The 72,089-nt window shown below is 39.5% G+C and overlaps 5 protein-coding genes across 6 annotated transcripts; 3 read left to right on the forward strand and 2 right to left on the reverse strand.

Annotated features, from left to right (window-relative positions):
- The first annotated feature begins 17,607 nt into the window (after positions 1-17,607).
- Positions 17,608-19,736, forward strand: LOC122043788 (senescence-associated protein OSA15, chloroplastic-like). Its single transcript, XM_042604366.1, has 7 exons — positions 17,608-17,882; positions 17,993-18,069; positions 18,157-18,219; positions 19,014-19,082; positions 19,312-19,358; positions 19,489-19,612; positions 19,689-19,736. The coding sequence occupies exons 1-7, from the start codon at positions 17,789-17,791 to the stop codon at positions 19,734-19,736; spliced, it is 522 nt and encodes a 173-aa protein (XP_042460300.1). The 5' UTR covers positions 17,608-17,788.
- A 6,943-nt stretch (positions 19,737-26,679) lies between these two features.
- Positions 26,680-29,049, forward strand: LOC122039777 (probable purine permease 11). 2 transcript variants are annotated; one of them, XM_042599225.1, is made up of 2 exons: positions 26,680-26,808; positions 27,845-29,049. In XM_042599225.1, exons 1-2 carry the CDS (start codon positions 26,802-26,804, stop codon positions 28,951-28,953), a joined length of 1,116 nt encoding a protein of 371 aa, XP_042455159.1. In that variant the 5' UTR covers positions 26,680-26,801; the 3' UTR covers positions 28,954-29,049. The 2 variants fall into 2 exon arrangements, with proteins under 2 accessions (XP_042455159.1, XP_042455158.1); XM_042599224.1 differs by having other exon boundaries at positions 26,699-26,808; positions 27,842-29,049.
- Positions 29,050-34,330: 5,281 nt separating this feature from the next.
- LOC122041465 (3-isopropylmalate dehydratase small subunit 1-like) lies at positions 34,331-37,688 on the reverse strand. Its single transcript, XM_042601154.1, has 2 exons — positions 36,880-37,688; positions 34,331-34,538 (listed from the first exon to the last, which is right to left on the reverse strand). Exon 1 carries the CDS (start codon positions 37,671-37,673, stop codon positions 36,882-36,884), a length of 792 nt encoding a protein of 263 aa, XP_042457088.1. The 5' UTR covers positions 37,674-37,688; the 3' UTR covers positions 34,331-34,538; positions 36,880-36,881.
- A 235-nt stretch (positions 37,689-37,923) lies between these two features.
- LOC122041466 (deSI-like protein At4g17486) lies at positions 37,924-40,549 on the forward strand. Its single transcript, XM_042601155.1, has 5 exons — positions 37,924-38,038; positions 38,117-38,335; positions 38,956-39,243; positions 39,325-39,405; positions 40,295-40,549. The coding sequence occupies exons 2-5, from the start codon at positions 38,161-38,163 to the stop codon at positions 40,366-40,368; spliced, it is 618 nt and encodes a 205-aa protein (XP_042457089.1). The 5' UTR covers positions 37,924-38,038; positions 38,117-38,160; the 3' UTR covers positions 40,369-40,549.
- A 7,647-nt stretch (positions 40,550-48,196) lies between these two features.
- LOC122043789 lies at positions 48,197-50,693 on the reverse strand. The gene is made up of 6 exons (XM_042604367.1): positions 50,510-50,693; positions 50,015-50,384; positions 48,882-49,924; positions 48,598-48,802; positions 48,333-48,505; positions 48,197-48,246 (listed from the first exon to the last, which is right to left on the reverse strand). The coding sequence occupies exons 1-6, from the start codon at positions 50,691-50,693 to the stop codon at positions 48,197-48,199; spliced, it is 2,025 nt and encodes a 674-aa protein (XP_042460301.1).
- Positions 50,694-72,089: the final 21,396 nt, after the last annotated feature.

The raw sequence follows: 72,089 nt of genomic DNA on the forward strand, positions 1-72,089 counted from the left end.
TGCTTGTTTTAGTCCATATAAAGCATTTTTTAGCTTAAAGACATGGGTTGGTTTTTCTACATCCTCAAATCCGGGTGGTTGACTTACGTAGACTTCTTCCTTAATATGTCCATTTAGGAAGGCCGATTTAACGTCCATTTGATATAACTTGAAATCTTTAAATGTTGCATATACTAGCAACATTCTAATTGATTCAAGTCTGACTACCAGGGCATAAGTCTCATCGTAATCGAGTCCTTCGACTTGACTGAACCCTTTCGTTACTAGACGAGCTTTATTTCTTAATATTTCTCCTTGATAGTCTAATTTATTCCTAAAAACCCATTTAGTGTTAATGACTGACTTATCTGGTGGAGGTACTAAATCCTAAACCGGATTTCATTCAAATTGGTTTAACTCTTCTTGCATTGCAATTACCCAGTCAGGTTCTGCTAGTGCATCAGTTATGTTTTTAGGTTCGATTTTGGATATTAAGGCTATTTGACTTAAGTTCCTGAAAGCAGATCTTGTTTGAACTCGTAATTCAGGGTTTCCTATGATTTGATCAATTGGATGATTAGGGTTAGATTTTAGGGTTTCTATTCTTAAAGTAGAATTTTCAAGTTGATTGTTGTGTTTTAACTTGTCTTCTTCATCGTGATCAACTAAATCATGTTGATTAATAGACATGTCATCGTATTCATTAAAGGTTACATTAGTGGTTTCTTCAATTTTTAAAGTAGACTTATTATAAACCCTATAGGCTCTACTAGTAGATGAATAACCTAGAAATATTCCTTGTTGAGTTTTTGAAGTAAATTTACCTAAGTAATCTTTAAGATTTAATATATGTACATTACAACCAAATACTTTAAAATATTTTATGTTTGCAATTTTATTAAAATAAATTTCATAAGATGTTTTTTTAGATATTTATTAATTGTAATTCTATTTTGGACATAACAAACTGTATTAACAACTTCAGCCCAGAAATACTTTGGTAAATTATATTCATTTAACATTGTACGTGAAGCTTCTTGTAAAGTTCTATTTTTATGTTTTTCTAAGCCATTTTGTTGTGGAGTTCTTGGACATGAAAATTCATGGTGATAACCATTTTCTAGGCAAAAGTTATTAAAATTTTAATTTTTAAATTCTCCTCCATTATCACTTCTTATTTTCTTAATTTTAATTTCTTTTTCAATTTCTATTTGCTTACAGAAATGTTTAAATATTTCAAAGGTTTCATTTTTATTAGAAAAGAATTTTGCCCAAGTATATCTAGAGTAGTCATCAATAATTACTAAGCAGTAAAGACTCCCATTTAAAGATTTTATTCCATGAGAATCAAACAAATCTAAGTGTAATAGGTCTAATATTCGATTAGTTCTATTTTTATTAGTAGGTTTATGTGTTGATTTAATTTGTTTTCCTTGTTGACAAGAATTACAGAATTTATTTAAAGGATTCCCTAACTTTGGTAAACCCTTAACTAGACCAATTTTGTTTAATTTTAGTAAATTCCTAAAGTGGGTATGAGCTAGTCTCCTATGCCATAACCAAGTTTCATCATGATTTAATTTGTTAACAAACATTTGGGTATTGTTTCAGGTAGATGAATTGAATATATATTTTTATCTCTAAAGCCTTTTAATAATATATTAGATGAGTCATTATAACTTATCAAGCATTCTGAGGATAAAAATTTAACCTTAAATCCTGAATCACAGAGTTAACTTATACTAAGCAAATTGTAATGAAAATGTTCAACAAGTAAAACCTTTTTAATTGAAATGTTAGACTGTAAATAAATTTCATCTGTACCTATTACCTTTAGTTTGTCATTGTTTCCAAAGGCAACTGATCCTAAGTTTTTGAATTTGATATTTGTAAATTTGTGTTGATCCCCAGTCATGTGTCTAGAGCAGCCGCTGTCCAAGATCCATTTGTCCAGATCTTTGGATTCCTACAAAAATGTAGGTTTTAAGCCAAAGTTTGTTTAAAGGATAAATTTATATATTGTTGATTTAAGTTTAAATTCAAAATTTTAAGTATAATTAAATTTCAAAGTTAATCCTTAAATTTAGTTTTAAAGTTAATAATTTTTAAGTTTTAAATAATTTTTTAAAAAATAAATAATTTTTAAGTTTTAAATAATTTTTAAAAAGATTTTTAATTAAGTTTAAAATAATGTTTTAATTAAGTTTTAAAATGATTTTTAATTAATTAAGTTTAAAATAATTTTAATTAAGTTTAAAATAATTTTAATTAAGTTTTAAAATGATTTTTAATTAAGTTTAAAAAGTTTTTAATTAAGTTTTAAGTTTTTTAATTAAGTTTTAAAAAGTTTTTAATTAATTAGGTTTTAAAAAGTTTTTAATTTAGTTTTAAGTTTTTAATTAACTGATTATTTAAGATTGAACTTGAAAAAGGTTATTGAACCCATGTTAAATTCAAACTTAGCTTTGGGTTAATTAAGCAAGTGTCCTAAGGATAAGCTTTCAGTTTAGTGACGAGGCATATGACCTTCTTGTGTATCAACGATGGACTACTTGCTGAAGACTTTCCAAACTGTTCCCGCCCAAAAAACTTAATACTACATTTTGGTCTAACTAGCCCATGTTTAACTGGGGTAGCTTCGGTCAGATCCACTAAGTCTAGTGCACCAGGTAGAATTCCACATTTTGCCTAGACATGCCTTCAACAAAGCTTCCTTGACGTACTATCATCCCAATCCATTCCGATGATATGTTGTAGGGTTTGGTAAACCTTTTTCATCTAACCATTCTAAGCAGAAAATAAACCTAATCCTAAGTGTTGAGTTTGGTTAATCAAGTTGATTGAATTATTTTTCTAGTTGCTCCCCCTGAGTCATAGCTTAGATAAGGTCTATCTAAGTAATGAATTTGACTCTTAGGGACTAGGTAGAGGCTTGGTTTAATTGGTTTGATTAAATGTTTTGTTTAGACTCATGCTTGGACTTGACTTCTAACATTTTGGCTAATTAGAGACAAGTATGATTTGTTTGTTTGTTTGGGTTTGTAACCGAGTCTTGATTTGTTGTACACGGCTCGTTGCGACCCAAGTACCATATTTAGACACTTGGATCCCAATTCAAACCTTTCCAAAGTTTTCTTGAGTCATTCAACTTAACCTTTCAAATCAGAATTTTCTTCGTCAAGTTTTTCGACATGAGTTGAAGTTCCGACTTGACCTTGGTTAGTCGAGTCACTCAAGTTAACTTGTTGCTTAAGGTGTTCTATTTCCTTAAGTAACAAGTTATTTTGTTTTTCTGATTTTGCTAATTTTTTAAATAAACACTTAACTACTTTAAACAAATTAGACTTAGAATAAATCGTTACCATATTTGGATCTTCCGATCCGTGGCTTTTGTCGGAATCAAGGTCGATCTCGGACTCGTACTCTTCATCGGACTCAGACTCGGAATCTTCGTTTCTTGCCATAAATGCAAGATGGCTTGATGCTTCGTTTGCTCCGTGTCGGATTCGTCGGATGAAGTCTCATCCCATGTTTCTTGAAGTGTCTTCTTTCGTCTTGTCAATTTAGATTTTTCTTCCTTCCGATTCGGGCAATCAATTTTGAAATGTCCCTTTTTGTTGCACCTGTAACAAATCACTTCTGATTTGTTCTGAGTCTAGTTAAGTAGTGTCTTCTTGACATTTCTTCTGAACTTCTTTTTCGTCAAAAGTCTCCGGACCATATTGACTAACTCTTCTTCATTTGTTGAGTCAGAGTCAGAGTCAGAGTCAGACTCACTTTCTGACTCGATCTCCATTTTTGACTTTGCTTCTTTGCTTGGACCTGCATACAAAGAAACTCCTTTCTCGACATGGCTTACATTAGATTGCTCGTGTAATTCTAATTCACAGAATAACTCGTCTAACTTAAGAATTGAAAGGTCCTTAGAAACTTTGTATGCATCTATAATTGATGTCCACAAAGCATTCCTCGAAAAGGCGTTTAAAGCGTACCTTATCGTGTCGCGGTTTTCGAGATTGTGTCCGATCAAGTGGAGACCGTTGAGGATGTCCTTTAGTCGGGTGTGTAGTTACAAAGCCGTCTCTCCGGGAAACATTTTTATATTAAATAAATTGTTTAAAAGCAAGTCCCGTTTATTTACCTTAGATTCATCAGTCCCTTCGTGTAGCTTGACTAGCAAGTCCCACAGTTCTTTTGCGTTGTCGTAGGGGCCGACTTGATTCAACTCCTCCATTGTGAGTCAGCACTGAATGGTGTTGATCGCCTTGTAGTTCAGTTGTGCCTTCTTGATCATTTGGGGAGTCCATTCTTCTGGTTCTAATGTGTTTCGTCTTTCGTCGGGAGAGTGTAACCTTTCAGGATTGTGAACCAGAGCTCGATGTCAGACTTCAAGTAACACTCCATTCTATTCTTCCAATACTGAAATTCTCTCCTTTGAATAGTGGAGGTCGGACCGTACTGTAACCTTCTTGATACGTGTTCGACATCCTTGCAAGGAAAAATTAAAGGACAAAATATTTCCAAGACTTTCGTCTTGGGATTAGTAGTGCTTGAAGAATAAAGAATAAAAACTATTCTAAAAGAAGAAAAAGAAAGAGTTTTAAAATGCTTTGAAAAACGGTTAAGAGATTCAGAGCTAACAAGGCTCTGATACCAATTGATAGATCGATGCGAGCGATAGAAAAGGGGAAGGGGGGGGGGTGAATATCACGCTTTTAAAACTTTTTTTTATCCTTTGAAAACAATTCGAGTAAGCAGCGGAAAGCAGAAAGACAAGTTTGTTTACTTCGTTCGGAGCCTAACTCGATTCCTACTCGAAGGCCTGCGATCCTTGATCGCACCGATGGGCAAATCACTATAATCCTTCTATCCGAAATCCTTCAGAGAGAAGCAGATCGTACAAATGAGCAAGATAGTAACAACCTACTATCTTGCTTAAGTGAATTACAATGCAAGCTTATGTATAAAAAGAATACCGACAAATAATATAGTTGAAGCTTTGGTCGACTCTTCCTGATGGTGTAGCTTGCTAAGTTGATGGAGACTTGTAGCACGAGTTGCTTGTAGAACAGAATTTGAGTCGATTAGAAAGTGTTACCGAGCCTCTGACTTCGAGCCTTCATTTATAGGTGTACTGGACGTTTGGTCAACCGATCCCACTGTTCAGTCGACCGAACCCGCTCCCTTCCTTCCTGGCTAGAGTCTGACGCGGGCTCGATCTTCGCATTAATTTCTCATCAAGGGTTCGATCGACCGAACCTCTTTTTCGGTCGACCAAACAGGTTCTTTCCCTGTTCGCTGAAATCTCTCGAGATCTTCATTTAATGTGCTATTAATGTTGATTGGATCGGTCGACTGATCCACGGTTTCGGTCGATCGATCAACCTTTTTCCTTTTTGCTTCTGATCGATGCAGATGAACTGGCCTATGCTGAGTCACCGTAGTTCGATTGACCGATCCTCTGGTTCAGTCGACCGATCAATGTCTGATCGGACTCTGACTCTGTTCTGATCTGATTTGATTATTGTGCTGATTTTGCTTTGTTTGGTCGACCGATCAACGGTTCGGTTGACCAATCCAGTTGTACCTATAAAATAGTGTTAAGTAAAGATCTCCTGTAGAACAGATGTTAGAACAGTTCTCCTGTAGAACAGATGTTAGAACAGTAGTACTATAATTCAAGAGTAATAATATAAAAGATAGTAGAACTGTCTTGATCACAACTTGAAAACCTTCCCGGTTTCTTCAGTTGGATCAGCGACCTAAGGTTGTTCCCTTCGGGAACCCGACCTAACTGTCGCTCCTCTAGTTGTTTACCTCAACCTATCTACCAAACTTAGATCCTCCAGATCTAGTTCGGACTTTTCACTCAGCCTTGATCCCCTCCCCAGGACTTTTCTCTTGATCTTCGATCCACTTGGACTTGCATCGAGTCCCCTCGACCCACTTGGACTTGCACCTAGGTTCCATGATCTACTAAGATTTCTCCTGCCTAGTCTCCAACTAGCTCTTTCCTGATTGAGTAAACATCCTGCTCACTCAGTCAACTTGTTAGATCACAACAAGACTTAACTTGTACCTTTGACATTATCAAAAATCAGGTTTGATTCTGGTGCAACTTGCACCAACATATTACCCGCTGGTTGTAGTTCTGATGCATCCTCTGTCAGTAGGTCATTAGTCAGACGGCGGCCTTGGTGCGAGCCTCGTCCACCAAGTCCAGCTGCAGGAGTCTCCGCTTGGCATTGTCCTCACTATACTGCTGCACCCTATCGGATTCTACTCTGACTTCGACGGGGATGACTGTCCCGCCTCCATAGACCAAATGGAATGGGGTCACTCCCGTCCCCTCCTTCGGCGTCGTGTCGATCGTCCATAGCACGTCAGGGAACTTGTCCACCTAGCTACCTTCGACATGGTCGAGCTGAACTCGAAGGACTCGTAGAATCTCTCGATTGGCAACTTTAGCTTGTTCGTTGCTATGGGGATAGACTATGGAGGTGAAGGCTTGCTCAATGTCATACCCCTCATACTATTCTTTGAGCTGCTGACCGACGAAATGCCTCCCGTTGTTCGAGATGAGCCGACGCGGGATGCCGAACTGACAGATAATGTGCTACCAGATGAATTTCTTGACCATCTGTTCTATTGTCCTCGCCAACGGCTCGGCCTCGACCCATTTAGAGAAGTAGTCAACGACGACGAGCAGGAACTTCCGCTGGTCGGTCGCCATGGGGAAGGGCCCCACTATATCCATGCCCCATTGGTCGAACGGACAGGTTACTACGGATGCCTTCATTTCCTCCGTTGGGTGGTGCGAGAGGCTATGGTACTTCTGGCAGGACAGGCAGATAGACACTGTCCGAGCGGCGTCTTCCTAGAGGGTCGGCCAAAAATATCCGGCCAGCAGTATCTTTCTCGCCAATGACCGACCGCCCGGATGTCCTTCGCAAGACCCTTGGTGCACTTCTTACAGTATGTAGTTGGCATCTTCTGAGCCGACACACTTGAGTAGCGGCCGGGAGAAAGCCTTCTTGTAAAGTTGTTTTCTGATTAACGTGAATCTACCTGCCCTCCTTCTTAGCAAGTGGGCTTCTTCCCAGTCGAATGACGTAGCTCCTGATCACAAGAACTCTATCAGCGATGTCCTCTAGTCGTTCGGGAAGGTGAGTTCTTCCATTCGGTCGATGTGCGCCACCAAAGATACCTGCTCGATCGGTTGTGCTATGACGATCGACAATATTGAGCTAGCTAGCTTAGCCAACTCGTCCGCAGCTTGGTTTTCCGCTCGGGGTATCTTCTGTATAACCACCTCCTAGAAGTTGGCCCTCAATTTCTCAAAGGCTTCTACGTTGAGCTTTAGCCGAGCGCTACTTAACTCGAATGTCCCAGTAAGCTTGTAACACCCACGAATTATTTAAGCTATACATATGGGTATTCTAGTTTAGAATAAAAGGGAAATAGAAATAGAACCAAAAAGAAATAAAAAAGAGAGAGGAGTTAAGGTTTGAACTTTGAACCTCTCACAATAGATAAGGCTAAATTGGTGTATGATAACCACTAGAATTATGAATGATATATGAATAACAAGGAATGAAAATTGTAGTTAAAGGTAAGAGTATGATTAAGTAAGGGAGCAAGGGAAAATCAAGTAGCTTTCCTCCTCTTCCTCTTGGTTAAGAGAAGAAGCAAGCAAAAAAGACAAATTGCCTTTTTCTTCCTCTTACCATTTTCGTGGGAATGGAGAGAGTGAGGGAATAGAGGAGTCAAGGGGATGAATTGAGACATTCTCCTTCTTTTTACTTCCTCATTAAGGATAAATAGGAATAAGAGAAGAAAAGGGAAAGAAATGTTGGCTACTTCTTCCTCCTTCCTCTTCCTCCTCCTTCTTTCTCCTTGTTCCTCCACCGAGACCCAAAGCTCCTCCCTCTCCCATTTTCGGATTCAAGATAAGTTTTCTCCCTAAGAAAACTAATTCACTAGAAGGAGACCTCAAGATCTACTCTTTACAAGCAAGAGAAGGAAAAAAAAAGGAGAACTAGGAAGAGAAGCTTCTTCTTCCTCTTCACAAGAGTACTTTCTCTTAACTAAGCAACAAGTTGTGAGTATCCCTTCACCTGTGGTACAAGTTGTTCATATGTCTTCCATGAGTTTAGATTGTGTAAAATAAAAACCTAAGGTTCTTCTTGAAACTTTCGGCCATGGTAAGATTAAAGGCTTAGGAAAGCTTAAAACCAAATCTAATGTGCTCATGATTTTCTTTATGATATGATCTGAAATTCTTATGCTTATATGTTGTTAAAAACCTAGACACCTTCACTTAGGGTTTCGGCCATGGTGAGATTAAAGGCTTGGGAAAGCTTAAAACTAAATCTAATATGCTGATGGTTTTCTTTATGATATGATATGAAGTTCTTATGCTCATATGTTGTTAAAAACCTAGATAATATTCTCATGGTTTTCTTTATGATATGATATGAAATTCTTATGCTTACATGTTGTTAAAAACCTAGTCACCTTCACTTAGGGTTTCGGCCATGGTGAGATTAAAGGCTTGGGAAAGCTTAAAACTAAATCTAATATGCTCATGGTTTTCTTTATGATATGATATGAAGTTCTTATGCTCATATGTTGTTAAAACCTAGATAATATTCTCATGGTTTTCTTTATGATATGATATGAAATTCTTATGCTTATATGTTGTTAGAAACCTAGACACCTTCACTTAGGATTTCGGCCATAGTGAGATTAAGGGCCTAAGGAAGCTTGAAACCAAATCTAACATGCTTATGATTTTCTTTATGATATGATAAGAAGTTAGCTTGGTGTCCTTATGCTTGTAGGTTACTTAGACTTAGTTTCATGTTCCTTAAAGTTTCGGCCACAATCAATTAAAGGACCTAGGAAGCTTAGAACCTAAACTAAATATACTCATGATGTTCCTTATGATAATTATTATGAAATTGGTCTAGGGTCTACATGTTTTTATGTTGCTTGTAACCTAGGTACATGCTTAACAAGTTTCGGTCACAATCAATTAAAGGACCTAGGAAGCTTAGAACCTAAACTAAATATGCTTATGATGTTCCTTATGATAATTATTATGAAATTGGTTTAGGGTCTATATGCTTTTATGTTGCTTGTAACCTAGAAACATGCTTAACAAGTTTCGGCCACAACAAGTTAAAAGACCTAGGAAGCTTAGAACCTAAACTAAACATGCTTATGATGTTCTTATGATAATTATTATGAAGTTGGTTTAGGGTTATATGCTTTTATGTTGCTTGTAACCTAGGGAAAACCCCTTGCATGTTTCGGTCACTCTTTGGAATTAGGGTTAGAGACCCAATCATGATTCACTATATGTTTCACATGTTATGATATGAATTAAGAGGTGCTAGTCAATGATTTCCATGCATGATTATGCTTCCTTATGATATGTTTTATGCTTACTTATGTATGCTTATGAATCATGTATGATAATGACTTTATAATGGGTTATATGCTCAAGTATGCATGCTTTATGATATGACAAGTAAAGGCCTAAGAGATGCTTGCCTTTGTTGGGACTAAGAGCACTCTTTATGATATGACAAGCAAAGGCCTAAGAGATGCTTCCCTTTTTGGGACTAAGAGCACTCTTCATGATATGATAAGTAAAGACCTAAGAGTTGCTTCCCTATTAATTGGGACTAAGAGCACTCTTCATGATATGATAAGTAACTATGACATGCTATTTTACTTTGTATGGCTTGTACCAAGGGTGGGCTTCATAAGCGCCCCTAGGCCGACGGTCTATGAACGGGTTTAGTAAAAGGGATGAGCTCCTAAATGCCCCTAGGTCGATGGTCTATGAAACGGGCCTAGTTCCTAGTAGGTTCAAGATTTGCTACCTTGGATCTATTTAGGATGCGCGCATTTATATATGTATGTGGTACAAGCCGGGCCCTCATGTTGAGATTATGTTTAAGTATTATATGATATGTTTTCTTTAAAAGACATTTTGCACATGACATGATGCATGTTTTTGAAAGACATCTTGCATACACTTATATGATATGATAAATTATGATATGATATGTGATATGTTATGAGATGATATAGCATGATGTTTCTTTATGACATGATATGATATGATGCTCTTTTATTTTATGAGATGATATAGCATGTTGTTTCTTCAAGATATGATATGATATGATGCTCCTTTATTTTATGAGATGATATAGCATGATGCTTCTTTATGACATGATATGATATGATGCTATTTTACCTTATAATATGATATGTTAGGATGCTCTTTTACATGATATGATGTTTAGATGATTATGTTTCCATGTTATATGCTTATGCGATTATGCTATGATATACGGTTTTTGTGAGTAGGAAAGGATCTCACTAAGCCTATGTGCTTATAGTTACTTTCCTTGTACCGCAGATAAAGGCAAAGGATGGGTGAACTAAGGGAGCAGCAGGAGAGGCAAGAGATGTGTGTGGTAGTGGCTTGGCTAAGGAAAAGACCTGCTTATATTTTATTTATGCATGATATGAACCATGTCTATCTTATGTTAATGATTTGCATAATTACTTGTCACTTGTTCATGTTTATGATAGAAAACTTATTTCATGACCTCATTCACTTAGAGGTATACAAGAATATATATAATAAGTACTTCTGTTGTTTTAGAAAAGAAATTTTAATATGCATGTATGTTCCTCGTAAAGTAACCCCGCCCTACTAGTAGGAAGGGCGGGCGTTACAAAGCTGCTGAGCGGCTAATTGGGGATCTGAGTGGATTAGCACCCTGATGGCTCCGATGTGCCGAGCAGCCTGCAAGACAGCTTTGAGCGCCTCATACTCGGCCTCATTATTGGTTGCCCGATAATCCAACTGAATGGACAGATGCATCCGCTCTTCCTGGGGGAAGATCGGCAGTATACCGATCCCACTTCCTTAACTAGTGGATGACCCATCCACATATATCCTCCAAGTTACCTCAGGCTCGGGATTCTGTACTTCAGTGACAAAGTCTGCCAAGGATTGTGCTTTAATAGTCGTTCGGGGCTGGTACTGGATGTCGAATTCGCTGAGTTCCGTTGTCCACTTGATCAGCCGTCCGGATGCTTCAGGATTGAGGAGGACTCTTCCCAGAGGACTGTTGGTCATCACTATGATTTTGTGCGTGAGGAAATATGGGCGGAGCCTCCGAGCAGCGAGCACTAACGCGAAGGCAAGCTTCTCAAGACCAATGTAGCGGGATTCAGCATCTTTTAAAATATGGCTAAGAAAGTACACTGGTTGTTCTCCGTCGTTCTGCTACACCAACGCTGAGCCGACAGTGTGCTCGGTCGAGGACAAATAGATGCAGAGCGGCTCGCCGGCAGTTGGCTTTGCTAATACAAGCAAGGAATTCATATATACTTTGAGCTCCTCGAACGTCCGGTCGCATTCCTTGTCCCACTGGAACTTGGTGGCCCGACGCAGTATCTTGAAGAAAGGCAGGCTCCGGTCGGATGACTTGGAGATGTACCGAGACAATGCAGTGATGATCCGACCGGTGAGGCGTTGAGCTTCCTTCAAATTTCTCAGAGGTGGCATGTCTTGCAGCGCCTGTACCTTGCTAGGGTTTGCCTCAATGCCCCGCTCGGTGACGATGTAGCCAAGGAATCGCCCGCTCTTTGAGCTGAACAGACACTTGCTCAGGTTCAGCTTGATCCCGTACGTCCGGAGTGTTTGGCATGTCTTATCAATATTTGCACAGAGGTCATCCGCTCGGAGGGACTTAATAAGTATGTCGTTAACATATACCTCCATGTTCCATCCGATCTGCTTCCGGAACACCCTGTTCATGAGCCGCTGGTAGGTAGCCCCAGCATTTTTCAGTCCGAACGGCATTACGTTGTAGTAATAGGTGTCATCCGCCATGATGAAGCTCACCTTCTCTTGATCCTCTCGGGCGAGCGGTACTTGATGATACCCCTGATATGCGTCAAGCATGCATATCAGCTTGCACCCAGCTATGGAGTCCACCATCTGGTCGATCCTCAACAGTGGGTAGAAGTCTTTTGGGCATGCCTTGTTGAGGTCCCAAAAGTTGATGCAGACCCTCCACTTGTTGTCGGGCTTTGAGACCAGCACCACATTCGCAAGCCAGCTCGGGAACTGGACCTCTCGGATGTGGTCGGCTTCCAGTAGCTTCTTGACTTCAGCTCGGATGATCTGATTCTGTTCGGCGGTGAAGTCCCTCTTCCTCTGCTTCATCGGCCTAGCGTCTGGTCGGACGTGAAGTTTATGCTGCGTGATGCTCAGGGAAATGTCGGGCAGTTCATGCGTGGACCATGTGAAGACGTCATGATTTTGCTGAAAGCATCTAATTAACTCGGCCTTCTACTCAGCTTGTAGGTCGGACGCTATGAAGGTCGTTGCTTTCGGCTGACCGGGGTGTATCTGCACTTCTTCTTTCTCTTCATAAACTAAAGTAGGAGGCTTCTCGGTTATGGCGTTTACCTCAAGTCGGGGGGTTTCCCGAGCGGACTTAGCCTCTATCTTCACCATCTCGACGTAGCAACGCCGAGCAGCCAGTTGATCTCCTTTGACTTCCCCGACCCGATCCTCCACAGGGAACTTGATCTTCTGGCAATATGTGGAGACCATCGCCCGGAATTCGTTGAGGGTCGACCGACCCAGAATGACGTTGTAGGCCGATGGGGCATCCACGACGATGAAGGTGGTATTCCTGGTCCTCTGGAGTGGCTCTTCTCCGAGTGATATGGCCAACCTTGTCTGACTAATCAGCTGGGCCTTGTTGCCAGTGAACCCATACAAAGGGGTTGTCATCGGTAGCAACTCGGCCCGGTCGATCTGTAGCTGGTCGAACGCCTTCTTTAAGATGATGTTGACCGAGCTCCTTGTGTCAATAAATATGTGGTGAATTGTGTAGTTGGAAATTACCGCTCGGATGATGAGGGCATCATCGTGCGACACTTCGATTCCCTCGAGATCCTTGGGACCGAAGCTGATCTTGGGTCCGCTCACCCTCTCTTGACTGCAGCCGACGACGTGAATCTCCAGGCGCCGAGCGTATGATTTTCGTGCCCGGTTGGAGTCTCCACTAGTTGGTCTGCCAACTAGGATGTTGATCTCCCTTCAAGCGGCGTTGCTTCGGTTCTTGTCCTTCTGAGCGGACTGCCTGCCTCGCTCAGATGAGGCTCGGGGTTGGTCGTGGCTCTGATGTTGATGGTGATGCTGCCGCTCGGGTGATCGCCTAGTTTCCTCTTGTCGTCCGGCATTCGACCGCCTATATCACAAGTCAGGGGAAGGCGATTGTGGGAGATAACTTCTGGGGGTCGGTTGAGCGACCGCAGGGATCCCTCGACAGTCGCGGGTGTTGTGGGTTGCTGACTGATGGAAGGTACAGAATATAAGAGTCCATACCTTTCCCTTTGGCCTCGGTCGTTTGGAAACCACATGCTAGACGATGTGCAGCCTTACTTCGTGATGCGGTCAGGCTCCCTCGGCTCTGGGCCCTCTTGGTGGCTGGTGGCTGGTGGCTGCTCAGCGACCTTCACTCGGTCGGTGCTGATGGTTCTAACGACATTTCCTTCCTTCTGGCCGCTTGAGCTTCTTCCACGTTGATATACTCACTTGCCTTCTTCAGCATGAGGTCGTAGTCTCGAGGCAGCTTCCTGATGAGCAGCGGAAGAAGTCCCCATCGACGAGGCCTTGGGTGAAGGCGTGCATCACGGTCTCGGACGAGACCGTCGGGATGCCCATGGCTACCTGCTTGAAGCATTGAATGTAGGCTCGAAGAGTCTCTCTTGGCCGCTGCTTCATGGAGAACAAGTTGACGCTAGTCTTCTGATAGCGCCTGCTGCTCGCGAAGTGGTGGAGGAAAGCCGTTTGGAAGTCCTTGAAACTCCAAATCAATCCGTCCGGCAACCTCCGAAACCAACGTTGTGCCAAGCCAAATAAGGTAGTGAGGAAAACTCGACACTTGAATCCATCTGTATACTGATGGAGGGTGGCAGTGTTATCGAACTTACTGAAGTGGTCGTCTGGGTCGGTCGTGCCACTGTATTCTCTAATCGCTAGAGGGGCATAGTGCCTCGGAAGCGGGTCTTGTAGAATGACCTCGGAGAATTGGCGGTTGATCGGTTCGGGAGACAAGTCAGCTCGGGGCGCTTTGCCTTTCTTTGCGCCCGAGCGGGCACTTCGTCTAATGAAGACCCCCAATCTTGGTTAGCTTGTGCAATCTCGGAGGGTGTCTGGAACAAAACCTGGTGCAATGGAATTGGGGCAGGTGACATGCCTCCCGATGTGCCGGTCTAGCCCTTGTTCTGTGCCCATGTAGAGAGTTGTTCCGGTCGGTCTTCATGCGTCGCTCGGCCACCAGACGCCGAGGTCTCTTGCTGCGTTAGCCGCTTGGCTAGCGTCTTCTGCTACTGTTCCACTATCTTGGCTGCCCGCGCTTGTATAAGCGCATCGAGTTCCTCCTGGGAGAGCGTCACAGTGTGAGGTCGTCCAGCGTCTTCCATCAGCTTGGCTCGGATTCAGGTGTGTTCCCATAAACGACGCCAAATTTGATTATGTCTGAGTTGAGGTGGTGAATGCTGGGGATGTGGCGCTCTTGCTGACTGGTTGAAGACGCTGAACGGGTGGATCTTCCACTGATGTGGACCTCCCGCTTATGAGAGCCTATAAGACAAAATCGAGCTGGGAAGGGGTTCCCGGCAATGACTCTCCGACGCTCAAGTCAAATCTTCGGCAGCAAGAGAGCAAGAAGGAAATGAGAACTGTAGCTACAGTAGATGATTAAGCATACCTCCGTCAAAGTCTGGGGGTCCTTATATAGGGCTCCCGGAAGGCATGTGCACGCTTCTCGAGACATGCACGCTCCTCAAAGTATACCTAGAAAGGGTGTGTCGGAAAAGCATGTCTGATGTCATACCTCAATAGCCCGAGCATATCCCTGAGGTGACAGTGGAAGCTTCTACCATACGATTCTCTGTCTGACCATGCCACTAGCCATGTTGTCTGTCGGCGATACTAGTCCCTAGGAAGATATCCCCAGCTACTCCCCCTGTCCGTTACTGGGTCGAGTGGGAGAGTCACTAGGCGGGCATGTTGCTCGATTGGTGTAGTAGCCGAGCCGAGCGGGTGAGCCGCTCGGCATGTAGTCAGGTATCTCGGCTCTGTATCGCCGAGCAAGGGAGCTGGCATGCTTGGCTGGGGCGGTGTCCGCCATTCGGTTGAGCGGGATGACCGCTCGGCTCGCATCTCAGCCATGCTTCAGCCTTTTGAGCATCGAAAACTTGGCATCTAGCCGAGTTGTCGTAGCGCCGGCTTGGGTGCCTGCTGTGCCGTTCGGGCAAGTGGGTCGGCCAGTCGACCGACCCCGAGACGTTGACCGCCCTAGCTTTGACCTTCCACGTGTCATTGACTTCTCCACTGACTGGGCCCCTCCTTACCACTGGATCAGACATGTACTGATCATATTTCATTTAATTTTCACTCTACACATCTATATCTTAATATATGTCATTAATGACATTGGTATTGTAATTATTGTTAGGTCTTGTTATAATTATATACAGTAGCTATGACCTCTTTAGTCCTATACTAATGAAATTAATGGACTTGATTGTTTATAGGGGTATTCTGTACCCATAAAATTTGATATCAACTAAAGTTTTAGTTGTATTCCACATACAACTCACATATAGCCCAAGTAAGAGATTGTTGGATATAATTATCCCTATTAGGTGGGCTTATTTGTAAGTTGCATATGTGAATACGATCTGAATCCTTTAAAGTGATCTAAGTTAGATTTATTGGATTCGGTTGTTGGATGTAGATCTTGTATGTGTAGAACCTTTAGTCCCTCATCTATTATCATTCTGCTCTGTCAACCGCAGAGAGGCTAGCTGATCTGATTTCTCCGACCCTAGGAGCTTAGGTCCACACAATATAGCATATGCCTCTCGACCAAGTGCAGATAGGCCAGCAGTTCGACCCTAGGGGCTCAGTTCTCCACAATAAAATAACACATTCTGCTTTGCCGACCACAGATAGGCTAGCCGATCGGATTTTCTTGACCCCTGGGACTCAGCTCCCCACAACACAACATATGCCTCTTGGCCAAGCATAGAGAGGCTAGCTGGTCGGGTATCCCCCACCCCAAGGGCTCAAATCACCATGGCAAAATAACACATTCCACTTTGCCGATCGCAGAGAGGCTAGCCGATCGGATTTTACACTACAACAAAAATGTTAAAAGACAACACCCCTACGACAACAGTTTTAAGAGAAAGCATTGCGTATGCACTCAAAGACAACGGTTTTTGCCAAAACCGTTGTCTTTGAACTCCCCATTAAATATAAAAGACAACGGTTTTGTGAAAACTGTTGTCATTGAGCAACTTTTTTTTAAAACAACAACACTTTTTACAACGGTTTATAAAACTGTTGTCTTTAAGCGCGTTTTTAGGGGCTACGACAACAGTTTTGATAAAACCGTTGTCTTTGACTTTATTCGTTTCGTCATTTTCCCCCTGCAGTTTTGCTTTCCCTCTCTCCGAAAATCTTTTTAGCGCTGTGTTTCCCGTTCGCATTCTCGAACCCTAAGAAATTTTTCATTCCCTTTCCCATCCCCCCACTTCGCTCTCTCTATGTTGCATGGTGAGATGTGGACTGCAATGTAAGAGTTGGAACCCTTGCTCACTGCATGTCTAGCGATCTTAAGGTCTAAACTTGACACAAGGTGTGGTTTTACTCGCGCTTTGCTCCCATTTTTTGTCTTGTTTCTTGGGTTTCATCCTAGTTCTGCTGATGTCTAGTCTGGGAGGGCTGGATCTGCTTTCCTTGTGCTTCAGTGTTCACGATTCGGGCGTGCAACATTCTTTTTCGGCATGATTTGTGTTATTTTGGGGCTTGCGACTCGTCTACCATCAAAAGATGGTATTTTTATGTATTTGGGGTCGATTTATAATTTCCCTTTGTCTTTTTCCCCATATCTTTAGTTTCTCTTGGATTGATGAGATTTTTAGGGTTCCTTTAAAGAGAAAAGATACATTTATGTAATTCCAACTCATGATTGTTAGCATGTTGGCATGGAACTTGTGCCAAGAGCAGCTCCTTTTTCCTCAAGGAGAAGCCTGTGCTATGTGCAAATTATGATAATGTAGTATGTGCTTACATGTACTAATTTACATATTAACATGATTTTATACTCATACCATATAATTTGATAGAGATGCTCATATGGAACTTAACACTCTTCAGGTCATCAGCATGTGTGAAGGTTCAGCAACATATGCCTGAAAGCTTGCTGCAGAAGATTGGATAAATGTTGACGCTCTGTTTAATTAATTCTTAATAAGTTGTATAGTTGCATCAACTAGTTGCAAATATGGCTGGCAAGATTTCTTGCAAAATAACAGTTACTGGCCGAAGTGGATTTATAAGCTCATTCTCAAATGTATCACATTATACCGGATCAACATCTTTGAGAAAGACCATTGGCTTTAAGAAACTATGAAATAATTCATTGTTGTTATTCTGAGTGAAATGTGATCGATATGGTATACTCTAGATTCTCTTTTTTTTTTTCTTTCATGTGTTTTTTTACAATTAAACTTCTTTTGTAGTCTCCAGTTTAATTAATTAGCTTACTCATAACTAAATTGCTAATTCAAATGGTCATAGATGTATGGTCAGACTACATTTCTGTGCAACCTTTTGACTATGTCGCCATTTGTTTTGATATCATCTTTTCGCTTGTTTATTATTGTTTTGCTTTGGTGATATTTTTCCATGGAATTTTTATGCACTAGTGGCATAACAAGACTAAATGATCGGGCACGCCAAGATGCTGCTGTTCTTCGACTTGGATTTCTTAAGCTTGATGGTATAACATCTTCTTTAGTCTATACTTTATCTGAATATAATAGAGTTTTCACTTGTTCTTTAGAGTTCCTTCAATATTTTTGAAGTGCTAACATTTATGTAATGTGGAAGCTCGTGCAAGGGAGGACACAAGGAAGATTGACCTTGGTGTTAAGGAAAAGGCTGCTCGGTTGAAGCATTTAGCCACTGTATGTTTTCTAGCTTAGCTTTTCCAATTTTAGCCAAAAATCTCTTTTTTATCTGCATGGCTTGATTTATTCATGCATATCTTGAAGGACAGGGCTCAATCTGATCTGAAGAGAGTAGCAGATCAGCATTGGAGTGATGGGGCCTTAGAGGTTTCTCTTTTTCTGTAGTATTTAACAGCAATTATTCAGTTTCTTTAGTCGTGATTTTCTACTTTTTCCTTCATTATTTATTTGGAAAAACCATCATCAAATTTTATTTTGAGTTGTAAAGAAGATCCTCTATATTCAATATTCTGGAATGAAGATTATTGTATTATTTCTCAATCTAAAAGGAAATTCCATTCAGAATGAAACTACAGTGGCTTCATAAGAATGAAGCAATCATCTGGCAAGTGTTTTGAACCAAACTTGATAGGGTAGATGTATTTCACAGCCATTTGAAATCTTTTTTAAATGTGAGGAATGGAAGGGTATTAAATCAGAGTGGAAGAGGGAGGGAAAACACAACATGTAGGCAAAAAAAAAAAAAAACTGATGACCAGCCTTTATAATTTTAAATTTTTTTTGGAGGAATGGTTACTGAATAAAACTTTAACAAGCTACCAAAGTGTTTGTTGAAATGTGCTACATACTCCATTGTAGATTGCGTCCAAGGAATATATGAAATAGTTTAGTTTTGGTTGCTGAGCTAATATTCTGCTTGTTTTCTCATAATATTGCAAGTTAATTATTGTCCATAATATTATGTGTATATTGGATATCAAGTGTGGATTATAGTTTCTTTTATGAGTTAATGGAAGAAATTACGTGACTGTGTGACTATGGAGTTTGTGGAAGTTGTTATTGATGACCATAACAACCCTGTTAAAGTGTCTTTTGATATATTTATTTTACATCTAATTATAACTGTATAATTTTCTTCAAAACATTTTGAGTTTGACCAGGCCGACTTACGACGAGCTGACTTCATATTTAGACGACGTGCCATGGAAGATGCATACATGGCATTGAAGGTAGAAGATGTATGCTTTTTTTTCCAATATCGTTGTGGTGTAAGTTTAATCATGTATATTACTTGCATAAGTGTCATATGATTAACTAGTTTAAAAAATGCGGAGTCTAGTTTATATCCCATAAATTTTTTGAAATGATTATAATGTTCATTGTCCTTTGTTATGTTGTTTTACTATAATTCAGTACACAAGATGCAAGTAATGTGAATAATCTGTCTCTCTTGTGCAGTTTATAAGAAACATTCATGACATGATGGCAAACAAATTTTACCAATTGTAAGTCTTTCACCTCAATATCAAACTTTCTTACATGTAGTGACTCCTGTTAAAATTGTTTCTTGCACACTTTTGTGTTTATATGGCATTCATGATCAATCATTCATTTTGTTGAAACAATTCCTTGTAGTCCTTCAAATGAAAGGTCTTTCTCTCTCAAAGATAAAATGGGATTCATTACACTCAAAAAGAATGGGAAAGCTCTTGATCTATTTGCAGATGAGGTCACAACAGACCGTATGCAAGCCATTCAGGTGCTTTAATGTGCATACTTTTTTGTTCTATTTTTGTTTATGAATGCTTCATTTCACATGTTATTGTTTGTTTTAGGAAGCTTATTGGACTATGGCATCTGCCTTACTACCATCTAGTCCATGATTCTAGCACAAGTCTTATGGCTCTGAGAACTATCATCTAACAGTTTTCACTAGGATGTAACTATCTTACAACGATGAGTCTCGAAGCTTCAATGCAGCTATTTGGTGATGCTAAGGCCAAATATCTAAATCCTTATCTATTTCATCCCGGTTTCTCATAAGTGTTCTTGGTGACATCGTACTACTAGTTTTAGTGATGTATAGACACTTCTCCTCAAATGACTAATCCAATTCGAGACTTCTGCTCCATTTGAACTTGTTTAAACCAAGGAACCATGCTGTTTTCCCTTGATGCTATGCTGAACTGCCTTGCTCTTGGATTCACTTTTCGGTTATTCCACAGGAATTGAGTGTTGTCCTGGAATTGCTTTATATTTTATGTAGAATTTTCTCTTCCGTTTTGTAGACATTGAGTGTTGTCCTGGAATTCTGGAAATCCTTCTCTCATGTCCAGGTATTAGAGGTATGTAAAATGTTTATTCTATAGTTATAGTTCAAGCAGTACTTACTACAATTATCTTTTTTCTTATATTTTATACTTTTCTTTGATAAGTTTTGTTTAATTTTGCTCTTGCAGGATGTAACTCGGGCAATTCGTGAGGCTTGAGATTTTGGATGCAAGGAGTGAGCTTTGTTAGGTTATAAATTGCCTTGCTAATGTGTAAAAGTCATATGAAGAACAGTAATGGAAAACATGTGATTTATGGTTTGATACTACTAAATTTGATGAATACAACTCATTTTGTATGTTTTGTATTGGTGGTTTGCTTATATTAAAAATATAATTGTTGTTTGGTATTATCACGTTACAACATGAACATTAAAGACAACGGTTAGAAACGTTGTAAAAAATACGTAAACCACAACGGTTTTTTTTTTTGTGAAAAGTGATAAAAGACAATGGTTTTATCAGTTGTAAAAGCATATTAAAATTATATTACAACAGTTTATAACTATTGTAAAATACAAAACGAGTAAATATTATCTACCACAATAGTTTATATCTGTTGTAAAAAGGGTCTACCACAACGGTTTATATTTGTTGTTGAAATTATCTACCACAACGGTTTTAAAATGTTGTCGTATCCTTCATAAATAAATTTTGAGCATATAAACAACAACGGATAAAAACCGTTGTCAAATGTCTACAAAGACAACGAATTCAAAACCGTTGTCGTAGGACAATACATTCTACAACACCTTCAGTTACAACGGATTTTTGACCCTACGACAACGGATAATATCCGTTGTCGTTTGCAGTTTTTGTTGTAGTGTTACCAACCCCAGGGGCTTAGCTCCCCAGAACGAAACAACACATTTAGCTGTACCAACCTCAAAGAGGCTAGCCGGTTGAATTTCCCCGACTCTAGGAGCTCTGCTGCCCATGACACAACATATGTCTTTCAGCCAAGAGAGACAAAGCTACTTGGTCGGGTACCCCCAATCCCAGGAGTTATCTCCCCACAACAAAAAAATACATTCCTCTCTATTGAACTCAAAGAGGCTAGCCGATCAACTTTTGCCAAGTTCCAAGACTCTGTTCCTTTCACTTTTCACCTTCTATTAATGGGTCATATGCCATGAGAGCCAAATAAGCAAATGTGGTCTGCCTCGTAGGCCCCCAAAATGTACGGATTATGTCCTATACATGTGATACATTTCACATGTATAATTGTTAGAGCATGTGCAATAGTAATCATTCTATGGCTACAGTGTATGGGTGATGTGACTATACAATACGTTCAAGATACAACGATGGAATGTTTCTTACTCCGATAAGATGTCTAATTAATGTGGGAATGATATGTTATACAAAGGGTCTCACCCCATAGGTGCAGACGTACTTTCTCTTCATGAAAACTCTGCATTCGGTTATGGTTCATCCTCCATTTCTGAACCATTTCTCTCCTCTACAGTATTAACTTGAGCGTCAGTGTGGCCCCCGACCCACTTATTGACGCTCTTTTCCCATTCTCCTCTATGTACTCACAGACACTTCTTATTCGAGGTCTTCTTCTCATTGATATTTCAACTAGCTCATCGAAACTCCAAACTTCACTGATTTTAGATGAGATGAAATACTATTTTTATTCAGCATGGATATATGAGTAATCCAAGCATTGAGCACTGGAAAGGGATAATAAGAGTATTAAGGTATTTGATGTATACTTGTGAATATGGACTGCATTATATGAGATATCTTGCTGTAACCAAAGGATATAGTGATGTGAGTTAGATATCATACATAAAATACTCTAAGGAGGCGCTTGGTTCGGATAAGGGAATGGGAAAGGATATGGGAATGATTGCAAATATTATTGAAATGGAAATAATACCCATACCCCTCATATTAGTGGGGAATGGCTCATTCCTCTATTTAGAGGAATGAATCCGTGGGTCCCACCTTCATTTCCCCAAACCAAGCACAAGTTTAGTTTCATTCCCATTCCAAACCCCCCAAACAAGCAGCCCCTAAGTTTATGAATGGATATATATTCACTCTTAGAGGTACAGTAATTTCTTGAAAATCTTTTAAGCAAATTGAAATAATCATATCCATGATGAAATCTTTGAATAACTAAGAAAATTCTTAGAAGGTGTTCCAACATGGACAAAATGGATGCCATCAATTTTCTTACATTATGATAGTGAATCGGTAATTAGCCAGATATAGAGTCATCTATATAATAGTAAGTCTAAACATATATGTCGTAGACATAATATCATTAGACAACTACTCTCATAAGAGTTATTACTATTGACTATGTGAAGTAAAAGGATAATCTGTAGATCTATTAACCAAAGGTTAAACAGAGAGTTAGTTGCAAGCTCACCGAGAGAGATGAGCTTGATGTCGATGGGAACTGTTGGTGCAAAGGAAACCCAACCTATGCAGTCTGGATATCCCAAGAACTAGGTTCAAAGGAACAACCTAATTGTATCGACAAAATTGCTTACTGTGGAGGAATGACCTAATGAATCAATGAAGGATGGAGGTTGAGCACACAACTTTTAATAATCTAAGTAGAGTACTGTGGAATACTCTTAAAAGATCACCTATATGAGAAAGAAGTGAGACCGCTTCGAAAAAAATTGGATGCATAATTCTTAAAACTTCTCATAGAATGAGGTGTATTCATGACCAAAAATGAATACACTCATGAGAAATGAGTTATATCAGGAAGAGTCTTAAGTGAGATATGTCAATGCTTACACAGATGACAGAACAGTTCAAGGACATTGTGTCTACTGTCAGCTAGTAAGTAAATAGATCTTCACAAGGGAAGATTTAAAGGGTAAAACCTACCTATCCTATACTCGACTCAACTGTTGAATGATATTACATACCCTATTTCCATTTATGTGGGAGATTGTTAGAAATGTGAATGGAAAAGAGATGGAAAGAAAGAGGAAAGAAGTTCTATTGTAAATGGGACTTTAATCTCACATTGGGAGTTTGAAATCATATTGGTTGATTTATATTGATTCACATGCATTGATGGTGTGAACAAATGCATGTGGAGAGGCTCTCTTTCATGCGTGGATGCGCAGAGAAGGGGGGGTGCAAATCTAGGGCACAAATTGCACTGAACCAAATTGACTAGTGTGCAAGCATGACCTGTGTGCGCTGAATGTTGGGCCAGTTAGGACAAAAATTTGCCTAAGAGAATGAACCTTTTGCTACAAAAATCATGAACCAATATTTTGCCACATAAATCATTTTGCTACTTATTTAAGTGTGTAACTGATGCATTAAATTGAAGGTTAACACAGAATTTGTAAACGATCAAATGAAACATTGTCATTTCAAAGCTTGACAAGTAATGAAGCATTTCCCATTGATCTGAGCTTCTATATAAGAAGGTTGCGACCACTGGTAAAGTACACACAAAAAAACTCTCCACCAACGTCTCCCCTTCCTCTTCTCTGTCGTGTATCTTTTACTCGACGGTGTACCCATAATAGCAGTCGGGTACCTCTCAGTTGCCATGACCATCAGTGCTTGGTATGTATCACAATTAACCGTTATATCCTAGAAAATAGACGACCCGAGAAAATCTCAAAGCACAGTCGGAGCTGGGATGAATTTGTTTCAAGAAAACTGTCTCCATCGAAGGCCTCGGTGTGCTTGTTCGTTCTACCTCTAGGTTGCTTTGTCGCTAGGCAGCTCTGCCTCTAGGCCGCTCTACCTCTTGGCTGCTCAGCCTCTCTACCACTTGGCCGCTCTATCTCTCTGCGCTCTACGCTCTACACTCGGCTATTGTGCCCCGCTCTGCTGCTCGGTCGTTCTGTCGCTCAACCACTCTGTCACTCGCCCACTCTGCCGCTCAACTGCCTTGTCACTCGACGGCTCTACACTCAGCCGCACAGCCACTCTGCACTCGGCTACTCTGCACTTGACCACTCTGCGCTCTGCACTCGACCGTTCTGCATTCGGCTGTTCTACACTCAGCCGTTCTGCACTCAGCTACTCTGCACTCGGCCGCTCTACACTCTGGCGTTCTGCACTCGATCGCTCTGCACTTAGCCGCTCTACACTCTGTGCTATGCACTCAGCTACTCTGCACTCTACACTCAACCGCTCTACAGTCTACACTCAACCGCTCTACAGTCTGCACTCAGCACTTGGTAGAAACCAGTCTACACTGGCAATCTATGATTATCTGCTCAGGTCATCTTGATAGATAAGTTGAATTTGATTTGGTGTAATTTTAATTCAGCTAATTCTCCAAAATTTCCTGCAGATTGTCGAACATTCCCAACCCCAACGGCTCAGCTCCCCATAATAGAACAACACATTCCCTCTGCCGACCTTAGAGAGGCTAGCCGATTGGATTTCTTCGACTCTAGAAGTTAACGTTGTACTCCCCACGACACAACATATGCCTCTCGTCCAAGTGCAACAAAGCTAGTCGGTCAGGTATGCCCAACCCCAAGGGCTTAGCTCCCCACAACAAAACAATACATTCCTCTCAGCCAAACTCAGAGAGTCTAGTTGATCGACTTTTGCCAAGTTCCAGGACTCCATTCCTTTCCCTTTTTACCTTCTCTCGATGGGCTCTGGGCCTTGAGAGCCCAATAAGTGAGCAGGGCTTGCCTCGTATGCCCCCATAATGTACGGATTGTGTCCCCATACATATTACACGTATAATTGTCAGAGCATGTGCAATAGTAGTCATTCTATGACTATAACTTATGGGTGATGTGGTTGTACAATATGTTCATGATACAACGGTGGGATATTTCTCATTCTGAAAATGGTCTCACCCTATAGGTATAGATATGCATTCTCTTCGTGAAAACTTTGCATTCCGTTATAGTTCATCCGCCATGTCTCTCCTTTACCACACCAACTTGAGTGTCAGTGTGGCTATGCTAGAAACCCCCGGCCCGTTTACTAATGCTCTTTTCCCATCCTCCATCCTCCTCCATGTACTCACGGACGCTTCTTGTTAGATGTCTTCTTCTCGCCGGCATTTCAACCAGCTCGTCGATGCTCCAGCCTTCGCCGATTTCAAAGGGGATCAAACATTATTTTTATTCGGCATGGATATACCAGTCAAATGCCGAATGTGCTTAGCACTGCAGAAAAGCAAGGCAGTGGGATTCTACATCTAGGTAATCCAGGAGTCGAAGGGTTTTGATAGGGTCTCAAACTCAGGCATCAGTCCATTAGAGCACATAACCAAAGCACAAAGGTGCTGGACACGTTTATAATTAAGTTCTATATATGTAAAACAAATACAACAAGTCTGACCCACCCTACTCTTCTAGATAATGGGAAATAGAAAATATATGACATGAGAGTGTTTCCTCAATACAACAAGTAAACAAGAACCTGAAGAATATCAAGTGAAGAACTCTTCAAATTGTATTCTACTTTAACTAGGTTCAGATGCTAGACATAGTACCAATATCAGCCTGGGAAAACACAAAGAAGGAATAAGGGAGAAATTTTTTTCGTTATTGTTGGTTCCTTTCTCACGCTAACATCAAAAACAGTGAATATGATTATTCTGTTTCTTTAGTAGCTCCGTGGCCTACCAGCAAATATGTTTTTTTGTTTTACCTGGATTTATTTTGGGATGGCAAGTCCATTAAATATTTATTAAGGAAACTTTCCTAGTTGTCTCGCATGACCTAGAGACTAAAGTTCAAGCTATTATCCTAAATGAATCTTCGCTTAGAAAGGAAAACTTTCCTAGTCGTCTCGTGTGACCTAAAGGCAAAAGTTCAACATACAAAATATGCTGGCTAAAGATTACCTTTTATTTTTTTACTCATTGTACAGTAAATATGTATACAACACACAAAATAATCAAAATTTTATTTAACTAAAAGCTTTAATTTTTTTTATAATATTTCTTCAAAAAAAATTAAATTCTAACACTGTTAAATTATAGAAATTGTATATATATATATATTTTAATTTACAAACTATTTATATGCTGGATAATATAGATTATGTAAAATATTAGAACATCAAAAGTTAAGTTTTGTACTGATTAGTTATGGGGTTTAAAAAAAAAATTATTGTGAAAATTTTGAATTTCCTATTATGGCTTTACCATTTTGAGTTCAAATTTTGATTTTATAAATTTTTATTATAAATAGAGAGCATACAATAAGACCAGGAGCCTCTTTTTTTAATATACTTCTGTGATATAATATCAAATTAAAAGTATCTTTTTATAGTCGATATTATTGTTTATAATATCACAACTAAGATTAAGGTAAGAGAAATGGGAATGGTTTTTTTTTAAATTCTTTCTTCAAAGAGATGAGAAATTAAAGTTGATAGATTATAAATTTATTAAAAATTAAATAGGAGCAATGATAAATATTTTGCCTGATTCTAAAGGGATAAAATATGAAAACTTAATACTTAACTTTTTTTTTTTATCATTTTAATATTGAAAATGACTATTTCTCATCCGGTGAAAGGCGGCTGCAATACACCGCTCCGCTCTTCTCTATATAACGCAAATCCCAAGAAGAAGTAGAAGAAGAAGGAGGAGGAGGAGAAGAAGGAGGAGGAGGTCGACGACGGGCTTAGCAGCTCTACATGGCTGGTATTCCTTCGCTACTATTCTCTGACTTCCTTTGCTTCCTTTCGTCATTTTGATTCCTTCCTGTCCTTTTTGGATGTTTCGCAACATGCTCTGCGATTTGCTTTGTATTTTCTACCGAACGGCGCTATTTTTATTATTTTTGTTTGCTGAGATGGTGCAGTTGTTTTTTCCCCTTTCCTTTAATCGCCAATAAGATTTGTTCTTCTTTTGCTCCAAGGAAAAGCTACCTCTTTCGATTTTTTTCAATGTGATCGAGATTTTTCTAGGTTTTTTTTAAAGATGTACTTTGTAGAGTTCGATAAGGAGCCGGAGGATGCTGTTTGGTAGATTCACTGTGCTAAACTAGAAGAAGAAAAAAAAGATATGATTGATCGTATCCTTTCTCATAGTGATCGAGTCAGAGAGGAGAGATAAACTACTACAACTTAAGGGAAATTTAGGCTTAATGCATCTGTTAAACATCATTTCACGAGCATTTAAAGATATGTTAACTGATGAATCAAGTATATACTTAGGCATTTTGACAAAACCATTCTGAATTTTCAGAACAGAAAAATCTTTACACATACTCTCAAATTCTCAATGAGTTGTTTATCATGCTAAATTTCAGTTTGATGGATCAACTCATATGAGTGAAAGCTTCATTCTTTCAACAAACTACTGTGCACAGTGACAACTCATACAAAGAAGAACAATGATCAAATTTAGCAAAAGATAGCACACAGAAAGGCTGTGAATTCCTTGTTATCATCATCAATCAATCTGTGTGAATCCCAATTATTTATTGTTGGCTACATGGATCTTGTCCTTCCATGTTCTTAGGGTTAGCCAATTTTGATGCTAATTGTCAAAAGCCCTAATTTCTTTCCAATCTGAATTGAGCTACGTTGGTGTTTTTTAAGTTCAAAATTCTTTAGTATAAAGTGTTATTAGGCACAATTCAGAAAAGTAGAACAATCATCGTGAAGCATTAAAGTGTTCATATTCCTAGTTTCAATCAAAGTTATCTTGATGAATTATTTGATTCTTCCAGTAGATCAAGCAGAGTCAGTGTCAGGAACTACTACAACAACATCAACGATCAAAAAAAGATGGCAACGGTGGCTCCTGGTGTTCCTCAATATCTTCTTCCTCCTCACCGGCCAAACGGCCGCGACCCTTCTCGGAAGATTCTACTACAACCAAGGAGGCAACAGTAAATGGATGGCCACATTCGTCCAAACTGCAGCCTTCCCTTTCCTCTTCATCCCTCTTCTCCTTTTCCCCTCAAACCGACAACCTCCTTCCCCAGCTGCAGCAGCCACACCTCCTGCTCTTCACCTGAAGATTGTTTTAATATACCTCGGTCTGGGCATCATCATCGGCATCGATAACTTGATGTATTCTTACGGTCTTTTATATGTTCCGGTCTCGACTTACTCTCTGATTTGTGCCACTCAACTGGCCTTCAATGCCGTCTTTTCCTACTATCTGAATTCCCAGAAGTTCACTGATTATATACTGAACTCTGTCGTCCTCTTGACACTCTCCGCTGCCATACTCGGATTCAATGAAGCCGCCGAAAGCTCCGGAGGCGTTCCGAAGGGGAAGTACGTAATTGGGTTCATGCTGACATTAGGAGCGTCAGCTACGTACTCGCTCATCCTCTCCCTGATGCAGCTCTCATTTCAGAAGGTGATCCGAAAGGAGACTTTCACAGTCGTGTTGGAGATGCAGATCTACACCTCTCTCGTGGCGACCTGCGTCGCGGTCGTGGGCTTGTTCGCGAGTGGGGAGTGGAAGGGCTTGAAGGGCGAGATGGAGGGGTTTGCCAAGGGGAAGGTGTCCTACGTGATGACTCTGGTTTGGACTGGCCTCTCGTGGCAGTTGGCGTCGGTCGGCGTCGTGGGGCTAATCTTCGTGGTGTCTTCTCTCTTCTCCAACGTGATCAGCACCCTCGCGCTGCCAGTCGTGCCGGTGTTCGCTGTGATTTTCTTTCATGAGAAGATGGGCGGGATCAAGGTTGTGGCGTTGCTGCTTGCCATTTGGGGTTTTGCCTCTTACCTGTATCAGGATTACCAGGATTACGGCAAAGCTAAGAAAGCTTCGGAGCATGTTGAACATCTCTCTGGTCATCGCGGCGGCGGTGGTGACCGTGACTGCTGAAGTTCATGACTATTTTCCAATCACTATATTGTATGAATAAGTGAAGATTTTTCTTCTAGAATATAATTAAGAGACAGTGTGTTACATCACATTAAACCTCCCATAACGAAATTCAAATAGTTTAAATTTCACTGCATTGATTCGAGAGGGATGCTATTAGAGTTATGATGGTCAGAACAAATAAGACAACTACGTTAAACAAAGCTCTAGTAAAGTGCTACAAGAGCAGAGTGTACCTTATTATTACACACCGTTTCATAGATCTCTCAACCCTAATGTACCTTACTCAGAGGTTATGATCCAGCGGTAGAGGGTATTCAGATTGTTATCCAGGTGTTTTACGAATCTCTAGTTATAGTGGATTTATAAGAATTTTTTTCCAAATGAGACGCGCAATCAAAAGATGTTGAATTTTTTGACAGTCCGTCTAAGCGCTTCCTGATTTATCTAGTAGTATGTGGGAAAATTTCTTAGGGTCATATTGATTATCCTAGAACTAATTAATTAGGCTAATTGAATTTATCATTTATTTATTTATTTTTATTTTTATTTTCAATACTAATGTACCACTAGTAATTAAAGCAAGGTAGTGACATAAGCACACGACTGGTTTAAGGACACCTCCAGAGAGCAGCTCTGCAGCTGCAAGTTTAACAGAGAAGTTTGGATTATCGTGGTGCTTTAAGTCTGCAACAAAAACACTGTAAGTAAAAAGTTCATTTCTTATAGTAAGAAGCAAATTTTGCAACCTAACCTGCAAATGTACGAAGAGCTGGGTGAAATCATGTATGGAAGAACAGTTTGACTGACCGATGGATATCCAACTGTTTTTCTGAACCGCATCGAAACTAATAAATCACGTACGATAATTTTAAAATATTAAATCATATATCCATTTTTATTTTATCCTTAATTAATCGACTGATGATAAAAAATTATAAATTGAATTAATTTTTTACTTAAAAATCATATATCCATTTTTATTTTATCCTTAATTAATCGACTCAATATGTTAAGAGCGATGATTTTTAAACACGAATTTAAATTTTCAAATACATTCGTGTTCAAAAATAAATGCTCTTAATATATTATGTCAAATTAATATTTGAATGCATATATATAATCATGAGAATTAGATGAACATATAAAAATTAGTTTTATGTCAATCTGAGGTTGTTTGATACATCGATTTTGGACAAAACTGGCTGATGGACCTAACTACCTCGGATTGATATGAAACTAGTTTATTTGTATTCGTCTAATTCTCCTTGTTATATTCATGTCCTCAAATATCAATTTGACTAAATATATTAATAGTAATGATTTTTTAAACATTAATATATTTAAAAAATTGATTTATATTCAAAAATAACTGTTTTCAATATACTGGATCAAATTGATGTTTAAAAATTGACCGATGGACCAAACGACCTCAGATTGATATGAAATTAGTTCTAATATATTTAGTTAGTTCGCTTGATTATATTCATGCCCTCAAATATCAATTTGACTCAATATATTGAAAGTAGTGATTTTTTTGAATAAGAATTATATTTTTCGAATACATTCAGGGAGCATTTGGTTAAATGATGGGAATGACTATGGGTATGAGTTTGATAGTAGGGTGGAATGAAAATAGGAATGAAAATGAAACCCATCAAGTTATATGAGTTTGGTTGATTCCCATAAATTTAGTAATCATTCCCAAAATGTCATTCCCAAACTCACAATCCAAACATTATATTTTATTATCATTTCATTCCCTCATTCCCAAACCCATCAACCAAACACCCCCTCATATTTAAAAAAATCATTGCTCTCAATATATTAGATCAAATTGACGTTTGAGAGTACGAATATAATCAGGAGAACTAGCTCAATAAATAAAAACTAGTTTCATATCAATCCAAGGATGTTTGATCTAGAATCCAATTTTTCTTAAAATCGACTTATGAACCAAATGATCTTAGATTGACATGAAATTTGCTCTTATGTGTTCGTCTATTTTTTCTGATTATATTCATACCCTCAAATATTAATTTGACATAATATATTAAGAGCGATGAATTTTTGAACATGAATGTGATCGAAAATTTTAATTCATGTTTTAAAAAATCACTGCTCTTAATATATTATATTAAATTGATATTTGAGGGCATGAATATAATCAAGAGAATTAGACAAATACATATGAACTAATTTCATGTCAATCAAAGGATGTTTGATTTATCAGTCGATTTTGGATAAAATAGGCTGATGGACCAAATGACCTCTAATTAATATGAAATTAGCTCCTATGTGTTCAACTAAACTAATTCTCCTGATTATATCTATGCCTTCAAATATCAATTTAACTTAATATATGAAGAGTACCGATTTTTTGAACAAGAATAAGTGTAAAAAAATTTAATTCATGTTTGAAAAATCATCGTTCTTAATATATTGAGTTAAATTGATATTTTAGAATATGAATATAATTAGAAGAATTAGCTGAACATATAGGACTATCTTTCTGTCAATCCAAAGTCGTTTGTTCATAAACTAATTTTATCCCAAATTAATTTTAATTAAAAAATAAATCGGTTGACTATTTTTTAAAATTTGATTTACTTAAAATTTTAAAATAAAAGAAATCGACTCGACTAATACAAATAATTAGTCGATTAATTTTTAAATAAAAAATTGATTTAATTGATATAAAAAATTAATCGATTGATTTTCAAATAAAAAAATAATTCTTCTAATAACAAAAATTAGTTTTTCAAACAGATTCAACTTAAATTTATTATATGTGGTAAAAAGGCAATTTGCTCGTCCTCAGCGCCCTCGTCAATCCGTCTCTAGGTTAACACGGAGATGTAAATCACGGATGCCTACTAGCCATTAGTGCAAATGCAACTGAAAAATATTACAGATAAAATAAGAAGTGGATATATAATTTAATCATTTTAAAATTATTGTATATAATTTAGTAATTTTAATACTTTAACTATAAGGTTCGATAAAAGTCCGATGGAGACGTCATGCTTAATGGAAGTTGTGGAGAAGGGTGAGTTTCTCATTTCTTAATTATGGTAAAAAAAAGATGAATATATTCGCTTCTAGTGTCTTCGTCAATTTATCTCAGGATCAATACAGAAAAGATAAATTTTAGACGACTAATCCTCTTTAGAATAATGAATAACATATAAGAAAGTTATTAACTCAATTTTTACCGAGTTTCCCTTTTCTTAAACACTATGCACTGAATTCATTGTACGCAAGAATTGTAAAGTAAAATGAACGTAAGGTGGGAGCCTTTAAGTAATAGCAACACAAGTACATAACTATGAATCAGAAAAATGATTAACTACTGACGTCACAGCAGAGGATGTAAAGATGAATACTCGGCAGTTTAAATTCTTTTCTCTTTTCCCTACTCTCTTTCGTATCTCTGTTCGTGCCTATATAAATATTCATATCAAGTTGTTATCTTTATACATACATGTATATAAATATTCACTATCAAAAGGTCTAATATTCAAATCTCGATAAAATCAAGATAAATATCTTTCTTATATATTAGTTATTATTCTAAAAGTTATTAATCATCCCTGATTTATCTCCTTCGTATTGGTCCGAGGATGGATTGACATAAACACTGAGATAAATATATTCATCTTTTACCATCATATATATATATAAATATTCAGAACAAGTTGACATTAAGTCTGACATGTTAAACTCATATTAATATTCAAAATCGATTGTTTCAATTATATTTTAATATCTTTAAATAAGTTGAAATAAATAATAAATAATACTGTTAGAATTCTTTATAAATCTATAAGAACTAAAATTAATCTAATCAGACCTATTTAAGTCTATCAATAGATTTCGATCAAAATTTAATGATAGACCTAAATAAGTCCGATTAGATTCATTTAAGGTCCTATAAATTTCTGAGACGGTAAAGAATCCAACGATACTCCCCATTATTTATTTTGATTTCTCTGAAAGTGTTAAAATGTAATAAGGAAGGATCAACTCTAAACCTCAACATGAGTCTGATATGATTTATATTAGACCCAATGTGAGCTCGATATGATTCCATATTAGGTTTATATTGGGATTTAGATCCAATTTTTTCTTATTATATTTTAATACCTTAGAAAAGTTAAAATAAGAAATAGAGGACACCGTTGAACTCCTTGCAGTCTCAGTAATTCAAAGAATCGAAAATGAGTCCAATCAAACCTGTCTAAATTCATTAATGAGTCCAATCAAACGGGTTAAGCCCCGTTGGAAGTGATCCGTTAAGATACATATATCTTGACTTTGACTGTCACATTATATTGACCTTAATTGCTACATATTCTTGATTATCAACCCCACATTACCCACATTACTTTTGGGATCACTAACAACATGTCATATCATTCGGTATCTAGCTTATATTGAAGGAGAGATTAAAATTTTTGAGCAAACTCATCCTGACCAATATCATCAATCTCACGATAAGATACAGATACAAATAAATAAATTATAGGAGACATTTACTTTGTATTAAAAGGTCAACCACTTAAGCGCTATTTTATCACCAGCTAAGAATTGACTATAGAATATATTGAAATAAATATTCATGAAGATAGTAACTGTGTCAACTCGCGGGACTATAGATATTAAAATTTTGATTTTAAGGCAAAAGATCGAATATTGTAGCCAATCAGGGAACGCATCAAACCTATGGATGAAGCAACCAATGGCGTGCCACCGCCACCATGGGCCTCCCGTGGGCGAACGATTAGAGTCGCCTCCGCGAGCAGCCGATCGTGACGCCTTGCTCGAGTGGCCATGCAGGGCCGCGTGAGGCAATCGGGCAGGGAGGCTGATGTATTTCGTGCCGTTCCTGAGACAGGCATAAGCCGAGAAGTCACGGCCGAGGGTTCCGGCCTCAACAGTGGTGATCTAGGGGTATCGTTCACCCCACCGAGAAGGCAGCGAAGATGCCACAATCCGCAGCGGCAAAGGGCGGCATGGACATGGCTTGCACAGTTGAAAGTGAAGATGTGACGAAAGAAGACGGAAGCCGCATGAGTCGACTGGGAAGGGAGGCCGGCAGTGCCCATGGCTTGCACAGTTGAAAGTGAAGATGTGACGAAAGAAGGAATTCGCTTCCGTTCATTTTGGACGGATAAAAAAACAATCCAAAATCGATCGATGGATTTATAAATCCGTATTTTATCCTAAATAAACTATGGAAAAGATGAGTAATCCCTCCCTCTTGAAATAAACATGTGAAAACTTTTCGTGTGAAAATTTTTCCTCAGTTTTAGATCCATCCTCCCAAGTAAACAGAGCATAAATCCGAAATCACTGCAGTGTTCACAGGCTTGAATTCAAGACGGAATAATAAAATTCAAATAATGATGAACAAGTTCTAGTAAAGTACTACAAGGAGAGTACACCTTATTACACACTGTTTCATAGATCTCTCGACGCTAATGGACCACACTTGCAAGGTAGAGACACAAGCACAGACTGGTTAAGGACACCTCAAGAGAACACCTCTGCTACTGCAAATTCATTATCGTGGTGCTTTAAGTCTGCAACAAAACACCGACAAGTAAACAGTTCATTCTTGTAGTAAGAAGCAAATTTTGCAACCTAACCTACAAATGTATGAAGAGCTGGGTGAAATCATATATGTAAGAATAGTTTCACAGACTGATGGATATATATCATTGTTATGGAAGTCGTGGAGAATGGTCAGGTTCTCCATTCTTAAACACTATGCACAGAAGTCATTGTATGCAAGAATTGTAAAAGTAAAATAAACCTAAAGTGGGAACCTTTATGGTAGATTGGATCAAATCTTTAAAGAATCTGTTTGGTATGGATTTGACATCTGTAAGCTACAAGATGGAGCACTACCAGTAGAGGCGGAACCAATTTCTAGAATTTTCGACAAAATAATAACTATGAACCAGAAAATTGACTAGGGACTGACATCGCAGCAGAATGTCAAGATGAATCTTCTGCTCCCAGAAGGCAGTGAGAGGTTTACCTAGGGTTTTCTTAGATAAAAGGTACCAAACTGGTTTAACCTGAAAATAAATCATACGTCAAAGGAATAAGTGTTAAGATCCACCCATTTCTAAAGAACTCTTTTTCTAGATTAGTCAGATTAGCTAGTGTGACACTTTAGGCAAGGATTCACCAAGTCAATGAAAAACCATAACCAAACAAGAATGAATACCGTCAGAAACTAAAATTTATATTAGAAAATCTGAGTGAACTGTTAGGGTTTACTCTTAGAGTTTTCAAACCAACAAACAAGAAAAAAACATACATATTAGCAAAAAGACAAGATTCGAGGTACAAATATCAATATGCATATAGCCATATACTAGTCAAATGCAATTGGGAGCAACCAAACCAAGTTAGGTGAGTTTGCACGCGTATACTAGTCAAATGCCTCATGCGCCTAGCACTGAGGAAAAGCAAAGCAGTTAGATTCTACATCTAGGTAATCCAGGAGTCGAAGGGTTTTGATAGGGTCTCAAACTCAGGCATCAGTCCATTAGGTGCACATAACCAAAGCACAAAGGCGCTGGACACATTTATAAGTTCTATGTTAAGCAAACATAACAAGTTTGACCCACCCTACTCTTCTATATAATGGGAAATAGAAAATATATGACATGAGAGTTTTTCATCAATAAAACAAATAACAAGAATATCAGGCGAAGTACCAATATCAACCAGGACAGAACACAAAAAAGGAATAAGGGAGAAATATTTTTCATTCTTATTGGTCCTTTCTCACGCAAACATCAAAAACAGTGATGATTATTCTGTTTCTTTAGTAGCTCGGTGCCTAGCACCAAATCTACAATTTCTTTAATTCTCTCTGCCACCAAAATGTTTTATTTTATTTTTCCTTTTTGGATGAATAATTTTCTTTTTATTTAAAGAGGAGAAGGCTCCATCATGACTTACGAATCAGCAAAATATGCACCTGAGTTCTTTTATTATTCTTCACAGCTAAATAATAAGCACTTCAAACAGCAACAATCCCACATTTCTTTCAACTAAAGTGGTCTATGGTCAACTGCAATGCTTTACATTTATTGCATTATAGATTTTGCAGTAAGGACAAGTACTTTTTTTCTTTTATCCTGGATTTATTTTGGGATGCCAGTGTCATTAAATATTTAGAAAGGAAAATTTCCTAGTTGTCTCATGTGACCCAGAGTTCAAGCTATAATTTCATATGAATCTTCACTTGGAAAGGAAACTTTCCTAGTTGTCAAGTATGACCTAAAGTTCAAGGCATAATCTAATATGAATCTTCACTTACAAAGGTCCTCTAGAAGAAAGATTTAGGTCCTTCATACCTGCCATATCATATTCTCTACACTGAGAGTACAATCAGTAAGAGAAACAAATAGATCCACCACACCTGGAAATGCATGCCATTTCAAGTTGCATCTTGAGAGCATTTTTTGCCTAGGCATTATAAGTTAGTAGTTTTAACTTAAGGTATTCACTTACAATAGAGAGATTTAACTTATCGTTTTAATTGATTTTGTTCAAACATCCTATTGACAACAGATGTTATCTTCAAGAACAGCTAGCTATCCACACCCTCCCAATAAAAAAAAAAGGAATTGGACAGGAAGATATGATCAATTCCACAATCAACTAACAAAAAAATTGCATTTTAGCATTCTAAGGAGCATGCATAACGCTAGCAAAGGTCAAAGGATTGCCTTTTTTCCTTTAGGTCAGAAGTGAAAAGAATTGATTTTATTGCATCAAAACAAAAACATGTTTTTCTATATACTTTAATCGATAACAATTACCATGTATAAACTGAATTCACGCAGACCTCCAGTACATCGTACCAAGATTTGAGTTTTCAACGATAAGAAAAGGTATTACCTTCAATTAGATGGCGCAGCAATCATACCAGTCTTCCTTGCATAAGCAAAGATCCCTCCGGCCTCAATAACCGGTCCAGCATCCCCAATCGGCTTCAACTTGTACTCCTTTCCGGTAGTATGGTTGATCAGCCGATTTTCCCCAAGCTCTACCGTCACGATATCCCCTGTGGTGCACTCCTTCCACAATCCGACCCTTTCACATTCCACCGGGTAGATCTCTCCGGTGGCCACCGAGTTACGGAAGAAGATCCTGGCATAGGACTCGGCAATGACGGCCCGGGAGCCTGCAGCGCCGAGGGCAACGGGGGCGTGTTCGCGAGAGGAACCGCAGCCAAAGTTAGCCCCGGCGATGATGATGGGGAAGCCAGTTTTCGTGGCGCCGGAGGCAATAAAAGGAGTAGAATAAGCGGCGGATGGGAGGCCGATAAAGGCGTAGGATCCGAGCTTCTCGTATTCGTCGGGCTTGGAGGGGACGAGGGTGAGGTACTCCGCCGGGATGATCTGGTCGGTGTCGATGTTATCTCCGAGGACGTAGCACGGGCCGTGGAAATTAGCAATAGAAGCATCGACCTTAGAGGAGGCAGAAGCGGCGCAGTGGCGGTGGATGGGGCTGTATTTTGGGGCCGAAAGGGAAGGGAGGGTTAGGGGAGAAGAGGAAAGGCGATGGTGGAAGGAGAGACGGGGGCGGCAAGACGAGAGGAAGGGAGCGTGGTTGTTGCAGGCATAGAAGGAATTCTTTACCGTCGACGGTGTCGCAGAGATCGCCGCCGCCGCCATCGCCGTAGTCGCCATGTTTGAGTCGGATGTGAAACTGTGAAGCTCGCTGCTTCCGACCATAAATAAGCGTTTTGGGTTAAATTGGGCCTTGGACCCGGTTATTTGGGCCTTGGAAATGATAAGTTTCAATTTACTCTATGCTTTACGTTGTTGTCGAAGTGCCCCCCAAATTTTACATATTTTGAAGCTCTCATGTCCACGTGGCCGATTTGTATTGGCTGCATCGGCAAAGGTGTTTCGTGTCGCGGTCAAAATTGAACAGAAGCTTCGGTCACTCCTTTCTCTCTTCTTCCTTCCATCGGCGAAGAAGCGGGTGGCGCGAGGCCTCCACCGCGCTGCCCCCTCCCTCCGGTCCGATCTCCCTGCTTCGTCCCTCTCCGGTGATTTATCCGATCGATGCCTCTTTACCTGCCCGGATTTCTGAACAGGAAGTACTGACAATGCGTATGCGAAACTAGGGAGATCGGGCTCTTCCGCTCTTCGTTCGCCGATCCCGTCTAATATGCCCTCCGTCGTCGCCAAGTCCTATTTTCCTAGGACGTTGATTGATGAGGATGGAGACGGGATCGGAAACGGAAGCGGCAAGACGCATCTCTACTTGAACATTTACGATATCTCGCCGGTGAATAAGTACCTATATTATTTGGGGATCGGTATCTTCCATTCTGGGATTGAAGGTTCGACTTCAAGGGCTCTATGTTTGATTTTTGACTATCTGTCGTAAGGATTGAATGATTTTTGCTTTTCTTGTACAAATTGCATTTTATCATGAATTCGAAGAAGTTGCAATTGATATACAAGTTGTTTCTTGTGACAGTTTAAAGCGATTCCATCACAAACGTTCACTTCTTTTAGGTTCAATTCTTCATAGAACAAAACTAATCTGCTTTTGCTTTTCCTATCACTGTTGAAACTAGATGTATATCATATCTAACTTCTATGTTGTAAAAAAAACAATCTTTTGCACTTGTTTGATATCAATTTCATAGGCTTCTAAATTTGTGTTATCAATTTCATATTTTTCAAAAAAATTGCTAACTCATTGACGTGTTAGGATCAACCACTGATTCAAAATGTTCAAATCCAAGTTAATAGGAGCTCACTTATCCATATAAAACTTTTTGATTAGCCATAACTCATGATGTCATGTGGGATTAAATTTAGGCGTTACAATTTAAGTACAACTTGTAATGTTGCTCATTTCCCAATCATTCTGAATGATAATGAACCCTTATCCATCATCCTTCTAATTTGATAGCTCACAGTTTGACAATTCTGCTCTTTTGTTCCTGTGAAGTTCATGGCATGGAATATGGATTCGGAGCACATGATTTTTCGATGAGCGGGGTATTTGAAGTGGAGCCAAAAAGCTGTCCTGGATTCATCTTCAGACGATCTGTGTGGCTGGGCACCACGAACATTTCTCGCTCAGAATTTCGCTTATTTATGGAAGATCTTTCTGAAAAGTACTATGGTGATACCTACCATTTGATGGACAAGAACTGCAACCATTTTACAGAGGAAGTAAGCATGCAGCTGATAGGGAAGCCAATTCCAGGATGGGTGAATAGACTAGCTAACATTGGTAAGTATTTTGATCAGATCAATGTATTCTCTAGTTTTGAATTTTTGACATAGTAACTGACGTGGAGATTGTGAAGTGTAGGCTCATTCGGCAGCTGTATTTTACCAGAACACATCCGTATCGAAACAGTCAGAGACCTACCACCTCGTCCATCTTCTTCAGGTGAGTTTGCTAAGTTTACACTTCCTTTTGTTTCTCTGAAAGATCAACAAAGTCAATCTAGTTTTGGGGTCTAAGTTTTCAAAACCAGATTAGACTGGATTAATGCATCCAGGAATCACCGGCAACACTGGTTCAGTAGAATTAGTGTAGAGATCACATTCAATCCAGTTTCAAAATGGATCAACCAACTGGTTGTGATCTTGTCATAGTTAGGACTGGACTGCTTGTTGATTGTGAAAAATCAAACTTGGATTGGACTGACTGCTTGTTGGTTGTGATCTTGTCATAGATCTTGTCATAGTTATAAAACTTGGACTGGACTGCTTGCTGATTGTGAAAAATTAAACTTGGATTCGACTGACTGCGTGTTGGTTGTGATCTTGTCATAGATCTTGTCATAGTTATAAAACTTGAACTGGACTGCATGTTAATTGTGAAAAATCAAACTTGGATTGGACTGTGCTTGTTGGTTGTGATCTTGTCATAGTTAAAATGATCTTGCAATTTTAATATTGTTGTTTTACTTCTTACACATTTATAAGTATTGTCGATTCACTCCACCATTACTATTAACAGCTGCTGGGATGAATTTACAAAACTTTGAAAGTGTGGGGTAAAACTACTATTGTAAAATTACAATGGTCATTTTAACTAAACTCGAGAAAGTGTTGGAAAATTGACAAAAATATTTGGAAAGGCAGAAAAATGCTAGGGGGTAAAATGAAGTGATATTTTCTTATGTTAGGAAATGCCATTAGATTGATGTTTGATTCTATTTGCAATTTAATTGATTGAATTATTGGCTGTGGTGATCCAAAGTTCATTGAATTCAGGTTCTAAAACTATGTTGTCACCAACTAATATCTAAAAAATTGTTTGCAAATTGCAGATGGTTCGGACATATTTGATTTGTCATGCCTACAGGGATTGGACAGAGAGAATCAGACCATCAATGTTTCATGAAACCAAACAATGCCTTTGTGCATTCGAATGATAAGCCGCCAAAGATTTGCTAGAGAAAACCTTTTATTGCATTTGACATTGCTAAAAGAATTGCCTCATTATCCCTGTGCACTGTAAATGTTAACCTTTTCTGATACGTGAACATGAAGTATTGTCATAGATGGCTTGTTCAATTTTGTGTTGTTTTCATTGTTTAAATGTTTTATCATTGTTTTCATGCGTTGAAATTGTTGTACATTAAGCACACTTAGCTTTGAAAATTGCTGCATATTTAACTGCTAACATGAGATTTTCAGGTCAAGTTTGGAGTTTCTTTTTCAGGGTTTTTAGGTAAATTCGTCCTCAATTCGACGATGAGTATGGAGTAGTACTTACAGGAATGTGGGAGTCCCTGGAACTCATCTTACTTATGCTTGGACTATATTTCTATATTGGGATTGTATGAGACCTTTTGGGTAGAATCCAAAAGTAAAATCATGAGAGCTGAGACCTAAAATGAACAATATCATATTATTGTCGAGATATCTAAATTCTTTTTTATCCTAACAATTGGTATCAGAACGAGGTCGCTCTTCACCGAACTAACCGTCGAAAGAAGTATAGGCTAGAGCCATGATCCAAGATTGAACCATATAGATGAAACCTTGAACAAAGTAGAGGAGACCCTGAGCAAGTCAGTGACTTAATGCTTGAGGGGAGACCCTGAGCAGTCAAGAGTGACTCAATACTCGAGGGGAGGTCCTGAGCAAGTTAAAAGTGACCCGATGCTCGAGGGGAGGTCCTGATCAGGTCAAGAGTGGCTCGATGCTTGAGGGGGGATCCTATGGTCATTTGTTTTAGAGGAGGATTGTTGGGGTTGCAAGGTTGCAAATATAGTCCTACATTAAAAATATATGGAAACATCATGGGTTTATAATAGAAAGATATTTTCATTGGTATGAGGTCTTTTAAGTAAAGTCTAAGAGCAAAATCATGAGGGCTTAGGCCCAAAGTGGACAATATCATATCATTATGGAGATATTTAAATTATTTTTGATCCTAACATTCTATTAGTTCGATTTACTAAAGACAAGTAAGATCTGAATCAATGTTTAGCCTTGTATCTGAGTCCAGATTGATTATATATGGCCCTTTGCTTTCCAAGAATCATATTAAGGTTCTTGGAACCTAAAGAGTTGAAATCGATTGTATACGACCCTTTGCTTTCCAAGAATCATATCAAGGTTCTTGGAACCTAAAGAGTTGAAATCGATTGTATACAGCCCTTTGCTTTCCAAGAATCATATCAAGGTTCTTGGAACTCAAAGTGAACCATTCCAATGTGTCCTTAAATTCTTTGACTTAAGTTTTCAAATTGAAATTTTCTTCCATTAAGTGTTGGACTTGAGTTGAAGTTCCAATTTAAGTTGGCTCGGTCAAGGAACTTAGGTTTGTCACTTTCTGAAGGGTTGTTATCTCTTTTTGGAATAACTTGACCCAGATATTAGACTTAGCTAATTTGTGCATCAAATAATTTATTAAATCATTCAACTTATCTACTAGAGGAGAACTTATAGTGTTGTTTGGTCCTTCAGAAATGGATATAGATCCATGACTTCTCTCGGACTTGACCTCTAATTCAATCTTGGGTTTGACTTGGATTCGGTCTCGACAATGTGAGCTTGTACTAGTAGAGCAAGGAAGCTCGCTTAAGCTTGTTCTTCTTTTTCGAAGTCTTTTAACGACTCGGACCACGTTACTTCCAGAGCCTTCCTTCTTCTTTGATTTTTGTTTGGGCATTCTGGTTTGCAGTGCCCCTTCTGGTTATACCTGTAGCAGGTGACTTCTGATTTGGGCTTCGTGGTTTGATTCAGATTCGGCTGCTTATTCTTAGATTGGATCATCTTTTTCTTCTTAAGCATTTTCGGAACTAGGTTGACTAGTTCGGTGGTGTTCTCGTCTTTGTCTTTAGAATTCGATTCTTCATATTTGTGTTCAGGTTGGTACTTGGGTTTCACCTTCTTGTTTGTGAACTTTTCTGCAAGTAACATAATACCTTTCTCGACCAGAATAACACTAGTTTGTTCATGCAATTCAAACTTAGAAAATAACTCATCTAATCTTATTAATAAAAGATCTTTGGAAACTTTATAAGCATCTACTATGGATGCCCATAAAACGTTCCTCGGAAAAGTATTAAAAGTGTACCTTATGATGTCTCGATTCTCCACTTTCTGATCGATCGCGTAAAGGTCATTGAGGAGATCTTGGATTCGTGCATGCAGCTGACTCGCCGATTCTCCTTCCTACATTTTAATATTATATAATTTATTTAAAATTAAATCTCTTTTTGATAACTTAGTGTCGGAAGTTCCTTCATGCAGCTCGATTAGTTTATCCCATAGGTCTTCTGCACTAGTGAACGGATCGACTCGGTTCAGCTCCTCTTTGGTCATACCTCATTGGAGAGGTTGAGTTGCCTTTGCGTCAACCTCGATCTTTTCCCTTATTGGTATGTCCCACTTGTCGCAGGGATAACTGATGAGTACTCTGTTTTCAGTGGGGAGTGTGAATCCGGTTTAAATGATAATCCACATCTGCACCAGGGTTTTGAAGTGATGATCAATTCGGCCTTTCCAGTATTCGAAATTCTCGTCGAAGAAGAGGGGCGGGCATGCAATATTATAGCCTTCTTGATTGGTCATTTCATATAAATGATCTCACAAGACAAAAATTAGATAAAAATGTACCAAAACTTGGTCTTAGATTAGTAGTGTGGGAGAAGAAAAGGCGAAAACAAATGGATCGAGTGGTGTTGCATCAACTTCAAGAAACGTAAAACTTGATTAAAAGATTTTGATCAGAATAGGTGATAGCTCTGATTCTGATCGACTCTAAAAAAACTCAAAAATACCATGAAAAAACTTTCTCGAATGGTGGTTGTACCGATTCAGAGCGACCCCTCTTTAATACTAATTGTAGGATTGAAAAGTGCTAAAGGGGTGGTAAATAGTGCCCATGATTTTTTTTACATTTTTTGTTAAAACACTCGGAATAAATGCAATGGAAAGTAAAGTAAGGAAAAGAAGTCGCTAAAACTTTATTTTTTACTTGGTTCAAAGTCTGTAACGACTCTTATTCCAAGGTCTACACTCGTTGAGTACTTTCATTTGGCAATTCACTAAAACTTCGAATGACTATAAATGTATAGAATTTAAATACAATAAATAAAATGATTATACCGACAACTTGGAGTAGTATCTTAGGCGTTGTTGTCGGAACTGTGTTTGAGCGTCGACGAGAGCTTTATGGAGTAGCAAGCAAGAATGGAAGTAGTAGAAGAAGGTGTTCTTGAGGTGCTGGTCGAACCCTCCTTTTATAGCCCTGTCCGAGCGCCTAAACCAGCCCTTAGGCGCTTGGACCGGTCCTCGGGCACCTGGACTATGTCGACGTGGGTACACCTCAGCGAAAGCTTATCTTTGAAAATTTATCCAACTCTGGCCGCCCAGATTTGTTCGGGCACCGGGATTGTGACGTATGCTGGCCAATAAGCGGTCGCCATCTTAGCTCCTACTAGTCGCCCATTCGATACCTTCCTGGGCGCCTGGACTAGCTCCGAGCACCCGGATCTTCAGACACCTGGACTATGTCCGAGCGCCTGGAGCCTCTTTTTCAGCTACATGATTTCCTGCAACACAAGATTAGGACAACAAGTAATAACATAGAAATAAAATATTTGACAATTTTTAGACTGTCCGATTCTGACTTTCAAATTTCCACGAAACCCTAGGTCGAGCTGACGTCTACTATTCTCTCAACGGGGAATGTGTTCTCACTTACTCCTCTCAAGAGAGTTTACCTGATATCAAACTGATCCTCCATGTTGATGATCTTTGATCCTGCTAGAAGGGGGTTGAATAGATAATCACCCCAAACGTTTGCTTTCCTACGTATTCGTTAGTGCAACGGAAATACAAAAGTAATATTAATACAAAAGCTAAAGTCAAGAAAGAAAACCAACAAACTCTAACATGTTCGTTTAATGTAGTTCATAGATAAAGCTTTTACTCCACGGCTATCCGTAAGGTGGACGATCCTTATTTGTCAGTGGATTAATCCCCGACAAACTCTGGCTAGCACAATCCTCTTTATCGATAGAGAAATCTTGCCACAAACTCAATTAAGACCTTGGATTACACTGAGAACTTGGAAACTCTAATTAGGGGTTAACTACCTCTAATTTCGTTCCCCAAGTTAGCTACTTCAAGCTCCAGTATATAGAGCTTAGGGAAAACAGCCAAGCTATTTTTTTTCGTTACCAGTCGACTGGTCTCTCCACCAGTCGACTAATGTTGGCCAACGGCTCTCCACAGAATCCATGATTTTATCAATGGTTATCTACCAATCGACTGGTATCCTTTCCAGTCGACTGATCTTCTCATCCGAAGGCATAGAAACATTCTAAAGGATCAAAAGATGCGATAGAGGGGGGTGAATATCGCTTTTTAAAAACTTTTATTTTGAAGCGTTTAAAATACGAGTAGTGCAACAAAAAATAAAAGACTCATTTCGATTGCTTCATCCAGAGCCTAGGTTGACTCCTACTCTAAGACTCATGATCCTTGATCGCACCGTTAGACAATTCACTAAAACGCTTCTTTTCGAAATCTCCGGAAAGAAGAAATTCAGATAATGAAATGTGTAAGATAGTAACAACCTACTATATTACTTGAAATTAAGTACAAAGCAAGTTAAATAAAAATATACCGACACTAGATAGAAGATGGAGCTTAATCGATACTTCTTAGATGGAACAGTAGCTTGCTTGAAGATAAAATTAAGTACAAAACAAATTCTAGGTCGCTGATCTAATTGTAGAGTAGTAGCACGAACAGTAGCTTTGCATAGAGATGAACTGAAAACAGATGCCCTACTCGGACTTCAAGCTCCCCTTTTATAAGCATCGTTCGATTGATTGATAAATCCATCAGTTGACTGATCAGTTCGGTGGACCGAACCTTTTATCAGTCGACTGAACACGCTCCCTTCCATCTTCATTGAGATATGATCTTCATGCACTTAATGAGCTTTAATGGTTTAGTCGACCGATCACCTTGTTCAATCGACCAAACAGTGAACCTTCCCTATTCGCTGAGATTCTTCATTAATGCACCGTTAGTATGATGATCGTTCAGTCGACCGATCAGGCTACCTTCCATCTCTGCTTCTAATTGATCTGATCTGTGCCACGTCTGCATGGTTTGGTTGACCGATCCATAGGTTCGGTCGACCAATCAGTCACTTTACCAAACTTTGCTTCGACTGATCTCTGCTCTGAATCAACTTAGTTCGGTCGACCGATCCTGGTGTTCGATCGACTGATAGACTTCAGTTCCTGCAAAAATCGAGTTAGAACAGAGCTCCTATAAAACAGAGTTAGCATAGTAATATATGAAAAATAGTAAGATGCATGAGTAGTAATAGACAGTAAGACTATCTTAATCTCAACTTGGAAACCTTCCCGATTTCTTCAATTGGATCAGTGACCTAGAATTTGTTCCTTCCTAAAGCATGTCCTCACTGTCGCTCATCTCCAGTTGCTTATCTCAACATACCTGTCAAACATTGGTCCTCCAAACATGTTTGGATTTTGTCGCTTAGCATCGGATCGGTCCACCAGGACTTTCCCTCGGTCTTCGGTCCTCTAAACCTATCGAGCTTCCCTGCTAAGTGTCGGGTCCTCTTGACCCACTTAGACTTTCTACCTAGCTTCCATGATCTACTAAGTCTTCCTGCCTAGCCGTAACTAGGGTTTTCCCGATTGAGTAAATAGTCTGCACACTTAGTCAACTTGGTATATCACAATAAGACTTAACTTGAACCTTTAACAACATCAAACTCAAGTTCGATCCTATTGCATCCTGCACCAACACATTCTGTGCCTTGGACCAGTTTACTGGCATTCATACCATTCAACTGGTAAACCCTAACACTAGGGGGTTTACCCCAAGTACAATCACTCATGTACTCGTTCTCACTTGCACAACCTTGACCTTGCCTTCTAGTCATCTTCCCTCAACCTTGCGTCCCTCGGATGTTTCCCCATCCTTCACGTCTTGCCTTCAAGATGCTATTGGAACCTTGACATCCGCCAGAGGGGGGTGAATAGCATCTCACCCAAAACGTCGTTTCCTAAAATGGTTAGTGTGCACAGTGGAAATACAAGACAAACACTAACAAAAGAAAGCAAACTTAACACGTTGTTTAATGTGGTTCGGAGATGAAGCTCCTACTCCACGACTGTCCATAAGGTGGACGATCTCGATCCGTCAGTGGATGACTTCCCGGAAAACCTCTGGCTAGCTTGAGTAGCTCCTCGTGAGTGGAAAAACCTCGCCACAAAGTCGCACAAGCTCTTGATCACTCAAGATGACCTTGAAGACTCTAATAGGGGTTAACCACCTCTATTTTCATTAACCTTAACCAAGCTTTCAATGCTTGGTTATATATGCCATGAGTTGGAAAACTCCGCCTGTCAGTCGACTGCCAAAATCATCAGTCGACTGCTCTCTGTAGAGATTCGACTATTACAACCCAACGACTCGGTACCAATTGACTGCTCCATACTAACCGAACGAATGGAAGCATTCTATTCACTCTCAATCGACTGCCCGATCAACCGCACCAGTTGATTGATGAAAACATCAATCGACTACTACAGTACTGCTACAGTGACACTACAGTACTGCTGCAGTAAAGTCCTAATCCTAGGATTTAACCCCCGAGTACATTCACTCAGCACTCATCCTCGCCCGACCAACCTAGACCTAGCCTTCTAACCTCCTCCATCAGACTTGTGTCCCTCGGATGTCTCCTCATCTTTCACGTCTTACCTTATGGAGCTTCCATCGGTCTTGTCATTGTTGTCGGGTCTTCCTTTTCCAAGAGGTCGCGCCTCCGGGACTTCATCCATTGACAAGTCATACTTGAACTTACGTTGCCAAGACTACATGTTTGGATTTACACAGCCAAGACTCATCCTTAGACTTTCCTCCTTTGTCAAAATCACCCTTGAACTTTCCTTGTTGTACTTATATCCTGCACGCTCATAATGTATATCAAATGCAACAATAAACCTAACTTAAATGTTTGTCAAAATATCAAAACTTAGGGTACCCAGATTGCTCCAATAATCTCCCCCTTTTATGTTTGACAACTCATTTAAGTTAGGAAATAATATAGCAATACATATGCAAATAAATATGCAAATCAACTCATGCATAAATAATGGAACCTAAATTCCTAGGCTCCCCCTTTAGCCAATGTTTTGAAAACCGGATCGGTCATTGAACCGGTGAAATAATCGGGTCAAGGTTTTTTAGGTTCGACCGGTCGAACCGGTGGTTCAACCGTTGCCTTCCTGATCGGTCACCAGTTCGATCAGGGAACCTCCTGATCGGTCTCTAGATCGATCAGGGAACCGATCATTTTCTAATCGGTCTACAGACCGATCAGGAGGTTCCCTGATTGGACTGGTGACCGATCAGGAAGGCAAGTCCGCAGCGGAGAGGAAACTTATTGTACCAACAATTTATCCTATTTCATATAAGATCTGGATCAATTATAACATTAAATTCACTAAATTTATAACTCTAGCAAATAAATATATACTAAACAATAACATAACTACTAAATAGTTCCATTCAATTAAAAAAAAGATAATAATTCATTACAAATATAATAATTCTTAACAGCAACACATAATTAAAACTAACCAATTCATCATGAATTTACAACTCTATTATCACGTTCATATCCAATCATCTTCATCAACAAGAACACTTCTATGTTAAAAAAAGTCCAAATTAACATCCTCGGGCTCAGCTTCATCTCCATCAGCTGAAAAGGAAAAAAACAATCACATTTAGTTCAATAAAAATAGTTATATCTTTATACTTAATAATATAATATCGTATCAAAACAACCTTCAAATTGTTGAAAATTCGAACTTTCCAGAGGTATTGGAAGTTCTTCAAGCCCCTCTTCCAACTCATCATAATCAAGCTCTCCTATTGGCGTTTCTTCCACCACCCAAAAATCTGTCTTATCAATGAACTCATAATCAACGGGATCATAACTTCTCTTTGGTTGTTCACTCCTACAACAGATTTCATGAGTTATTAATATATTAATAAATTTTTTGATACAAAATAATGAAATTAATTAAAAAAAGAATAATTTCAGATGTACCGATATTGCAATCGCAAATTATAATGCACATATACAAGATCATTAAGTCTCTGATGCTCCAATCTATTCCTTCTTTTTGTATGAATACGCTCAAAAACACTCCAATTTCGTTCACATCCGGAAGAAGAAGCTGTTTGACCCAAAATCCTAATTGCAAGCTTTTGTAAATTTTGAGCATCACAACCAAAGAGCTTCCACCAACTCTCTACCATAATCACAGTGAATATTAGAATATTAGATAAAGAAAACTAAATAATAAACTTAATATAATAAAAAATTATTACCTGGACGATTTGTTTGGCTGCTAAGAATAGCAGATTTTCGCCCAAAACTCCCTTGGCGATCTCGAAACATACCAATCTCATATGTTAATGCATCCAAACTACACCAATCTACCTTTGATTCTATGTAATCAAACAAACCATTTGTGATCTCTGGATGGGTAGAAAATGTGGGATCATATTGAAAAGCAGGATTCAAATAATAGGCATCAGCATGAAGATTCTTTCTCAACATTCTATCCCATCTTTCATTGATTATGTCAGTATAAGGCTTGTAGAATCTCTCTTTGTTTTTAAAGAGCTTCTTGATGCCATTAATTGCTCTATACATGCCCTCATAGACATAACCCAAAGAAGGTCTTTCATCAGTGTCACAAACACGCAAAAGACGAATAAGTGGGCCCATAATCCTCACTGTAATCAAACAATTATTCCAAAACTTTTCATCCAAAACAATTTGCTTGACCTCTTTTCCTTTGTCTATTTTCAAGAACTTTTTGTAATCTCCACTGGTGACTAGAGCTTGCAAACTATCTTTGTGATCATGCAAACTTTTTAATGCAATAAAAGTAGTTGCAAATCTAGTTTCTCCTGGACGAATAATCTCCTTCCACCCTTTTGTCTTTCTCAACCAATTTAAAGTGTACTTGTGGTTATACACAAATACAGTCACAGTTGAAGCAAGTGATACTATGGCTTTCACATCATTCATTTGACCAATATCCTTTAAAATTAAATTGATGCAATCTGCAGCACATGGAGACCAACAAATGGTTGGGTATTTTTCACTTAGTAGAGTTCCAGCAACCTTATAATTGCTAGCATTATCAGTAACCATATGCACCACATTTCTTGGACCAATGATTTCAACAATTTCAGCAAATAAATTACACAAATTTTGTGCATTTGTCTCAACATCAGATGCATCAACAGATTTTATGAAAGATATACCTTTAGGACAGTAAACTAAAAAATTAATCAATGGTCTTTGTCTACTATCTTTCCACCCATCACCCATTATAGTGCAACCAGTTTCAGTCCAAATACTTCAAAATGAATCAATAAGTAAAGTCAAATCTTTCTTAGCTTCTCGCAACAAAGGCACTCGCAGATCATAATAAGATGGAGCTTTATACCCATGACCCATTGATGCTATTTGATCAATAGCTTTTTGAAAAAATGGAGAGTTAACAGCATTTATCGGTATGCAAGCATCATAAAACCAACGAGCAATAGCCATATCACAGTTGTGCCATTTTTCTTTACTTAGCAAAATAGCCTTGATAGTGGGTTGTGAATTATCATGCCCACCTTTACAGAAATTATGTATACCTGGGCCTAGTGTACTGGCTTTTCGCTTTCCTTTATCGGATGGTGCACTTGCCTCATTGATTGTAATTCCTTTAGTGTGAATAATGGGAATTTCTTGGACTTCATCGCCATCAAATTCATCTACAGATCGACCAAATGGATTTTCTACCCCAAATTCTCCTTTTTTTCCTTTTTCTTCTCAAAAATATCTTTCAAAGTTACTGAAATAGCATGCCTAACTTCTGGTGGAACCTTTCTACAGGAAACAATGCTACCCCTTGCTCCCGCTAAGTGTTGCTTCATCCTAAATATGCCCCCACCCGCAAATGTCTTGTGACAATAAATGCATGTCATAGTTTTTCTTCCTTGTGCATTTACACCTTCAGAAACATGAGCCCATGCTATATCCGCTTTCTGTCTATGACTTTGGCTTGCAGATTCTTCACTAGTAAATGGTCCGGCAGATGAATTTGCATTGCTACCAGTACCACTACTACCATCCATTATCTTGAAATATGAAAACATAGGAATATAAAAAAAATAACATTCTTATACACAAACTAAAAGACAAGTGTGCACATGGTTAGGCTAAGCTATTGCATAAGCCAAACTGTTACAACAAAAGGCAAATAAAAACAAGATTTTTACTCTCCTTTCTTTTCCTCTATTTCTTTGCTCCTTTGAAAGGGTTATCTTCTAGCATTTAGTAAATAGATGATATGGAAGTAATGTGGCTGGATTTTCTAATATTCTCATTTTCCTTTAGTTTTAAGTATTACATTCGAAGAATTTAACAAAGGGTATGTTAATGAAAATATGAACCTTTGCAGTTCATATGTTAACAAAGATAAGGAAACAAAAACACATAAATTGTTGGTCACTCATAGCAGGAAGATTGTCAGGCCGAACTGATAATGCAATCAAGAACTATTGGAGCACTCATCTACTTAAGAAACTTAAGAAAGAAGGAATCAAGCCCAGATAACTAAATGCCTTTTGTAAATCACTAAATGCCTTTTGTAAATCACTTCCTAATGTTGACTTTTTTTTCCTTTTAGGCTTACAATGAGATGTATAATACTTACATTTTAAGCTTAGAATGAATCAGCCGTATAAAATAAATTAAGCTAGGAAAAAAAATGAATGGAAGCTTCAAAAAACTAAAAGTTAATGAAAATTAAGAAAACTAACCTTATGGATTTGAAAGCTTTGAAGAAGTTGAAATCTAAAGCCTTTGAGAGTTGAGGCTGCAGTGGAGTACTGGAGTGGAAGCTGCAAGAACGGAAGAACCAAGAAGCTCGCTGGAATGGAGTGGAGGGCTTGGAGGCTGCAAGAAACTCGCTGTCGCTGGAGTGGAGTGGAGGTTGCAGTTATGAGTTATGACTTATGAGAAAACAGTCAAAACACAATAAAGTGGCCGCTAGGTTTCCAGACAAAGAAAAAAGTCAAAAAGCAAGCATTGTTTTGAACCGCCGGTTCACCATATCCCGGTTGAACCACCGGTTCCCAGTTGTTGACCGGTTTTGACCGGTTAATTCACTTTTTCGGCTTTAATGGCTAACCGGACCGGATTCTGGACCGGTTCGTGGTTCGATCGGTCGGACCGGCCGGTCCGGTCCGGTTTTCAAAACATTGCCTTTAGCTAAGCTCCCCCTTGAGCTAGGATTTCTTACAAAGGTAAACTTCTCCCCCTTTGCTAATAAATGAGCAATCGCTCCCCCTTCACCTAAGCTCCCCTTGAGCTAGGATTTCTTGCAAAGGTGTCTAGGTTTCCCACTTAAACCTAAATTTCTCCCCCTTTGTCATACATCAAAAATAGCTCCAACGATATCCCAATTATTGGACTCTTTGACCTCTAATGATCATAAATATCATGTATTAATCTCCCATAAGATTGCATACATGTTCACCACTCTTTTGGTCATTTTCTAATATTGAAAAATATTTTCAGATTGTATCATTTAACTACCATAAGTCCCAGTTGACTGGCATCATCAAAACGAGCTTACAGAGACATTCTGTACTCATGAACAGTGTTACCAATCGACTGGTATAAGCCCCAATCGACTGCCCTTGTCAAAATGAGCTCACAGGGGCCTTCTGTGCTCAAAAACATTGTTACCAGTCGACTGGTACACTATTTTAGCAAAAATCAACCTTTCTGAACCAACTTTAGAAATGCACCAGAAATTCCACAGATCTCCAAAAAATCTCAAATTTTGTGAAAAGATCTATTTTATTCATGTCTACTTGGAAAAAAATATATAAAAATATATTTATCATAGACCCCAAGAATGATACAAAATTTAAAATTATCTAAATAGTTCAATTGAATCTTGACCTAAAGTCCTAGTTTGGGCTTCCTTTTGATGGATTTGCCCATATTAAACCACAATGCATCCCTAGCATTGGTTTATATGATATATATACATTCAAAACTAATTTTCATGTAATATAAAACCTTTTTCATATTTTCATGCATGATACTCAACCCAATTGTGTCAATTTCTTGGATTTGAGACTCAAGACTGTCTCTAAACCACTTTGGCACATTTGATAACTCATCTACCATGGGTCCCAAAGGCTCTTCCTAACCTTAGGAATCTTAACCTTAGTCACCTCCCTTGGTGACTCATCCACTATGGCTACACCCACATGGTGTACCATAGGTGACACTTGACCTACAAGCTTGACTTTCTTAATCTTAGACATCTTGTCTTTGGTTAATTTCTTATTGTCCTTCACCTTGGACACCTCTTCCTTGCTATAATTATATGCCACCCTAGCATATTCCATCTTATTGGCTTTGGATGACTCTCCCTTGTCCTTTGTCACACCTCTCTTACCAATGTCATGTGTCACTTTAGCACTTGACCTCCTTTTGGTCTTCGAGGGACCCAATTTGATATTTTTGGGTCTTTGACCATCCAAACACATATCAAGTCCTCTAGGTCCAATAATGAACATATCTAGGACTTTCTCCATTTCTTCAAGTCTTACCTTCAAGGCTTGATTTTCCAATTCTAGGGTTCTAATCCTAGAGTCAACATGTCCACCTTGGACATCCCTAGACCTACCCACCTTCCTAGGCATATGTCTCATTTTCTTGAGATTAATGCTTAGGTTTTCACCCACTTTCCTTCCCTTAGGCAAAGTATTTTGGGTCTTATTAGGTCTACCCTTAGTGTATGATTTTTTAGGGTTATCTACCGTGTTAACCCTATTCCTATCATTATACCTAAATCCACGATTATGCTTGGGTAAATAATCTACATTATTTCTAACAAGCATATAAGAATTAGAGCTTGGATTAAACTTCAAAATAGGGATTACCTTTCCTTTTACTATTGAAGCTCCCCCTTGACTTGTGCTCCTCTTTTTTTCCCATTACTTCAAGTGTGCCAATTTCTTGAGCTCTCCTCTCCTTTGGCACTTTGTGTGGTAGTGACCCCACTCACCACATGTAAAGCACCTAATGTGCTTCTTTTCCTTCTTCTTCCTACAACTCACATTAGTTTCTAAATTAACTTTAGTGAGTTTAGGGTTTACCTCCTTTATCTTTTTGAGCGAAGGACACCTATTCTTGTAGTATTCCATCTTACCACACTCAAAACATTTGATGTGGTCCTTTGTGCTCTTCTTGGTAGTTGAGGTGGAGAGTTGAGCTTCCAAGATCTCCTCTTCCTTGGATTGCTCTTCTTCCTCTTCACTTGAAGATGCGGATGATTCCACTGTTAGTTAGAGCCCTAGAGCCAATCATATGATGATTGTTGTATGGACTCGATGTATCATATTCCTATATACTTATAAAGATATTTCTTTATGGTTATTATACTTACTTGTATTGGTGCCAAATAACTAAGTATAATAGCGTCCTTGAGTAGAAGGCTCTTATCTATATCAATCGATTAGTTGAATCGATAGTGAGATGATATAGAGAACACTACTCTTAATCATTCCTAGTCAAGTATTAACATTCAGGGATAATGTTAATGCGCTGAGACTAGCATGTAGGTCAACTCGATGACTTGATATCACAAGTCATAGATATAGAGATATCAGGTTGACACATGGGTATGCATTGGAGAATGTATACTGAATGACCCGCTATGAGAAAGTATCATAGATCGTTATATGAGTGTCATATACTTTCTCATGTGACTATTAGTATGACTATCAGTCCTTGGACCTGAAGTCACCATGGTTCCCTACATAAGGAGTTACATACTTTGGCTTCGTCAAACGTCACCCGTAACTAGGTGGACTATAAAGGCGATTACTGGGTATGTAACAAATTATGCGGAGGGATGTGAGTGATGTAGATGGGATCTATCCCTCCTATATGACGGGAGCGACATCATCATTCTTGATAGAGTGAGACCACTAAGTGCATAACCATGCCCAAATGAGTCAATATGAGATATTGAACTCATTTGATTAGAGTGAGTCTACTTGGAGTTCAAGATATAGATTGATTAGAGGATGACATGATCTATACCACATTTGATCAATCTAGATGTCAAGGATAGAAGGACATTATCATATATTATAAGGGTCACAATTAGTAGTCACAAGGTGATGTTGGATCTCAACATTCTTGTAACTTGGGTAGTAATGATGTGTTGCTAAATACCGCTCATTACTTATGCTTCTAAATGGGTTTAGGAGCATTGCCAACATTACAAGAACCTATAGGGTCATACACAAAGGGCAATTAGATGGAGAATAGGTTCATATGATGAACCAAGAGGATTAGATTCATGTGATGAACCAAATTGGATTAAGAGTAATCCAAAATAAACTAATTGAATTGGACTCAATTTGATTCATGTGTCAAATGAGTCTAATTTAGACTTGGATTCATTGAGTCGATTTAATTCAATGAATATAGATTCATTAAATTAAATTAGTTTGAATCAAATGGTTAAATTTGATCAACCAAGGGAGATAAGAGATTAAGTTTGACTTGACTTGAGAAGGAAGATGAAGGGTCAAGTTTGACTTGACCAAATGTCACTTCATTGATCAAGTTTGACTTGACCAAATGCCACTTGGCATGGGCCGGCCAATGATGATGTTCCACATCATCAAGGTGTGCCACCTCATGAGGGAGACCAAGAGTCATGACTCTTGGTATTACATGGAGGTTTAAAAACCTCCATGTGTGGCCGGCCACATTAAGGAATCACTTTAGTGTGCATTCAAGCCATCTTCTTCTTCCTCCTCTCTTCCTATCTTCTCTCCCTCTCATCCTTGCCAAGACTCCTTGGAGTGCTAGCACACTCTAAGGTTTCCTCTCCATCTCTTGTTCGTGTGGACACTTCTAGAGGTGTGTACACTTGAACACACTTGAGATCCGATGGACCTTGGACGAGTGGGATTTGCGAAGGGCTTCGCTTCAAAGGTATATCTCTTGTCATGTAGATCTAAAGTAGATCTAGAGTAGAAAAACTAAGTACACAGAAAAATTTTATCTTCGAACGGATCCAGTGGCTAAGAACTTCAGGGTTTCTGCAACGCAAAAAATGGTTTTTGCGGCTCGAAAGTTCTAACAGTGGTATCAGAGCACGTGCGAAGCGTGTACTTGTTTTGTTTTTGTTTTTATGACAAAAATTCAGATCTGTAAGTTTCTATAACTTTACTATTTTTATAGATTTTATGGGTATTTTTCTCGTAGGACACTTGTAGGCTTCGACTACCGAGAAAAACTTTCCGAAACGGCAAGGTCCCGCCCAAATTGATTTGGGACAGTAGCTTAAGGCGATGTAAGATCATAGTAGGACACTCATGAGACTTATTTCACGAGAAGGGGTGCTGCCCTTAACCCCGCAAGGGGCATTGTCCCGCGATCGCGCCTGAAAATCGCTAAATGGGACCGCCGAGAAATTTTAACTCCTAAAATTGTAAAAGCATTAGTAAAATTACAAAAATTTATATATAATACATAATTTAGAATTATGTATGATTTTGTGATGGTCATGGCCCGAAAAACCCAATATGATTGGCAATTCTGTGTTGTAATTCATAATATGGCCTGCGCGCCATTTTATGTGATGTGCGTGTTGTATATATTATGCGACATGCGTGTCGTACCTCCCTTATTTTTATATTCCTATTGTAAAATAGTTTTAGACTCGAATGTAACTCGAGTTTCATATTTGTAATGTACAAAATGGAGTGGTGGAAGGTCCACTCGAGAAGGAGCTACGAGGAGGGTACGAGTAACACATGGCGGTCAAAGGGAGGAGCTTGAAGAAACTGTTGACCCTAGGTTGACCATCCAATCTTCTCATTGGCTTGAGAAGATCGTAGTAGGGTCATGACCTAATCAAAATTTAATTATTCATTGCTTGTGTGTATGTGATGCATGCTAGTGTAGGATAATTAGTGTCATGATGCATATAAGATGCGAATCCACGATTAAATTAGATCTTAATCGAGTCAACTCGAAATGCCTACCAAGTCTTGATACTCATCACTACCTCGATCATTTGTTGTTGTTGAATCTGCCAAAGCAGAGCAACGCATATTATCTTGGTAGGGTTCGGAGGGATAATCTTGGTCTCGCCTATCAAGGCTTGAGTGAGTTCAAACTTAATTAGATTGAGTATAACTAGTTAACTCAATTGGATCGGGTATAACTATAGGCATTTTTCAACAGTTGGACGATAGGATGAAAATCACATTTATACTAAATCTTGGGCGATTTAGCCAAAGCTAACTCAAGTTTTAATGTAAATGAGATTTTTGATCCTATAAACAAGAGTTGCATAGAGATGTAATTGATAATTAGTTATCTACCGATCATACTAAGTCTTGGGTGATTTAGCCAAAGCTAACTCAAGGCGTAGTATGATGTGAATCTTATCCTACAAGAATTATAGTTAATCGGTTAGAATCTAGTAAGTGTGGTTTGACCACATCCATGACTTGATTCTACAAAAATTCTATAATTCAGTGAAAGCATCATTTAATTAAAGGTCTAATTAAATGATTAGTGGAATATGATGTTTATTTTCTTCATTTTTCTGTTGTAGATTGTCATGTCGACAAACACGAACACCTTCTCTCTGCGTTCTATTCTTGATAAGGACAAGTTCAATGGAGCTAATTTCTTGGACTGGTACAGGAATCTGAGAATCGTTCTCACACAAGAACGAAAATTGTACGTCCTAGAGCAGCCCATTCCCGAGGCACCTCCTGCCACTGCCACGTGAGATAATCGAGATGCTTATAAGAAGCATCAAGATGACGCATTAGATGTGTCATGCCTCATGCTCGCAACCATAAACTCTGAGCTTCAGAAGCAACACGAGTTGATGAGTGCTTATGATATGGTTGAACATCTTCGTCAACTATATCAAGGACAAGCGAGGCACGAGAGATTCGAGATCTCCAAGGCATTTTTTCAGTGCAAGATGCAAGATAGGACTCCCGTAGGACCATATGTGCTCAAGATGATTAGGTACATAGAAAATCTACAGAGGTTGGGATTCCCACTTGGCCAAGAGCTGACCACTGACTTGATCTTGCAATCCTTACCAGAGAGCTACAGTCAATTTGTCATGAACTACAACATGAACGAAATTGACAAGCCACTGTCCGAGCTGCTAAGCATGTTGAGAACTGCTGAGCTAAACCTTAAGAAGGTAAAGCCCAACTCCATTTTGATGGTGCAAAAGCATAAAGGCAAGGGCAAACCTAAAGGTAAGGGAAAGTCTCAAGCCAAGGGCAAAGGCAAGGCACTGAAATCTAAAGGAGGGGTTGCCAAGGATGCTACCTGCTTCCACTTCGGTCAAACCGAGCACTGGAAGAGGAACTGCAAAGTCTACCTGGAAGATCTTAAGAAGAAGAGAAGTGAGACTTCTACTTCAGGTATATATGTTATAGAAGTTAATCTCTCTATTTCTTCATCATGGGTATTAGATACCGGATGTGCTTCTCACATTTGTACTAATGTGCAGGCGTTGAGAAATAGCAGGACATTGACGAAGGGCGAGGTGGACCTACGAGTAGGCAATGGAGCACGGGTTACTACTATTGTTGTAGGGACTTACTTTCTATCTCTGCCCTCTGGGCTTGTACTAGAATTAGATGAATGTTGTTATGTGTCTGCTCTTACTAAGAACATAATTTCAGTTTCTTGTTTGGACAAGAAAGGCTTTTTGTTTATCATAAAGAACAAATGTTATTCCGTCTATTTAAACGATATATTCTATTGAAGTGCACCTCTGATGAACGAACTCTATATTCTAGACTTAGAGAACCCCATCTATAACATAAATACCAAAATATTCAAATCAAATGAAATGAACCAAACCTATCTCTGGCATTGTCGCTTAGGTCATATAAATGACAAACGCTTATCCTAGTTCCATAAAGATGGTTTGCTGGACTCATTCGATTTTGAATCATATGAGACATGTGAGTCATGCCTACCGGCAAGATGACCAAGACTCCCTTTAGTGGTCATAGCGAAAGAGCGACTGACTTGTTAGGACTTATACATAGTGATGTATGTGGCCCTTTTAATGTCACTGCCAGAGGTGGTTGTAGGTACTTCATTACCTTTACTGATAACTTCAGTAGATATGGTTATGTGTATTTGATGACACATAAGTCAGAATCCTTTGAAAAGTTCAAAGCATTCAAGAATGAAGTACAAAATCAGCTTGGCAAGAGTATTAAGATGCTTCGATCAGATTGAGATGGAGAATACCTTAGCCATTAGTTTAGTGACTATCTAGCTGAGTGTGGGATTCTATCCCAACTCACTCCTCCTGGAACACCACAGTGGAATGATGTATCTGAAAGGAGAAATCGTACCCTATTAGATATGGTGCGATCTATGATGAGTCACACAGATCTTCCTATATCTCTTTGGGGCTATGCTCTAGACACAGTAGCCTTCATACTTAACCGTGTTCCATCCAAGGCTGTGATAAAGACACCATATATGATATAGACTGGGAGAGATGCCCAGGTGTTTTTTATGAGGATTTGGGGTTGTGAGGCTTACGTTCGACGTCAAGTCTTGGACAAACTGGGACCCAAATCCGATAAGTGCTATTTTATAGGATATCCCAAGGAAATGAAGGGATATTACTTCTACATTCATAGTCAACACAAAGTAGTTGTGGCTAAGACTGGGGTATTTCTAGAAAGGGACTTTGTTTCTAGAAAAACTAGTGGAAGTACGTTCAATCTTGAAGAAGTTCAAGATTTATACCATAGCACTGAAGCCTTGATGGAAGTTGAACTGGAACCACAAAGTGTTGTGGATGATGAGATTGGTCCACAAGGAGTTGAAGAACAACAACCATTTCAAGTAAACATACCTCTTCGCAGGTCTGATAGGGTACGTCGTCAGCCTGAGAGATACTCTTTTCTCTTGTCTGACCATGATGACGTTATACTCGTTGAGAATGAGCCTACCTCCTATCAGGAAGCTGTGATGAGACCAAATTCTAAGAAATAGCTAGAAGCCATGAGATCCGAGATGGAATCCATGTACATCAACCAAGTATGAACTTTGGTTCATCCACCTGAAGGCGTCAACCTCATTGGGTGTAAGTGGGTCTTTAAGAAAAAGACTGGCATGGATGGACTTATATATAAGGGTCATCTGGTAGCTAAAAGTTTCAAACAAATTCATGGTATTAACTATGATGAAACTTTTTCTCTAGTGGCGATGTTTAAGTCCATTCAGATCATGCTTGCTATTGCAGCATACCACGATTATGAGATATGACAGATGGATGTCAAAACCGCATTTCTAAATGAAAACTTACTCGAGGATATGTACATGACACAACCTGAGGGTTTTGTAGATCCACAGCATACTGGCAGAGTATGCAAACTGCATAAGTCCATTTATGAACTAAAGTAAGCTTTTCGGAGCTGGAATCTTCGATTCGATGATGCAATCAAACAGTTTGATTTCATCAAGAATGAAGATGAACCCTGTGTCTACAAGAAGGTTGTTGAGAACAAAGTTGTCTTCCTTGTATTGTATGTGGATGATATACTACTCATTGGGAATGACATTCCTTTGCTGCAGTCTGTCAAGACTTGGCTGGGAAATTATTTCTCAATGAAGGACTTAGGTGAAGTAGCATGTATTCTAGGCATAAAGATCTATAGAGATAGATCTAAGAGATTGCTTGACCTAAATCAAAGTACATATATTGACAAGGTATTACTACGGTTTGCCATACAGAATTTCAAAAAAGGATTTATGCCGATGTCACATGGTGTGAGTCTTTCGAAGACTCAAATTCCCTCTTCTAGAGAGGAGAAAGACCGCATGGACAAGATCCCTTATGCTTTAGCCATAGGATCTATCATGTACGCCATGCTATGTACTCGTCCTGATATTTCGTATCCTTTGAGCATGACGAGCAAATACCAGCCAGATCCAGGTGAAGGTCACTGGATAGCGGTCAAGAATATTCTTAAATACTTGAGAAGGACTGAAGAATATTTCTTGATATATGGAGGCGATGACGGGCTAGCTGTAAAGGGTTACAGTGATGTCAGCTTACAAACTGACCAGGATGACTATAGATCGCAGTCTGAGTTCGTGTTTTGCTTGAATGGTGGTGTTGTGAGCTGGAAGAGTTCGAAGCAGGACACAGTTGCTAATTCTACAATAGAGGCCGAGTATATTGCTGCATCAGAAGCAGTAAAGGAGGCAGTTTGGATCCGCAAATTCATTACTGAGCTTGGGGTGGTTCCTAGCATTGCAGATCCTATTGAGCTCTATTGTGACAACAATGGAGCAATTGCGCAGGCTAAGGAACCTCGCTCACACCAACGAACCAAACACATACTACGGCGCTTCCATATCATTCGAGAGATCATCGATAGAGGAGATATGAAGATTTGCAGAGTACCCATAGAGGCCAACGTCGTTGATCCCTTGACCAATGCTTTGGCACAGAGAAAGCATGATGGTCACACTAGGTTATTGGGTATTATACCCTATACTAATTGACACTAGTGCTAGTAGGAGATTGTTATTTAGAGCCCTAGAGCCAATCATATGATGATTGTTGTATGGACTTAATGTATCATATTCCTATATACTTATAAAGGCATTTCTTTATGGTTATTATACTTACTTGTATTGGTGTCAAATAACTAAATATAATAGCGTCATTGAGTAGAAGGTTCTTATCTATATCAATCGATTGGTTGAATCGATAGTGAGATGATATAGAGAACACTACTCTTAATCATTCCTAGTCAAGTATTAACATTCAGGGACAATGTTAATGTGTTGAGACTAGCATGTAGGTCAACTCGATGACTTGATCTCACAAGTCATGGATATAGAGATATCAGATTGACACATGGGTATACATTGGAGAATGTATACTGAATGACCCGCCATGAGAAAGTATCATGGATCATTATATGAGTGTCATATACTTTCTCATGTGACTATTAGTATGACTATCAGTCTTTGGACCTGAAGTCACCATGGTTCCCCTACATAAGGAGTTACATACTTTGGCTTCGTCAAACATCACCCATAACTGGGTGGACTATAAAGGTGATTACTGGGTATGTAATAAATTATGCGGAGGGATGTGAGTGATGTAGATGGGATCTATCCCTCCTATATGACGGGAGCGACATCATCATTCTTGATAGAGTGAGACCACTAAGTGCATGGTCATGCCCAAATAAGTCAATATGAGATATTGAACTCATTTGATTAGAGTGAATCTACTTGGAGTTTAAGATATAGATTGATTAGAGGATGACACGGTCTATGTCTCATTTGATCAATCTAGATGTCAATGATAGAAGGACATTATCATATATTATGAGGGTCACAATTAGTAGTCACAAGGTTATGTTGGATCTCAACATTCTTGTAACTTGGGTAGTAATGATGTGTTGCTAGATACCGCTCATTACTTATGCTTCTAAATAGGTTTAGGAGCATTGCGAACGTTACAAGAACCTATAGGATCACACACAAAGGGCAATTAGATGGAGAATAGGTTCATATGATGAACCAAGAGGATTAGATTCATGTAATGAACCAAATTGGATTAAGAGTAATCCAAAATAAACTAATTGAGTTGGACTCAATTTGATTCATGTGTCAAATGAGTCTAATTTAGACTTAGATTCATTGAGTCAATTTAATTCAATGAATATAGATTCATTAAATTAAATTAGTTTAAATCAAATGGTTAAATTTGATCAACCAAGGGAGATAAGAGATTAAGTTTGACTTGACTTGAGAAGGAAGATGAAGGGTCAAGTTTGACCTGACCAAATGTCACTTCATTGATCAAGTTTGACTTGACCAAATGCCACTTGGCATGGGCCGGCCAATGATGATGTTCCACATCATCAAGGTGTGCCACCTCATGAGGGAGACCAAGAGTCATGACTCTTTGTATTACATGGAGGTTTAAAAACCTCCATGTGTGGCTGGCCACATTAAGGAATCACTTTAGTGTGCATTCAAGCCATCTTCTTCTTCCTCCTCTCTTCGTCTCTTCTCTCCCTCTCATCCTTGCCGAGACTCCTTGGAGTGCTAGCACACTCTAAGGTTTCCTCTCCATCTCTTGTTCGTGTGGACACTTCTAGAGGTGTGTACACTTGAACACACTTGAGATCTGACGGACCTTGGACGAGCGGGATTTGCGAAGGGCTTCGCTTCAAAGGTATATCTCTTGTCATGTAGATCTAAAGTAGATCTAGAGTAGAAAAACTAAGTACACGGAAAAATTTTATCTTCGCACGGATCCAGTGGCTAAGAACTTTGGGGTTTCCGCAACACAAAAAGAGATTTTTGCGGCTTGAAAGTTCTAACATCCACTTCTTTCTCCCTTGAAGATGTGGATGATACCTCCTCATCTTCCTTCTCCTCCTCGGATATTGAACACGTGTCAACATCCGATTGGTCCTTCTCCTCTTGAACCAATGAGCCATTTTCCTTAGGCTCCTCCACTACTTGGAGTTTTGTAAGATCTTCATGGAATGCAATGATCTTTTCCCTAAGATCACTTGTTTAACGTGGTTCGGAGATGAAGCTCTTGCTCCATGGTTGTTTGTAAGATGGGCGATCCCGATCCATCAGTGGATAACTCCCCGGAAAACCACTATCTAGCTTGAGTAGATCATTGTGGGTGGAGAAACCTCGCCACAAACTCGCACAAGCTCTTGATCGCTCAAGAAGACCTTGGAGACTCTAATAGGGGTTAACCACCTCTATTTTTGTCTGTTGGTGCAATATCCCTCAGGTCAAGGTTGACCTGGGTAACCAAGCTGAGTCTTGGTTTGGGTTTAGATGTTTGACAATAAGATATTGATTGAAGAAAAGTCAAGTAGGTCAAGGTTGACTGGATACTTGACTGGGAAGTCCTAACTGGGATGTTAGGCAAAATGAAAGTCCTGGTAAGTGAAGCCAGGCAGAAGAAAAGTCCTGGTGAGTGAAGCCAGGCAGAAGAAAAGTCCTGGTGAGTGAAGCCAGGCAGAAGGAAGTCCTAGTGAGTGAAGATAGGCAGATGGAAATCCTGGTGAGTGAAGCCAGGTGAAAGTCCTAGTGAGTGAAGCTAGGCAGATGGAAAGTCCTAGTGAGTGAAGCTAGGCAGATGGAAAACCCTAGTGAGTGAAGCTAGGTGAAAGTCCTGGTGAGTGAAGCCAGGCAAGGAAGGAAATCCAGATGGATCAAGGATGATCGGACATCTGGTGTTGGGAAGTCCAAGTAGGTCAAAGGATTGACTGGATACTTGGCAAGGAAGGAAATCCAGATGGATCAAGGATGATCGGACATCTGGTGTTGGGAAGTCCAAGTAGGTCAAAGGATTGACTGGATACTTGGCAAGGAAGGAAATCCAGATGGATCAAGGATGATCGGACATCTGGTGTTGGGAAGTCCAAGTAGGTCAAAGGATTGACTGGATACTTGGCAAGGAAGGAAGTCCAGATGGGTCAAGGTTGACCAGACATCTGGTGGAAGTCCAAGTAGGTCAATGGAGTGACCGGATACTTGGCATGACGAGTAAAAGTCCAAGTGGGTCAAAGGGATTGACCGGACACTTGGTGGGGAGTCCTGGCAGGTCAAGGGAGTGACCAGATGCGAGGCATGATGTACCAACAGGTCAAGGTTGACCGGATGTTGGTTAGGGAGGTTTGGGACTTGGTTTTGGGTAAAATCGCGCCGGATCGATCCGTGGATCGATCCGATCGTGGATCGATCGGTGGATCGATCCATTCTTCCGTTCGCGATACCTGCCTTCTCGATCGATCAGCCGATCGATCGCCGATCGATCGGGACGATCTTGCCGGCGTGATAGCGGGATCGATCCGTGGATCGATCCAGCGCTTCTCGAGCAGCGCTCAATCGATCCGTGGATCGATTCAACCTCTCCGATCGATTCGGAACATTCGAATCGATCGGGATCCGACCGCTGGCGTTAAGCCGCAGCGAGCGTGGTCTTCGGCATCTCTTCAGCTCTTCTCCGATTCATTCCAGCTCCTCCACACTCTCTACAAGCACGTGATCGCCAGTTCTTGAAGGTTCTTGGAGGCTTTCCAAGTCAAGAGGCGGATCTATTGCAAGAGGAAGAAGTTAGGGTTAGGTTTTTATTGCACATCTTGTAAGCTTTTGCTTAACTTGTATTTCCTTTCTTCTTCTTGTATTGAGAGTGTTGTAGGGCTTCTCCGCCTTTGGTAGTTACCATAAAGGAGTGTTATTCATAGTGGAGGGTGTGTGCGTTGGTGTGGATCCTTGGATTAGTCACCTCTTGTGAGGTGGATACCAAGTAAAATCCTAGTGTTAGCGTTTTGTGTTTGTTTCTGTATTTTCCGCTGCACATCCAAGAAGAAACAAGCAACACCGAGCAACGAGCACGCGACGAGCTATTCACCCCCCCCTCTAGCTACTTTTGGTCCTAACAAGTGGTATCAGAGCAAGGTTGCTCTTCACCGGAATCATCGCCGGAAGGGTCAAGCATATCAAGAAAAGCTAGAGGGTGAAGAAGTTGGAGCAAATTCATCAAAGTCAAAGAATTCAAGAAGCTCAACTTCAAGATGCAATTCCAAGATGGACTTGGATTTGATACAAGGGTGGCTCCACCATACACTTCTACAAGTTTCGATTCTTGGAAATCAAGAATCGAAAATTTTCTTATGATGGAGATAGAGCAATGGTTTGCTCTAATGGAAGGCTTCAAAGCTCCAACAAACTCCAAGGGCAAGCTTCTAAAGAAAAGCAGATGGAGCTCAGAGCAAATTCAAAGGGGCGAGGCAAATGACAAAGTGACCAAACTTCTGGTCAACTTATTGCCTAGCCACATCTTGGCTCGAGTTGGAGAGTTCGAAGATGCCAAGGAGTTTTGGAGCAAATTGGCCAAGCTTCATGAAGAGATCCCCTCCACTGTACAAGATCATGAAGAATCCAAAGAGGGTGACTCTTTGGAGCAAGACCAAGAGGAGGACTCCGAGGTTGAGAGATACTCAACCTCCGAAGAAGAGGAAATCCAAGAAGCTTCATCCTCAAGGGAATGCAACGAAGGGAACAAGGAGGGAGCATACTCCTTGTTTCACATTCAAGATGATGAAACCTCCACCTCTAGGATTGAGGGGGAGCAATCCTTGGTGACACCGGATCAAGAAGAAGAAGAAGCTTCTACATCCGGGTCAAGAGAAGAAGAGGAGGAAGAAGCTTCTACCTCCACAAGTCAAGAAAAATCAAATGGAGGAGAATCAAGGTCCGATCAAGAGGAAGCTTCTACCTCCGGATCCAAAGAAAAAGATGTCACCCCTACAAGCAAAGGTATAAATGTTTCAATTAATAATAAAAATCACATAATATGTTTTGAGTGTAGGGAACATGGGCACTATAAGAGCAAGTGTCCCAACTTGGCCAAGAAGAAGGGCCAAGTGGCACAAAAGGGCAAGGAGAAGCCCAAGGTGACCACCCCCGGGACAAAGAAGAGCAAGGAGCACATTGTGTGCTTCTTGTGTCAACAAAAAGGGCATTACCGAAGTCAATGTCCCAAGGGGAAAAAGGTGGTCAAGGCTCAAGGAGGCACTAGTCAAGGGGGAGCCTCCAAGGTAAAAAGGAAGGTAACTTTCATTGAGCCTATTCCCTTGCAAAATGGTAAAAAGCATGCTAGGTCAAATTTTTATCATTTTAATGCGATTTACCATAAGAATAGGAAGCATGAGGGCTTTAAGGAAAAGCATGTGGCCCTACATGCCAAAACTACTATCCCTAAGGCTAGGAATGTAGGTAAAAGTCTAGGCAAGAACTCTAAGGATTGTAGCTACAAGCCTAGAAACAAAAATGCTCATGGACCAAAAACTAAGGACTTAATGATAGAAAATCAAGTCTTGAGATCAAGACTTGATAAAATGGAAAAGACCCTAAAAAGGATGGAAAATATCCTAAAAGGGCAAAATGAGCAAAACCTAGGGCTAGGAAAGTCAAAGCCATCAAATAGCCGTAGAGGTTTGGGATACAAACCAAAGGCTAAGAAGGATGTGCCTAGTTATCATAGGGTTCCATATAGTTATGGAACAAACCTTAGGTTTAATAGTCAAGTCAAGAATACTAGGGAAGTCATCCCTAAGAGTATTTTTGCAACCAAAGTGACTAAGACTTCTAAGAAGTCTAAGAAAGTCACTAACAAGGTCACAAGGGAGGCTATCCCTAGGGTTGACCTAGAAAATGTGACCAAGGCTTCTAAGAAGCCCAACAAGGTCACTAGGAAGGTATCTAGGGAAGTTATCCCTAGTGAGTACCTAGAGCATCCAAGGAGCACCAATAGGTGTTGGGTTCCTAGGAGCATCTTCTCTACCCCATAAATGGGTAGAGAGTGTCAACTCCAATTAGAAGGGTAGTTAACCCAACTTTGAGGAAATTGACACTCAAGGAGCATTTTCAAGGTTTGGTTAACCTTTGAAAATGAAATGGAACTATTATTTACTCCTTGAAAGAGTAAAATGTGCCTAGTGGTGAAAATTTGATTTTAATCTTAAAAGGCACATATTGGGAAATTCATAAGAGCTACCAAGTTGGGATTTTAGTATGTTCTTAGGAAATTTAAGGCAATCCGGGCCTTAACTTTAAAGTGCTACTCTTGTGGAAAAATGGAATATGCCAACATTTGAGGATAAGCTTAATTTCAATTAGCATAAATTAATCAAGAGAATTAGAAATGCCCATTTAGGTTTTGGCACTCTCTTGAAGCACTTTGGGCAATCTAGGGTTTAAGTTTTAGGATTAGCTAAGATTAACGATACTTAGATAGGTAATCTAGGTATATTTTATTTATGCTAAACCTTGCCATGATTGTTTGCTCATAATATGCCATGACATCATATTTTATCTTATTTGTATTTTGCATTCATGACTTATCATGAAAAATACAAAAATACCATGTCATGCCATACATACATCATGTAGTTATAGGAATCTTTCTTTTGAAAGCTATTTTATTTTGATGTATGCCATAACATTATCATGCATTATGTTTATTTCCTTAAAAATTAAGGACATATGGCATTAGTTAAATAAGTGACATTTGTTAAACAAGTAAATCAACAAGTAACATCCTTTGTGGATGTCTACCTCTCAAAATGCCTAGATAGATATGCATGATCCCTAGAATAGGGCAAAACCAAAATCTTACATCTCACAAAGACCTATAAGATGACTTGTATGTGTTTCAGTGCACATTAGATACAAGTGAGATGTTAGGATGATGAACAAAACTCAAGATGTTGATTTAGTGCATTCTTTTGAGTTTTAAGTTCAGCAAAACACATAGTTATGTGTTTTCCCATCATTGGGAAAGCTAATGTACAAGTCATGTGCATTATGCCCAAGGAACATGATGGGATATTGGTTTTGAAAATGTTTTTAAAATGATTTTGGAAAACCTTGGTGAAGGCTATCTTTTGATAGTAATCACCATTGAATAGTTAGACACAAACTTGAATAAAACACTAAAGTTTTTGCAAGTTTTCAAGTTTGTGTCAATCTTTGAAAATATGATGTATTTTCATAGAAAACTATTTTTCCATGATTAAGTATGCCCTAAACAATGTCTACACGAAATTTCATAATTTTGAATTTTGTAGAATTTTCTAGGGTTTCTGTTGAAATAGAATTTCAGCAACTATCAGAGCTCCGATCGATCCATGGATCGATTGGAGTTCCATGAATCGATCCATGGATTGATTCAAACGGCAATTCCTGCGAGCAGAAGCTCGCTGGATCGATCAGCCGATCGATCCAGGGAGTCTGAATCGATCAGTGGATCGATTCAGAAAGGTTCAATCGATTGGAACCCAACTCCAATCGATCCAAGTTGCTGATTTTGGCTGGGAAGGCCTGATTTCAGCATCTTTGAACCTCTTCGAGTCTAGGTAACCATTCCAAACCCCTTAAATACATTTGTATACATACAAAGGGTGTTTTCATGTTGAAAACAAGGATGGATTGGTTAACGAAGACTAAGTAGAAGTTTAGGTTGAGGTTGTTTCAAATTTTGAATATTTGAACCTCAAAACTTCTATATTTGGGTTTCCTAAAGGTTTAGGGATTCCAAGTCATTGTTGGTGCAATGACAGAAGTTACCACCATGTCTTTAGGGGGAGGGACTCTTTAAAGACATAAAAATTACTTTTCATGAACCTTGGAAGGTGGTTAACCTTCTGTTGCGAACTTGCTCAAGGTTGAGCATTTAAACTTGAAATGGGGAGAAATGGGGAGTGGATATCCTCATTATTTCAAGTGGACACTCAAGTGGTAGATAATGCTCAAGGTTGGGTAGTTGTCTACATTGAGGGAGAAGTTAAGGATAAATGAAGGGTATGGGACCTTCATTATCGTGTTGATCACAACGAGTGATGTTGTGAACAACGATGAGCAACTCTTCAGGGGGAGAGTCTTCAACAAATGGATTTGTTGAAGAGTGCCCAGAATTGGAGCATAGGTTGATGTGTGTCCAACGATGGGTTGATGTGTGCCAATAGGGGGAGAATGTATGGTTAAGCTTAGTCCTTCATTACCTATGGGAAGGTCATAGGGGGAGAATGAAAGGACTCATGAAAGAGAGTAAGTTAGGCTTTCATTACCTAGAGGGAGTTTGCCCTCTTAGGAGGAGAATGAAGAGCTTAATTTATACTTTCATTACCTAGTGGCATGAAGAAGGAGGCTATGGGATTAGCCTAACTTACATATGGGATTGTAAGTGTTATTGTGGTATTGTCAAACATCAAAAAGGGGGAGATTGTTGGTGCAATATCCCTCAGGTCAAGGTTGACCTGGGTAACCAAGCTGAGTCTTGGTTTGGGTTTAGATGTTTGACAATAAGATATTGATTGAAGAAAAGTCAAGTAGGTCAAGGTTGAATGGATACTTGACTGGGAAGTCCTAACTGGATGTTAGGCAAAATGAAAGTCCTGGTAAGTGAAGCCAGGAGAAAGTCCTCGTGAGTGAAGCTAGGCAGATGAAAAGCCCTGGTGAGTGAAGCCAGGCGAAAGTCCTAGTGAGTGAAGCTAGGCAGATGGAAATCCTGGTGAGTGAAGCCAGGTGAAAGTCCTAGTGAGTGAAGCTAGGCAGATGGAAAGTCCTAGTGAGTGAAGCTAGGCAGATGGAAAACCCTAGTGAGTGAAGCTAGGTGAAAGTCCTGGTGAGTGAAGCCAGGCAAGGGAAAATCCAGATGGATCAAGGATGATCGGACATCTGGTGTTGGGAAGTCCAAGTAGGTCAAAGGATTGACTGGATACTTGGCACGAGGACACGAAGAGGAAAATCCAGATGGATCAAGGATGATCGGACATCTGGTGTTGGGAAGTCCAAGTAGGTCAAAGGATTGACTGGATACTTGGCAAGGAAGGAAATCCAGATGGATCAAGGATGATCGGACATCTGGTGTTGGGAAGTCCAAGTAGGTCAAAGGATTGACTGGATACTTGGCAAGGAAGGAAGTCCAGATGGGTCAAGGTTGACCAGACATCTGGTGGAAGTCCAAGTAGGTCAATGGAGTGACCGGATACTTGGCACGACGAGTAAAAGTCCAAGTGGGTCAAAGGGATTGACCGGACACTTGGTGGGGAGTCCTGGCAGGTCAAGGGAGTGACCAGATGCGAGGCATGATGTACCAACAGGTCAAGGTTGACCGGATGTTGGTTAGAGGTTTGGGACTTGGTTTTGGGCAAAATCGGTCGGATCGATCCGTGGATCGATCATCAGCTCGCTGGGAAGATCGTTCCGCATTCCTAGCTCAGATGGGATCGATCCGTGGATCGATCCGAGGTCCCGATCGATCGGCCGATCGATCGGACGAGTCCCGCGTGATAAGCGCCGGATCGATCCGTGGATCGATCCAGCGCTTCTCGTGGAGCGCCCGAATCGATCCGTGGATCGATTCAGCTCCCCGATCGATTCGGAACATTCGAATCGATCGGGATCCGACCGCTGGCGTTAAAGCCGCAAGCGAGCGTGGTCTTCGGCATCTCTTTACGAGCTCTTCTCAGATTCATTCCAGCTCCTCCACAGCTCTCTACAAGCACGTGATCGCCAATTCTTGAAGGTTCTTGGAGGCTTTCCAAGTCAAGAGGCGGATCTATTGCAAGAGGAAGAAGTTAGGGTTAGGGTTTTTACTGCACATCTTGTAAGCTTTTGCTTAACTTGTATTTCCCTTTCTTCTTCTTGTATTGAGAGTGTTGTAGGGCTTCTCCGCCTTTGGTAGTTACCATAAAGGAGTGTTATTCATAGTGGAGGGTGTGTGCGTTGGTGTGGATCCTTGGATTAGTCACCTCTTGTGAGGTGGATACCAAGTAAAATCCTAGTGTTAGCGTTTTGTGTTTGTTTCTGTATTTTCCGCTGCACATCCAAGAAGAAACAAGCAACACCGAGCAACGAGCACGCGACGAGCTATTCACCCCCCCCCCCTCTAGCTACTTTTGGTCCTAACATTGTCAACCTTAACCAAGCTTCCAATGCTTGGTTATATAAGCCACGAGTTGGAAAATCCCACCTACCAGTTGACTGTCAAAATCATCAGTCGACTGCCCTTTGTAGAGATTCGACCGTTACAACCCAACGGCTTGATACCAGTCGACTGATATTTCCATCAGTCGACTGCTCCATACTAACTGAATGAACAGAAGCATTCTGTTTGCTCCCAGTCGACTGCCCAGTCAGCCGCACCAGTCGATTGATGAAAACACAGTCGACTGCTACAGTACTACTGCAGTAAAACTCTGATCCTAGGATTTAACCCCCGAGTACATTCACTTAACACTCGTCCTCGCCCGACCAACCTAGACCTAGCCTTCTAGCTTTGTCCATCAACCTTACGTCCGTCGGATGCCTCCCCATCCTTCACATCTTACCTTCTGGAGCTTCCATCAGCCTTGTCATTGTTGTCGGATCTTTCTTTGCCAAGAGGTCGTGCCTCCAAGACTTTATCCATTGCCAAGTCACACTTGAACTTACGTTGCCAATACTACATGCTTGGACTTACACCGCTAAGATTCATCCTTGAACTTTCCTCCTTTGTCAAGATCACCCTTGGACTTACCTTATTGTACTTGTATCCTGCACACTCACAATGCATATCAAATACAATAATAAACCTAACTTAAACTTTTGCCAAAACATCAAAACCTATGGTACCCAGATTGCTCCAACAGATGCTTCCTTCAGCCTTGTCCTTACTGTATGGTCTGCTTTGCCAGCACAACCATGACCTTACCTCTAGCCATCTTCCCTCATCCTTGTGTCCCTCGGATGCTTCTCCATCCTTTATGTCTTGCCTTCAAGATTCTTCCTTCGGCCTAGCGTCCCTTGGATGCTTCCCCATCCTTCACGCCTTGTCCTTGTTGTTGGGTCTTCACCATACCAAGTCACAC

The sequence above is a fragment of the Zingiber officinale genome, chromosome 2A, assembly GCF_018446385.1.
Source record: "Zingiber officinale cultivar Zhangliang chromosome 2A, Zo_v1.1, whole genome shotgun sequence".
In the NCBI taxonomy this organism is placed as follows: domain Eukaryota; kingdom Viridiplantae; phylum Streptophyta; class Magnoliopsida; order Zingiberales; family Zingiberaceae; genus Zingiber; species Zingiber officinale.

Coding starts and splice junctions, on each gene's coding strand:
- LOC122043788 (XM_042604366.1), top strand. CDS start 17,789: ATGGAATTTTTATGCACTAGTGGCATAACAAGACTAAATGATCGGGCA. Junction 19,083..19,311: donor ATGCATACATGGCATTGAAG/GTAGAAGATGTA, acceptor TCTCTTGTGCAG/TTTATAAGAAACATTCATGA. Junction 19,359..19,488: donor GCAAACAAATTTTACCAATT/GTAAGTCTTTCA, acceptor AATTCCTTGTAG/TCCTTCAAATGAAAGGTCTT.
- LOC122043789 (XM_042604367.1), bottom strand. CDS start 50,693: ATGGATGGTAGTAGTGGTACTGGTAGCAATGCAAATTCATCTGCCGGA. Junction 48,803..48,881: donor CAGCCAAACAAATCGTCCAG/GTAATAATTTTT, acceptor TGATTATGGTAG/AGAGTTGGTGGAAGCTCTTT. Junction 48,506..48,597: donor AATTTGCGATTGCAATATCG/GTACATCTGAAA, acceptor AATCTGTTGTAG/GAGTGAACAACCAAAGAGAA.
- LOC122041466 (XM_042601155.1), top strand. CDS start 38,161: ATGCCCTCCGTCGTCGCCAAGTCCTATTTTCCTAGGACGTTGATTGAT. Junction 38,336..38,955: donor CTTCCATTCTGGGATTGAAG/GTTCGACTTCAA, acceptor GTTCCTGTGAAG/TTCATGGCATGGAATATGGA. Junction 39,244..39,324: donor GAATAGACTAGCTAACATTG/GTAAGTATTTTG, acceptor TGTGAAGTGTAG/GCTCATTCGGCAGCTGTATT.
- LOC122041465 (XM_042601154.1), bottom strand. CDS start 37,673: ATGGCGACTACGGCGATGGCGGCGGCGGCGATCTCTGCGACACCGTCG.